Source organism: Cupressus sempervirens, chromosome 3 (assembly GCF_028749045.1).
Source record: "Cupressus sempervirens isolate cs-2001-9-10 chromosome 3, ASM2874904v1, whole genome shotgun sequence".
NCBI lineage: Eukaryota > Viridiplantae > Streptophyta > Pinopsida > Cupressales > Cupressaceae > Cupressus > Cupressus sempervirens.
The window spans coordinates 179,251,348-179,323,436 of NC_143120.1; the positions used below are offsets into that span (position 1 = coordinate 179,251,348).

The 72,089-nt window shown below is 34.6% G+C and overlaps 1 protein-coding gene across 1 annotated transcript; it reads right to left on the minus strand.

Annotated features, from left to right (window-relative positions):
• Nucleotides 1–5,181: 5,181 nt before the first annotated feature.
• On the minus strand, nt 5,182–21,910 carry LOC149565366 (phototropic-responsive NPH3 family protein NPY4-like). The gene is made up of 5 exons (XM_089818883.1): nt 21,028–21,910; nt 20,701–20,865; nt 9,011–9,080; nt 6,332–7,615; nt 5,182–6,165 (listed from the first exon to the last, which is right to left on the minus strand). The coding sequence occupies exons 2-5, from the start codon at nt 20,757–20,759 to the stop codon at nt 5,590–5,592; spliced, it is 1,989 nt and encodes a 662-aa protein (XP_089675009.1). The 5' UTR covers nt 20,760–20,865; nt 21,028–21,910; the 3' UTR covers nt 5,182–5,589.
• Between the last annotated feature and the right edge of the window lie 50,179 nt (nt 21,911–72,089).

A 72,089-nucleotide genomic window follows, 5' to 3' on the forward strand; every position in this document is an offset into this window, starting at 1 on the left:
GTTCTCTCTACAAGAGCAGAAGATCAATAAAGAAAAGTGGAGGGTTTATTCTAGGGTTTTAGAATTTATTCATTGTTTTGATAATACTTATAAGCCTCTAAAAGATGCCAAAACAGAGGCAGACATATTGAATAAAATCATGACTACCTTTTCTAGAAGTCATGAATGAGAAAAAGCTATTCTTTATTAATTCTTTTCCTGAGAAGGCCAAAGAGGTCATGAGGAGGTTATCTTTTACTCCTACGGTAGGGTCAGAGCAGTTAGTTGTTCAAAGAAGACCTGGCTACAATATTATTCAAAACAAAAGGACAATTGTAGATAAAGGAAAATAGATTATGGGATCAACCAGTGTAGTTCTTGAGGAAAGCCCTAATGAGCCCTCGCCCAAGAGGCAAAAAATAATAAAGGAACAAACACCTCAGTTTGAGGAATAGTCACCTACTCAATCACCACTACAAATAGGAGATGAATGGCTCATTGGGGAGTAGGTTGAACAATTGAGATCCCAAGGGGGAATGTTCATTACTCAAGCAAAGTTAGAAGAGGGAAATCCTCAAGAACCTCCAATGCCAAGCCTTGAATTAATAGTGGAATACTACAGAGGAAGAGAGTTGGACCCTGTAATGGAACAGGCTAGCCATAAATTCATCTCTGATGATAATTTTGTCAAATCCAGAGACTTCTACCAATTTGCTTGGAGAACAAACATGGGAATGTTTGAAGAAAGAGGCAATAAGTTGAAAACAAAGCATTCGGAAATGGAAGAGGCAGATGTTCAAAATCAAATAAAGGAAGAAATAATGCAAGAATTCAAGAGCTTAACCCCTGAAGAGGGGAGACAAATGATAAAAGCATCCAGTGTGTCATTGCTACCCAATTGGGATATTGCAGATGCTTTGGTTTTCAACTTTGTTGCAGGCAAAATGAGTATAGAGGACCAAGGGAAGAAAGAAATGAAAGGTGCCAAATTTAGTGAGGACCAAGTTGCATTAGTCATTTGGTCAGTAAGGAAAGGATTTAAAATTGGCTCTTCCTAGCCTGATGATACTGGGTTGATAGGCAACCTAATTGTGAAAAGAGTTGAAGAAACTACTAGTGTAGAAGCTGCACATTTGGGTGTTGGATCAGCCCATTTTACCTTAGCCACAACTCTAAGAGATGAAAAGGAAAAGTTGGAGTTATAAGACAGGTATGAAAAGGTTATGGATGCGTATAATAAAGAAGTTCAAAAAAGAATTGAACTTGAGAATAAAGTGATGGGACGATCCATTAGGCCAAGAATCACCTACCCTCACCCACCAGTGGAACCTTTTAAATCCACTCCCCTCGTTGAAATCCCAAACACACCACAAAGGCCACAATATTATACTACAGAAGATTTTGAAGAAGAAAAGAGCAAATTGTGAGCATTACATGTGGAACTGAATGTACAATATGAAGATAAGCTAAGAAAGGCCCTTATGCATTTAGTTGATAAAATTGATTGGCCCTCATTTTATGAACAACTAGCAAAGACAATAAACATAGGGGATGAAATAAAGGCAAATGATGAAGCCTTCAGACCAATTGTCAACAAGTAGAGTAAGGGGAGAAAAGAGGTCAACTTTTTATGTTTTTTTGTCATCAATTTATCACATGATCATATGGAAAAGACTTATGATGTTGCCAATGATCTTTCAGAATTTGATGATAAAAGAGTTGAGCTACAAAGGAGAATTGTTAGTTATCTGGACAAGTACAAGAGCGTTAAATTTGATTTGTTCTCACATGCTTTAGGTAAAAGGAATAAATTGAAAAGTAAGGAGGAATGGGCCCAAGAATTAGATGACCTATTTTGTCTAAGGATGAATAGAGTCATAAATGAAAGAGGAAATGCATGTTGGGCAGTTACTACTGAAGAAATTGTAAAAATTCAGTTATTCTTTGATTCTTTAAAACAAGATTTTGTTGAAATTGACAAAATTGTTGAATACGTGATTAAGAAACAACATGAAATTCTACAATTTGATTGGCCAAAGGACACACTTTTTGATAAGTGGATGGTAGATATCGCTCATGGTGAGTAGTTAGAAGATGTTGAAACTAATGATGATGAGGAGATGGAACAAGATGAGGTACAAATAATTGACATATCATCAAGAGATCAAAAAGAAGAAGAGGACAAAAGTGAGCAACCAATTGTAGTCGCTAGCTCAGAAATCCAGATTGATGACTTGACAGAAGAGAAAATAGATATAAATGTTGTCTTATCAGTTCATGATGATATACATGGAGAGTCTCAAGTGGATGTCAGTCTGCAACAAGAAAAGCCAGCTATGACACAATCAATCCCATTGGCTACAACCTCCGAGGAGCAACAACAATAATAAGGCCAATCATCAATTTTTTCCACTCACAAAGAAATGCAACAAAAGATATAACAAATAGTGGTCCCACCAAAAGGTGTTATGATGTAAAGTTTTTCTTGTTGCCCATTTCTTTGTCTTTTTTGACAGAAGCATTGTAGATATTTTTCTATCTTTAGGACAACTATCAGTTCCTCTATGCCTGAAGTGTGTTGCATCTCATACTATATAAATGAGATTCCAGGGCTAGAGGAAGGATCTGAGTCATTTTACAACTTTAGTGTTATTCAGTATTATTCGGTCTGGTTTCTTAGTGCAAACTTTATGATGTTTTCTCTACAAATATCTGAGAACACATTGATGTTATAAGATTTAATGTCTTCTCTTGAGTCATTTTTGAGTTATATTACAATTGTTATACAATTTTCAAAGGAAATTAATACAAAGATGAACTGTCCGCATATCTTTTCTTCCTAAACCTTGTATCCATTTTATTGCCTGGTTATCTTGAAATTGTATGAGCAAAGCTTGTTCAATTGAATGCAATTAAATCAAATTGTATGTCATTTCACTATTGCTTTCAGTTCAATGAATTAAGTAAACACTTTAGAAAAGTTGATAGGATTTCCATGTTAATAGGAAGGATATGTATAAGAAGTTTCAGTGAGAGTTGCTGATAATATTGGTTGTAATGCAGTCAATCAAGTCTGAAAATTGGATAGACTCTGAATCCCATTGGATGAGGCACTAATCTATGATTTCAGTCTACAGATGGAGAAACCATGAATGAGCATTAAGCTTAAAATTAAATCAAATCAATTTTACTTTCATGTTTGAAGAGTGTCAAAGCTGGTAGCACTTATTTACACTTAACCTCTAAGTCTTAGTTCGCTGCTATTGCCCAGAATTATATGTAGATCTAAGAAAAATTGTGACCAATTTACTGTAAGGGATGTGTATTGTTATAGAATGTCATGGAATGAGTGAAATGTGTGTATAGTATCATGTTACAAAATCTTTCATCTCTCAGAGGCACCCACCTTGGTTTTGTAGAGCCTAAAGAGTAGAAAATCTCTCTAAGTTTGTTGAAGTTGGGTCTAGATTTGAAGCACATATAATTGTTTATGGGAATTAGCTAATCATTAGGTTATTGTGATCTTTTTATCTTGGTATTAAGTATTTTGTTGCTTAATAGTGTAAAAACACCAACACATTGTTCAATGAGCTTTGACTCAAAAACTATGTAGTTGAATCTTGACAACTAAGATTCCCTTTGGAAAGGTCATCAAGTATTTTAGCTTTAGAACTTGAGGAGGAAGCCATCGACACACAATCAATCTACCTCTTAGTTTGTCCCTGACTTGCAGTAGCAGCGTTAGTAATACCAATCCCACGAGTACAAGTGTTAAAACCTTCTAAAACTATCCACATTGTAGGGTAAAATCTACACCATCAAAAACAACACACTTAGCCAGAATGGTGTATGGAATTAAACAAACGATTTTCAGCCACAATTGTTGAACCCCCAATTTTGCATCCTACAATATCTGGCAATTTCTGTCTAACCAAGGATGTCATATAATGAATTTAGATCCAAGAACACAAGCTACATGAAGAAAAAGTAGGCCTAAAATGGAGGCCAACACAAACGATGCCAAAACTTAGCCAAGAAGTAAGCATGCACAGAAGCCTGATTCCAAATTTTCTACCCGAGATCCGAAAGCTCCCTAGAAAAAGAACACTAAAAGAAAGATGAGAAGTGCATTCCTCACTATTATTACACAACATGCAAAGAGAGAGTCCCTAAAGACCTTGTTTGTTGTAGGTTATCCAATACAATTGTCTAGCAAGCTCCAAGTATCCTGACGCGGCTGAGTACTTACCTGTTAGATCCAACCCTATTTCAAGATATCCTTCCTATAATAAGTAGTTTTAATTCTCCGATTATCCCAGTCTAGGTTTTCATATGATATAATTATGAGAACAAATGTTGGCAATATTGCATTATGTAGGTAAATTGCAGTTATTTATTAAATATTGCATCATATAGTTTCTTGGACCTAATATTTAGATCGTTTTGAAGCATTTGATGGTTAAAGAACCATTTTTGGATTGATATGCCTGTATTTGATATTGTAAAATCAACTCATTTCTATTTTCATTTGTCACTTAAAAATATAATTTCCATTTCTGTTTTATTTAAATTTGATCTCTGGCTCCTGCAGAGGTATCTCGTAAAGAAGATGTTAGTTTTCTTAAACCCAATAATGTTGAGCTAGTTTTGAAGCATTTAAATGCAAACCTGTATTTGATATGATTTTCACTATTGATTGATATAATTTTAATCTCTGGCTCCTGCAGAGTTACCTCCTAAAGAAAATGTAGTGTGAAGAATGACAAATAATACTTGTCACCACAGTACAAGGGCTGTCGAAAACAACTATTTACAAGGTCAAAAAAGACAACCATTAACAGCAGACTAGCAGCACAACTTTTGTGGGGACAATCTGCAGTGACAGGCGATACTTTCAGTAAGGTCTCCACGAGATATTAAATTCAAAACTGTTGGTATGATGGAATTGCAAAGCGGCTTCAAAAAAGCCCAAAGCAAAGTTTGTTGTGTGTATAATTTGGGAGGAAAATAAGAAATATTAGAAACTTCTACAAAGAAAACAGGAATATTTGATGACAATGGGGAGATGCAAAACTGTTTGCGGTCAACATGAATAAAATGTAATCACAAAAGTTTAACGACTAACTTAGCTGAAATCATTTTAGAAATGTCTTATAAACGGCTTTGAATTATGCCCAAGGTATACATTGCAGACTCTGAATCTTAACACAAAAGGTAAATTCTATATATTAACACAACAGTTTACAACAAAAATAAGAGCCAGGTATTCCCCATTGAGAATAGATCGGAGTTGGGAATGCTAAAAGCCTGAACAAAATTCTAATTTGGTATGTAATGGTACAGCAGCTAAAAATTAGTGCCCCGCAACAAGCATTAAACAAAACTCATCTCTTTAACCCTGTCACTTGTACGGTGGATATAACAATGCGCAAACAGTAGCTAACCTGATACTGCCCATTAAAGATGTTAGAACAATGTTGATATAAATTATATCCGTAGAGGATGCTTTGGACATGGAGAGGAGATTATGAGACGAGGGTTTCAGTCTTGCAACATGTTCTCTGCCTGGGTCAAATAAAATACCACCAATATAATACTCCAAAGTAAGGCCTATGATATCGAGTGTCGTCTCTGTCTTGAAGCTGTTGATTTTGTATCAACAGGATTTACAGAAATAGGACTTGCAGAACTTCCAGATGTCTCGGAGCTCCTGATTTCAGAATGTGCTTTGTTTGTCCATAACTTGTGGATAATCTTCTTTGATCTTGACGGTAACATAAATAAGCCTCTTGATTTTATATTTTTAACTGGTGTTTGATGTATGTTAGTTCGGTCTGTTTCAGGTTCAGCTACTCTGATCTTCATAGAACCTAGATCTCCTCTTAAATTTTTTAGGTCGTCATGAACTGCATCCCACTCATCTTCAGGATTTGTGGCCGACTGAAAGCTTCCTTGAGATCCATTTTCCGGAGGTACTAATGCTTTGACACTATTTGGTAAGTCATTCAGCAAGAATCCGCCTGTCATGGCAGTTCTCACTTGCTCAAAGAAAAGCACCTGCACAACTATGCGCAAAGGTAAACGTTCATTCTGGGCAGCATGCATGCAAGCATCCATGGACAACTTCTTACAATCCATCAAACTGCATATCCTTTTCTTTTCACTCTTTGTCAGCCCAGGATGCTCCTGCACATTCAAAAATGATGCATAAGTTTGAAGAGAAATCGAACCAAATTCTCAATATTATTCACATTGAATTCAGAAGATTAACCAAACTAAGATGTTATTGCACTGACAGCATTTAATAAACCAAGGATTTACCAATTAAATCCTTGCAAAAGTAGAAACTTACCTTCAGATATATGTCAATGGCCCTATACAACCCATCATGAACAGGTCTTGCAAAACTAGATATAGATTCAGCAAGATTGATAAACTTGGACAAAGGCAAGTGTGGATCACGAGCAATTTCTGCCAGGTATCCGTCAATGAGTTTTGCAACACTCAACTTGGAACTATGAGTTGCGGAAGCTGATATTCTGCCTTCAGAGAGTTCTAGATTTTCAGAAGATCTTGTTCTCCTCTCATATGGTAGATTTGATTTTTCTGGACTGGCCTGAGGACTCTGATCCTGCATCAGAAAATGCTCCAGTATGCATTGTACAAGGTCTACGTCATACAAAGAGTCGTTTGAGTATGATAAAGACGGAATCAACAAGTCACTGAGGGAAGCTTCTTCCAGTTGAAGCCCTATTCTTCTTACAAGTTCCATTTTGGAGGAGGTTTCTGCTCCCAGTATAGTAGCAGCTTTCAATAACTTCAGCAAAAAGCTACAAGAAGTTGTTCCTTTTTCTGAAGGTAACAAATTTACAATGGCTTCCAAGAGAAACCTGTGCTTTGATGCAGTCTCTACATAGTCATCTGAAACTGATCCATTTCCATTTTTAACATCTTTGATTTCACTGTCCTTTGAAACTCCAGGTAACCAGCGAAGAGTGTAAACCTTCAGTGCTTCCCCTATTAGTTCATGCGACATTCTTCCCTTGGTTTTAATGGCAACCATTACTCGCTGATACAAATCAATATCCAGTTCACAAATGTCCTCGATCCACCAGTCCTTTGGAACATAACGATGTTTACGACTTTGATTTCCATTCCACGCAGGACTATTAGCTTTTGCAATGCAAGGTTGATCACTAACCAATTTGCCTCTTGCATAAGTGAAGGACCAATCAACCTTTGCAGGATCAACTGATGTCTTGGCAGCTATCGAATCAATACATCTGCCAACCACCTTTAGGTCCTCTGACCATGGTGACAGCAGTTTAGTGGTCTGCAGGACAATAATGGAATCTTTCCAGCTGCGAAAAATACTGGAGCTAAAAAACACCTCAATTTTATATATTAAATTACCCTTCTCTATTGCTTCTGTCATCCCAAGATACTCTGCAGCACAACGAATGGCAAGTACATTGTAGGCATTCAAAGTAACAACAATTCCATAGCAGAATTTGGCACAGATTTCAAAAGCTGCTGGCCCTCCGGGAAAATCAGGAAGATCCAATTCATCATCCTCTGTCTCGCGGCATTTTGCTACCAATCCTTGTAAGCAGATGCTCTTTGACAAGAGGGGGAACTGCACGTACAATTTTGCAACTTCAGTTGATTATTAGGCAATGCAGTAAAGCAATGGTGAGAAGGAAAATATTCATTTTGAAAGAGAGTTCTACCAACACTAAGGTTCTCCGGATCTTGCCATAATATAGATTAATCTGCTTCAATTGGAGCCAACATCAAAAATTTATCTACCATAAACCATTTTAAAATGCCAAATTTACCCATTGAAAGCTACATCAATAAGAAAGTTTAGACCACCAGATGGATAAAAGACGGGAAAATAATTAGCAGATCATCTAACAGAATAGAAGAGAATATAACAGATATTGTAGTATGTGAATAAATCAGCCTGACACTAACAGAATACAAAACACACTAAACAAGTCTCCTGTGAATAAGCATGTCGAGATAGCAAACAAGTTCCAAGAAAAACAGATGTTGTATAATTGCTGGTAAACAACTTTATGAGAAGAGAGATTTAAAAACAATGTTATATCAGCATATCTTATTGGAAAATGGATTTTTCATTACCTGTACCTGAGATGATTAAAACAGTTGTTGTCCATTTACAGGTGAAAGTGAAACTATTTAATTATTATTCTGAGCTCATTTATGGGATATGATCATAGTATGTTATCGTAAAAAATGCTACAAAAGTTTCATCATTGATATCTAAATGGTTTTAAGAAACAATATGTCCAAGACTCTAAAGTGAGTATAACGAACCAGCAAGAGCATTTGGAAAAGCACAAATTGAGAAACTGGTATATAAGTTGTCAGCTTTTCCAAATATTAGGAGTTTTCGTATTCAAATCCACAAATTAACAAATATGGGGAAAAGTAGTTCAAAGTTTGGAACTCTTCAGTCAATTTGTGAAGTTACATTTCCTATCTGCAAATAATTTGGAAGACAAATGACCATCTCAAAGATGTTAAGTCAAAATGCAGATATGAGGTCAACAAAGGACTGGCACCAACCACAGCACTTAGCAGGCAGTGAGAAGATCAGATCTCTGTAATGAACCCAACTTAAAAAGAGGCATCCCTTCAATCCATTTACAGTGCCAAAAGCATAAGTGAAAACCCAATATGGAATCTATATTTCAAAGAGACTCTGGAATCTATACTTCAAATTGACTCAAATAGACTAAAGATTAAGTCTTACCAGAATATTATTATTTGGAAATGCACATAAACATCAATAATGATATTTTTCTCTATAATTTGAAATAAGGTAATAAAGCCTAAAACAAAGTTCAAAAGGATATGAGCACTAAACAGATTATTATATTATTTACTCTATATGTTGAACTAAAGTTTGAGCCTAGAACTTGGTTGTTTGTATAAAATAGATCTCTACAGGATTCAGTTTGTAATAAAAAGCGATTGAGGAACAAAGCAAACAAATAATTACCTTGTGCAGATAGAACTTTGCACCTTCAATGTTTAAGACAATGTCACTTGACAGCTCAGTTGCCACACGCCTACACAAAAAGATCATTCACTTAAATGATATATATTGATAAACATTCTACCCCAATGTACATAAAAACAATAAATTTTATCATGACTTATTCTGAGGTTCAGAAAAGAAAATCTTTTATGAATGGAATCTCGTCTTACTTATGTCTTGTGGCGGAGTGGAACAAATGATGGTTTATAATATTAAGGGATTCACTAGCTTCCGTAGAAAAACAGGTTATCAGCTTGGCAAGGCACTTCCTGTACATACTAGTGACCTCCATATTTCCTCAAAATCTGTGTGATCAGTTTCCATGGCACCTATGTTTATTTTGCTCAGAATACCTGACTTTGACGGACTCCACACCATAGGAAAGGGATTGCTGATTGGCATACACCAAGCAAACCTAGAACTTGACAGTATTTATACCACGACATAAAAACAAAAATCCAAAGCATAAACTAATAAATTAAGTTCAGAAGATCCAGTGAACCTCAAAATAGCCATCAGTACACTGCTTCCTCAATCTGCAGAGGAGAAAAGAAAAGCCATACTACTGTAAACCAACCAAAATGATATTATTTGAAATCGGTACTCATCCTTCAATAAAATCATAACCAAAAAAACTGTAAAACTGGGCTCCAATCTCACTTCATGAACTCTCAGAAAGAAAATCCTCACCAAATTGTCTCCACACTATTGCAAATGTGGGGAGAAAACAGTAGAATGTAAGGTCAGATTTGGAAATTCCTTACAAATGCATCTCACTCTGGTTAAGATATTAAAGAAAAGAAACATATCCTATCACAATCAAGAACACACAATGGAAGAAACAGCCATTTCCATCAATCATAGTCTACACTTTGAGAGGAAATCGCACAGCATGGCACAACACACTTCTTTTTGTCTCTTTCGGCAGAACCCCCCCCCCCCCCCCCCCCCTCACCCCCGCCCGCCTCTCCCTCCCTCCCTCCCTCTCCAAACAAATGGGATGGAACATCCACCTGTGGAGGTACAAAAATTCTGTCTGCACTGCTCTTGTCCCATCTCCACTTTTTCAACAGACTTCAACTCTTTCTCACAGCCATTCAAAACAACAGACTTCCGCCCATTCTTACAGCCATTTAAAACAACTGATACAAAACATCGATCCACAGGACTCCGAAAAATCTATGTGAATAGTTCCCATGAGGCATCGATATAATGTTCAACTCTTTAAAACTTTTATAGATGTAAAACTACAATGGAATATTAACAATTTTATCAGACAACCATCAGAGTGTGAAATTCAAACAAGTCATTATTCGCTGCTGCTCATATGGACATGAGACCAGCTCCAGTGCTGAATTGAAAGAAAGTAAAACTGTTTTTAAATCCATGTTTTATCTTGTTCTCATTTCACTTAAGGGATTTTCCTTCCTTGTTAAGTCCTTGCAACTAGGGATGGACTCATTTGCATCCAGATCAACAAGGAAATCAATCTAAGTTTTGACTATTTGGGGAATATGTATGGGATAAAGGACCACACGTACAACAATGCCAGGTTTGTTGGCATCTATTATTGAGAATTGGGTTCCTCATGAGAGACCTAATATGAAAATATCTTTGTAACCCCTGTGAATTGTCCCATTATTTAGCTCCCTCATTCTTGCCATATCAGTTGTCACCAGATTCTCGCAGGTTTTGTAGAGCTTCCTTGGATGGAAAATTAGAAATTTAAAATAACTTCTTAAAGTCATAAATTATATATATATATATATATCTCGTCCTGAGAACTTCTTTTCCATGTCTAGCATCAGATTATTGACAGCTGCATTATTATTGGCATGTCCTTGTTTTTCTTGTTGAACAACCAGTGATATAATGCTATTAGCCATGTTGCTATTGCTTGGATAATGAGAAATAATATGAATATAGTTGCAAAAATCTCTTCCAGCCTATTTGTAACGCTATTCACCTCTATGCTAAAATTCCAGCCTTTAAAGAGATAAATCTCCTTGCTCCAACAATAGCTGCTTTTTTCTAATAACCAAGATTGGACTTTTTAGGGGTATCTTTTACTGTGGGGGCTTCAGCACCTTGATTTTTCTTGCCACCCCCTCCATTTCCTGAAGGTCAACTCCTGCACCTATTTAACATTACATGGTGCAAGAGCTGGAGAAAACAAAATCTGACCTAAAGGCTCAAGCCAAACTGAACTTAAGATGTAAATCATACTTGACCATGTTAAGAGGAGAGATGGCAGAGTGGGCAAAAAATATAAACCGCCCAGAAAAAGAGAAAAATATCCATCATATCACAAGCTCAACTGTCCATCAACAATTTTCATGCAAAAAGCAGATGCAGAACTACATCATCCCTTATATCACACACATATTTCCATCATACAATAAGCTCAACCATCTCTCAGAGAGTGAAAAGAAAGACATACCTGGGAGAGTTCCAAACAAAACCAACCAAAGAAGCCTCCTCACACTGCTACAAACCAACCTCCTAACAATTCAGAAATCTGAAAAATAGGCTGAAGAAGAGCAACAAAGGAGACCCCCACATTAAAAAACAATGAACACCATTGTTTCATATGTGAGCTAATTATTAAGAGAGAAACGACTTATGAGAATCGCCTTGGGGTTTATGGATCTTAGGAGATAAGGATGATTAGCTACGCCCTAGTAGGACATGCTGAATTCCATTTTCCTCCTTTTTCTTTCTCTTCTATTATTACTCAGCTCCTTTTTTTTCTTCTTCTTTTTTAATCTTCATCATATTACCAATCCTTTCAACAGCATAATAATCTTACACTTCTCTCAGACCCCATAGTATTATGGTAAAGTTGAATGCGAATTTACAATTAATTTTAAATTCCTTAACTGTTTGCCTTTTAATTTGATCAAAGAACAGCTCTCATGTCTAAATTTTTTTAAATTCATATGGGCCTCTAGGATACCAGCATCAAGTCTCTTAAGAGCTTTAGTGTTAACTGGTTCTCAAGTCTCCTTCCACCATGATATATGTCCAAACTTCTCCTTTGCCAATCTCTGAACCATTAGCAATGAGTGTGATTAAGGCCTCTGTTTGCCTATCCACATCAATATTGAGCATGGTGAAGTGGGATATTATTATTTGACCTTGCCAATCATTCAAGACCAAGATTACACTTTTTCACACTAGCTACACCTAGGGTTGCACCACTTTAAGTTAAGCTTTATTCTGCCAGTTAATAATGTTTGATTTAGTAGAAATGTCAGTACATTTCTTACCATAAGACTAATAAGCATTTCCATACTACTAAATTCAGAAATACATCCTCGGTCTGTTGGGCTTTTAACATATACATTTTTTACAAATATAATTAGTTTACTTCTAAAAAAAAGTACTTCTCAGAGTTTCACCATATTTGTCATTTGATGTTTTTTAGATTTATAAAACTAAGTTTTTAAAATGAATTCTGAAACTCCACTCCATGAGTTTATCCTCATAAGAGAAATTTGCGACAGAAGCAAATGCTGCTTTCATGAAATTTACAATTAGAAATAAGAAATTTTAGCAGCCACCTAACATTTCTCTCAAAATTCAGAAAGTCATGCAGAATCTCAAATAAGGATTTGAATTCAAGATTATGCCATAATCTTCATTACAATTTTCATGTTTTCATTTTGCATCCAAGACTCATCCAAACAATATATTGTTGACAAATATTTCTGACAGCATCACATTCTGTTATCAAAAACATATTATTGGTCAATGATCATGATCACAACTCAGAAATCCACTTCATACCTACCACTTTGGCAGAGAGATGAGTATGTCTGAAAAGAGTGGCAACAAAAAACAATAAAAAAAGTTGTAAATCAATTAAAAACTTACATAGAAAGTAAATCCATTTAAAACTCTACAGTATTTGAGTGCAAGTTACTTTAACCATTATATCTAAGACAAAAGAATTATTAAATCCATTGATGATTTATTTAGCTTGGAACTTATCATTGCACCCAAACTCTTTCCTAAAATCTCATATACAACCCGCTTATCCAAGTAACCATGGTGAACCATGAACCAGAAAGATATTTGAAAAAAAACATAGCACTTCAAAGATCTCACCCATAATTCCTTTCCTCTAATGCCTATATAGTGGAAGCACTGTGTTGACTACATTAACATATGTCCGCCTCATGGCCTTAAGCAATTAGAGTACTTCCACACTCAAACAATGTCACTAATTGCATCAAAAATTAAAATCCCCAAAGAGCTTGACACTAACATTGTACAACATCCCTGTCATTGAGAATGTGAATATTTCTCTAACTTGTAGGGTGTACGAAAAAGCCACCCACACCAACCTCTCCCTCCACACATCCTCTCATCACCATCCTGTCCAAAACATTTGCATCTTAAGGACCCGCGCCTCTAGAGCATTCCATGTGTGATGAGAATCACATCAATCAAGAGTTGTTCCACTTATCTTAAGTGTTCAAATTGAATAGGTACCCAACCAAACACCTCACTAGAGCTTTCAAACAAACCAAGTCACAACATGACTCTAAACCAAAGGATGCCTCTAGGAATGCCTTCAGCCCTACCCTTTTATAATAATAAAAATCTTTAATAAGATCTCCAAAAAATCACAAAAACAAACCCAATTGTGTTTTGAAACCTTGTATCACAATCAAGAACCTCATCCCAACAACCAAAGACTCAAATAATTACTTAACTCTGAGGTCAACAAAGTTGATTGTTCTTGTGGCACCCCATACATTAGTGATACTAGTCACTCCATAAGAATTAAAATCAAGGAACATATTGCTAACATGAGATATGAAGCCTCATCCCTTGCAAACATTCACACATCAAAAACTACATTTTCTTGAAGCCTACACAAGTCTTGGTCAATGAAGAATTATTTTTTTCAAAAGGAAGCTTAAAGCTGCTATTTATATCAAAAACTATCCCTCCAATCACAATCATGATCCTTTCATTGTCCATTGTGATGGAAGTTGATGCTTACATGTTACTTGGTAGCCTCTATTAATTGCCCTCCAGCCCAACCCCACCCATCATTGGCCTTCTCCCTCTTTCCCAACCTCCTCAAGCCTATCCTCTCTCATGTTTTCCTTTCTTCCCCTCCCTCTTCCCCCTTCTTTTGCCAAACCCATCTAAAACCCTTTTTTGGCCCCATATCACAACCCCTGAACTTGTATTTCCTAACTATTATTGGCACTCTTTTTGTCTATAGTTCTCCCAACTCATCATCCATCTCTCTTCTAATTATATAATTTTTTGTTTTCAAACCCTTTCCTTTTCTTTAATCCTATGTTGGTTTTCCATCTCCAATTCTACTCTTTTATTCTTCCTTTTTGTTGTATTTACTCTCTTGTTTTTTTGTCGTTGTCTTGTTAATCTCCCTTCCTTTTCATCTTCATCATCTATTGACAATTCTCCTTGCGTATGTCAATTTTGTATCCGGAATTTCTTCTTTTTTCACCTAGGCCTTATTTCTCATCCTAATTACCTTTTGTCTTTTCTCACATGAAAAAAACTACCTTTTTTATTAATTACCATTTTGTTAAAATTTGGGTTATTAAATATTTTCAACCTTAATAATCTTGATTTTTATTAATAATAGCATGATTTCCCTTACATTGACTATTGCATCAATTATACTTTAACTTCTCTAATCTGAAAAATCTTATATTTGGATCAATAATAATGTAAAGGTTTATAATATCTGAAAATTCTAAATTTAGCAACCTTTGCCATCCTCTCATTTAATTGTCCTTGGATATTATATCTTAACATATTATTTATTAGTTTTTATTTAGTTTCTTGCAGTGTGATCCAAATCACTGAGACAAAAACTTACATCTTATTACGGGAAGCTCTCTAATTAAAGCATAGCTCTCCTAGAAAAACTCTCCCCAATGCAATGAACTGCAAAGTATCTATGCAATACTTAAAAGATTGGTCCTAATCTTCTCTTAATGTCATTTAGATTCATTTTTTATAGCCTACATGGACATGCTGTAAATTTCGTCAATAATACTAGCATTCACTAGGTTTATATGCGTCTACTTCATCATCAACTAAGTTTCCAAGTTATATGAATTTTACCTTCCCAGTGGCTTGTATCATCCTATGTGGAACTACATGTCACATACAGCTCGAATATATCATCCATAGCCACTAAAAACACAAGAAAACAGAAATGGAAAAAAATGCTTACCCATTACAAAGGAAGCAAAGCAAGTCTAAGGGGTTGATTTTAAGAATGTCTGGTTCTCATTATGGAGACCCCAGTTCAAATACCCATTCAGACATCGATTGTGGAATTCTAAGTTGCGACTCTTGGTAATCCATAGTTCGCTTCTAAATCTAGATGTGGGCTCCAATAAAGTGGATGCTATATGGTGGTTCCTGGCCTTCAAGGTGAGTTTTAGTATGCTTTCTCATAAAGAGATTGTAGTAGTTAACTAAGTGCTTGCAAGACTTGTATTAGTCTCATGGTGATGCTCATGTGAGCAGGATATCTGTAGACTATATGCAGAGGCGAAACAGATTTATTTTCATTCGATGAACTCATCTTTATGCTCATAACTGCAGAAAGTTAGCTAAGAAAATTCTATTTCAATTTTTTATGTTTTGCATTTTCTTTGAATACATATTTCCAATGCATTTTTTTATATGTCCCAAGTTTTCTTTCCTGTGTCTATATGTTTCAACATGAAAGCAGAATAAATATAAATCTTGACAAGGTGAATATCAAATTCTTCAAACAATTCAAATTGGTGATCAACTCTTCATTGAAAACTTAAACCACTCGGCAACAACTGCGCACCATACATAACTTTCAACGATGATGCATTCCTACGCAGCATTACTCCAGACTTAGAATCCATGGAATTTGCATTGCTAATAATCTCAAGCCTTAAACCTTGCTTTTGTTTTCAATAATCTCTTGACTTGGATCTTGGTATAGTCCCCACTCTTTGTGTATCAGCTCATCTCTACTACCAAATGGTATCTTTCTCAATGTTTCTTAAGCTGGATAGTGGCCTCATCATAATATCTAATTTCTCATCAAAAAGAGCAAGGGAAAAATGCTCTCCAGGGAAGATGCCTGATTGCATCCACTATTGAAAATGTTGACAAACCCTCAGTCTTAAATTTCCATCTACAAGCTTTCATCAACAACCAGCCCACTGGTCATCTTCTGCCATGGTCAATCATCCATCAACGAGCATATTTTACACTATATCTTGCAATGTTCCCATCTCCTTTGGGTAGTCCTATCAGAACACTCACATTGTAAAGTGTTGGCGTGAGTATTTCACTTTACCTAGGATAGTGTTCATCCCAACCCTGAGATATTGCAGCTAGTTACTATGTTTGCATTAAATATTAGGAATATTTAATTATTATAATTATTCTTTACTTAAAATATTATTAATATTTAATTATTCTCACCTAGGTAGCCAGCCAATAATGATGTATTTAACTTGACTGGACGTACACAAGCGCCACCATTGCCTAATCAATCGTTGACTGACGGTAGTTATGTGCTCCCTGTATTTAGTCGTGACCAGCTCTGTCTCATTTAGGCTGAGTTAACTCACCTCCTGATTGGGAGAAATTAGAAGTTAAATCTTACCTCCTAACCATGTCATCTCCTTGATTATGGATCTTAGCAGTTATATAGATTTGTACTTTACACACCTGATTGGAAGCAATTAAGAGTTAAGCTCTTACCTCTTCGCTATTTCATCTCCTTGATTTATAGATGTAATAGTTCCATATATTTATAATTTAATCACTTCCTGATTTGGAGTGATTGGGAGTCAACTCTGATCACTTAGCCATGTAATCCACTTGATCCACGGACCTGACTGAGAGTTCTACGTATTTGTAACCATGCTCCATTATATTGAATATAAAATAGCATTATTCTTTGATCTGGTTTTGTGACTACTCCATAGACATCAGCTCCTACCTTGTATTTTGTTCATCACAAAATTTTACATGAAGACTGCAAAACCCAGCATCCTTGCAGATACTCAAACCCATATAACAATACATCTATGTCTACAAGTCATCTTTCAAAACCTGCAATTACTTTAAGGCACTGTAGTCGCTTTACCACTACATTTCAATATCAATTCCTATTGGATTTTACAAATATTTTATATATTCTGTCGATCTTCCTTAAATCAACAGTTCCAAGTCTTGCATCCCCAGCTGAAAGGGAAACAACCTTAAAATGCAGTTTGACCATAATCTCCACTGAAATTGTTGCAGTCTGCACATGCTCTGGCCCAAAAAATTCAATTTCACATCCACCAAAAGCACCAGATAAATCATGCCACTTGAGAGCTTCACGGCCCTGACATAAAGGATTGCCCTCCGAAGAAACATTATTTAACCTCTTCTGGACAACTACTGCATTGTCACTTTTCAAATTAATAACTTAAGTCCCTGTCAAAAATCTGGATTGCTACAGACTAGAGTCTACACAACAGGAAACTACAGGTAACAAGCAAACAAAATGAGAGAAATGTCAGAAACAAAACTAAACAGATTAATCAGTAACTTCCAAAAAGCATTATAGTTTGTACACAAACAACCTTCAGCAGTTGACAGTTTTGGCAAGAGAGTTAAGTAGGCATGCACATTTTGGCTCTTATTGATATTTAAATACCTCCATTCAAACAAAGAAGGATACAGCATCTGCTGAAGCCATCGAATGCATATTCACTTGGTAGAGATCTCTTGAGCTTGATATTATTGTAATTTCTATGAAAGAAAGAATACCTAGTGGTAAAATGTGGTCCTTCATTATCCCAAATTAGGTGGAGTAGACAAATATACATGATATCCACATTAAGTGCAATTGTTACAATCACCTGAAGCATACTTAGGACTAGGCTGTATATCACAACTACCAAAGATTCTCAATCTATTTAATATTTTTTATGGGTAACTATCTCAAGGAACACATCATTGCTAGTGTATATGTTTATATGGTGACATTTCAAAAGATATAGAGAGTCTAATAGCGATGCTTGAGATTCAATTCTTTTGCAATCACTTTGTTGAGACTGGCTAATGGGAATACAGGGATTACATTTGGGCACTGTGTTTCCAGCACATAAAATCAAAATCACACACTGTATTCATATATATGAAGAAAAATAGCATTGTAGAAGCTTTAAAAAAAGGTTCAAGTTCAGAACCACAATCAAATCAATACAGGGAGTGTTGACCAATTTATATTTAAATATTGGACAGCATGGTTTGCCATTTTGTGTGGTTGTTGCAAGGGATCAACTCCATTAGCATCTTCTGGAGTGACATATCTTTATGTAAACTATCAAGATTGTGTTGATTTTAGATTTTCACAGAATTTTTTTTAGATTTATCATTTTTATCATAGTAACACGGGGACGCGTCCCCCCCCTTTTTGCCCGACGTCTCGGAGACTTCAACGCACCGGAGACTTGGGGACTCCGTCTCCCCGTCCCCAGCGGTGCCACTAGATTCCACCACCTCCACCGAGGGTGGGGGACATCCTACTATTCACTATTTGCAAATTCAACTATTTATGTTTAATGTTCGATGTTCCAATTCAATGCAATGTTTCAAGTATTCACTCTTTTACATCTTTACATCTTATATTGCAATACATATTTTCATAACTAACATTTTTAAATACCATATGCATAGATATATACACCCCTCTTGTCCCCTACCGCCGTCCCCCCACCGTCCCCCCGCCGTCCCCAAATTAAGGCCCCTCTGTCCCCCCGTCCCGGAAACTTGTCCCCCTGTTTCGCCGTCCCCCCGTCCCCCAGGGTGGTGTAACTATGATTTTTATCTATTGTACTTCATCTAAGCATTGCTATCTCTTATGAATTTGTCATGTATCTCCACGCATTCTTACGATCAAATAATATTTTCAATGCTTTCAAACAAGATTTCTGAATAAAGTAATGCGAAGAAAAGTCCAGAGCTGATTTCAAAAATATTTCAATGATTTGATTCCTGTCTCCCAACACAACCGTTTAAAAGTAACAATATATATTATTAATATTTGAAGTTAGACATAAATACAGATCCATATGAATATATTTATGTAATAATTACACTGAAAGAAGACAAAAGAAATGGCAACACAAACATTTCGATTTATGCTGATAAAAGAAAGTCTGTGTGAATAAACATCTGAGTGGGATGCCGAGCCAGCAAAACTGAAAAAACAAAGAACATACTCAGAGTTAGGTTCAAAGCACGAGCGGTGTGGTGAATTTCTGTATGCAGTTTCAAGTTACACGGGATGAACTGAAATTTATGCCCTCGATATGGAACATCTTTGGGGATATAAACCCAGATTTTGCCCCCTCTAAAGAACAGTTGCTACAAATTTGTACTTCTTCTTAGGATGTGGTTCCACGGATATTGGAGGGTTATGCCGCTCAAATTTCCCTAATGCAGGCAGCTGGCTGCAATATTGTTGTTGCTGTTACAGGAAGCTTTGAAACATCTTCTGGAAAAGTGAGGCAAGACTTTCAATGGGCGCTTGAGGGTTGGGGAGCTTCAGCTTCCCTGATCACTTAAATAAGTCTGTTAACAAATGGCAGTTCCTAGTTGGTTGAAATTTCCAGAGAGCCCTTGTTTACATGTTTCCTGTTTCTCCAACGAAACTTCCAGAAAAAAAGATATTACAGAGCTGATATCATAGATTTGTCAAACCATTTTCTGTCGGAGTTCTTCCTATATTTCCTGGCTGACGAATCAGCCGATGAATTTAAGCCAGCCTTTCATATAACCAATGGACTTCACGTTTTTAAGGAGAGTGTTTGTGCGTCATCCTCTAAATTATTTCCACGAGGCTTGTAATGAAAACTACGGAATCGTACGTGTGATCTTTCTAGAATGAAAAACATATAGATGGCAAAACTATGCCGGCCGTATGCTTTTCTCAACAAGAAACAAACGTCTTTCCCTATCAAAAATATCCATCGTAAACGCTATCTTATCCCTTGAATACCATGAAGACCATAACAAAAATTGCCAATTCCAGATATGCTCAGGACAGTTGCAATTTAAAAAGGTTCAATGTTATTAGATATTAAAACTGTTAAAAGTGCACCTTCTACAGGCATAAAACCAAAATAAGAGACTGGTTTTGAAATCGATTTAGAAACATATGCAATGAAGAACACAAAATTTCTCAGTGGTTTAGCTTAAAACTAAAGAGGCTGAGAGGGCGAGAAAGAACAGAAAGAAAGAGGCCGCCAATCTGTGTTACTGACCCAAAACTAATGAACAAACTTTTGAAAAGATATAAACCTTAAACACCGCATTATCAAATTTACCAACAATCAGCCCATCTTTCCAAAAGTTTGCATAAGAGGTAAAAGCAGAGAACCTTATAGCTAATTTCGACTTTCAAAAGCAAGAGAAAAGTGCATGCTTTCAACATCAGCCATAACATTGCTATTACTTAGCAGAATGCAGTACACGACATTCTCCTCTACCAGAAGTGCTCAACAAGCTAAACAGCTGAGCAATTTTTCCCCTCCATATTGGTTCAGAGCCAATATGGAGTCCAGTAAAATTATTTTTGAAGGTGTAGTATGATAATTGCTAACCTGATATTACCCTCTGCTTGAAAAATGTCTGGTTTGGATCCCAACTTCATAAACTTCATTTTGGAAGATTTCTTCTTCGACTCCTGTGAACGCTACGCTTACCACAACAAAATCACCAACAATGGAGTTCTTGTATCACGAACAATACTCTTCCCAGCTCAGAAGCTGAACAAACAAAAAAAGCTCAGATTTAGAGGTCAAACACGAATTTAACTACCTCAGGCAAAAAAGCTGAGATGGGTAGATGTGAAAAGAGCCGAGAAGCAAGAAAGTCTGAACATTGACTTAAAAAACAACAAATAACGGATCATTTGCATTTTATAATACCATTCTCCCTCCCCTGGAACAATGGTGAATTTAGTGAGTGTTGTTTTAATGGGCTTGTTTCCCACAGCAAAAACAGAGCCCCACCGAATGCGGAGAATCAGTCTGCCAACTTAGCAGAAAATATATACACAAACTCGTAGACAACATAAACCCAGCATTGCTTCCACATTACTACACATCGCCTCCCTCTCCTTCATTTAATTTACTCAAAAAGTCAGCCCAACAGTTAGTTTTTTTTTGTTCCTCCTTGTTTTTTCCGTTTGTTTTCTCTCTCCTTATTCGTTTGCGGTACAACCAGAGTGGACAAAGGGGCAGCAGACCAGGACGGCAAGTGGGATTGTCCTCAGCTCATAACACACATTCATTTCCTACTAACATGGGATTCATACGGACGATTTGGGGTAAATAGGTGCATTCTCTTGTTTCCTTTTCTATGCAAGCATCACGTCGGAAGCGGCATTTTACTTGAGAGTGGATGTAAGTGAAAAAATACATACATTCATGAATGAACAAGTGGGTTTCTGAGAGACAAAAGGGCCGATTTTACCAGAGCATGGGGCAGGCGAGAAAAGGCCAAGAGACTGAGAGAGAGAAAGAGGGAATATTCTCTACTTATGAAATGGTATATGGAGTTTTGCAGGCGCAATCCATGGCGGGGCACTCACCTACCACTAGGAATAATAATAAGGAGAAATGTGTCAAGCCTGCCCCTGTCTCTGCAGTAGATAGGCAGGACGGACGTTTCACAAAACCGCTCTTTTTCGTGGCTGTTTTTTACTGAAACCAGTGTTGGGAAAAGTGAAATCTAATTATATGGCGTTGTGAGGTGTACCTCTCAATGGAGGTGTAAATTTGTTACGTGGCGCTCAGATGTAGAGAAGACAGGGATTCTAGGCGTTCAGAGACTATTTATTGAGGAACAATTCAGTCTCCAAGTCTACATAGATGTGTACAGCTCAAAACAGAATGTTTTAGTGGGTAGTTTTCCAATATGAACTGGTTTACTAAATGGGTCTACCTAGCTGCTAGCGGCTTCTTAATTGCAGTTTAGGATAGGTCAGACTACCCCAACACCATCCATGTTCAAATATGGATAGGAGTTTCTTAAATGAAATCAGAGGTGTTCGAAGTCTAGCCTATAAATGTCAACCATAGAAATTCAAGATGCACATTTTCTTTTATAGATTTTTGCTATTCTCTTCATTAATGTAATAATAATAATAATAATATTTGTTCTTATTTATACAAAGGCAATTAATGATTTAGATTTTTAAAAAATCCAATTTGTTGAATTGATAAGGTTAGAAATGATTTTTACTTTCAAAAGAATTTGAACATATCTTATTAATTTGAAATACTATTTGAATAAAAGAATTGATGAGGTTTATGTTAACCATTTTGCCCCCCCTCGAGGCCCCTTGTTTTTTCAAACATTGACCAATTCCATGAAAACCACCGTGGTAGCCATGTCCACATCCTTTGACTTATGCATATATTGTCATGCAAACTTCTAAGAGGGATACTTAAAACCTTAGTCAAATGTATTTTCTTTATATCCCTAAGTCTTGGATCCTTCATATTGCATGTAATGTTTTATGGTTCAAGTTGTGACCTTGTGACTTCCTTGCATCGCTTGATCGCAAGCAGTTATGGCTTAACCCTCAAATAGACCGAGAAGGTGTGAAATAGTTATCTCCACCATTAGCATATGATCGCAATTCAAGATTTGCATCAAGAAGAAACCTTAGGCCCACAATCTTCCCCACCATCAGATCTTCCAGATCAACGACTGTCATATTCTCGCAATGTAAAGTTGCAAGGTATTTAGCCAATGTGAGAATACAACATGCTAACACTTGGCTTCGTGGGCCCCTACTGTCGTATTCTCGCAATATAAAGTTGCAAGGTATTTAGCCAATGTGAGAATACAACATGCTGACACCTAGCTTCATGGGCCCCTCTCTGGTTTCTAAGAAATGTAAATCTATGATTTTTCGCAACCGTCAAATTAGATGCAAATCAAGGGTTGTCATTTTCTCGCTTTATGGAGATGCACGAAGTTTAAAGAAGGTGATAAAGCGACATTGTGGCTCATGTCTCAGTGGATCCCATGCATGAGCTTCCTTCATCGCATCTTCACTGGTGTTTAGGGCTAACCTGAGGTCAAGGTCGTGATGGTGTGATCGCAATCAATATGATGGCTTTGTATGGTTGTAGCGATCAGTGGCAAGTATTGATTCTCAGTTGTGAAGTTGCGGACAAAGGAGCAAGTAGTTAAGACAATAGTCTTCACATGGTCGTAGGCATTCCATACCAGCCAGAATGTAGGCTACGACCAGGTGACAAAGATAAAGATAGTTGCTTTTGCATCATCACATGATTAGAAGACTGTTAGGTCTAAACTACAGCGATGGTGCGAAGGGTATAATTCATGATGTCGCAAGGTCGCGACAGTTAAGGTGTCAACATGAGAACAAGTCGGGAAGCTGTGAAATAGGGCAGTCAATAAGTCAAAGAAAGAAGGCTAGCGAGGTGGCAAAATATTTGAAAGGCATTGGGCCACATTGCAGGGTTAGGCGATTGACTTTAGTTGATTGATATTTTGGCTGATCTAACACGTCTAGAACATGATCTGATATAGTTCAGCAATGACAATCAAATCCTTTAATCAATTACAACCACCTATTGATGTTCTCCATGTCTGGTAAGTGCAAAAGGACACTCCATCACTGCCTGGTTATCCATCTACCCATTTAGAGCACTAATGGCCACCACTTCAATCTGTAGGAGCCAGATTTGCACGTAAAGCATCAAATTTCCTATATGGGGACGTGTATCTGATCATGATTTTATCTTATCAATAATTATTGCTTCGCTACAATCCCAACTCTATCTGGTTAGAGTTTGAACTCAATGTAAGATCAAAGTTATTCCTGAACTCTATAAAAGGCAATTGTAAATATGTTTTGGTGGTTTTTCTATGTTCTATCATGTCTACTTGCAGTAACCTTGTGCTCTGCAACTATATTCCTTGCTTTCTATTAATAAAAAAGTTCCTTTCTTTACCTCTTCTTGCCATTCATGATTTGTGCATGTTTTCTGCCTTGTTCTAAATGTTTCTTTCTAGTTTTCAAGGTTTGTATGTTGTGTCCAAGTTGTTGATGGTTGTTGTATTTGTGAAGATGTATTTCCTTTCAACACTTGATCAGTTCTAAACCTAGATGTGAGTTGTTTGAAAATAGAATAGAGTTAAGATCTGTGTGTCCAGACTTTTCATTGATGTGGTGTGTATACATGGACAGAGTTGCAACCATTCAATCTAGGTGCATCATGTTGGGATTGATTTAGAATAACTAAGAGAGGGGGGGGGGGGGGGGAGGTGGGGGTGTGCGAGTGAATCAGTTATCCAAGGTCTACATGGCCTAATAATACTTTTTCACCAATTATAATGAGCCCATTAAACTATTCATGCATCCAAGCTTAAAACAACCATCTTAGCAAGTTACAGCAAATCAACATGCAGGAATAAAACATGCAAGATCAACACATGACACGGTGATTTACGTGGAAACCCAATTTGGGAAAAACCACCAGTAACATGCTACTCAATTCTCACTCTTTTGAAGTGATGCCCTATTAAAGGCCTACCATGTTAAAGGCTTACAACACACTGTTAAATGTGACCTTGTTAGAGGATTTCACCATACTGTTAGGAATGGGCCTCGTCAAAGGACTTTGGAACATTCGCTTGGAATGTTACCTTGTTAAGGGATTTACAACATGGCTATTAAACCAACCTAAGTCCATAGGATTTATACTAACTATTACAATTGCTAGAGAGTAACACTAACGGCTTTTGATCTGATACAACTCACAACATATCTTGCAGATTTCAGATCATACTTCAGTTCAATCATTTTCTTGGCTTCAATCACTACAGCTCTGACAACTTGTCTTCCTCTCAAGCTTCATCTCCTTGAGTCTTCTTGCTCATCATACCAATGCAATCATCTCTGTGGTCACCTATCGAAATAGAGTTTCTATGCTCTCTTCCTCCTTAGCTCCTTCTTTAGCACTTCATGCTTTCATACTTGACCAACCTCTAAGCTTTGTGACCTTATGACTCCTTAAATAGAAATCTAGAATAATTTTCCCACTCGATTCTCCCTATCTAACTTTAGGGTTTCAAAAGATTAGGTAGGATACAATGTATTTGTCCTATCTTGTTTTTATCTAGAAACTTCATCTAGAATCTCGTTGTACTCGCCAAAAAATGTTTTACATAGTGTTCTGTGCCACCAGCTCATCATTCTTATCTTCTATTTAGTTCACAAAATTCTAGATAACAACCATGTTGGCTCAGATCTGGCAAATCTTCAACTTTTCAAATAATCCAGTAGCTCGGCACTTTTGACTTTCTGATGCTCGGCACATTTACTCGGCACTTGATCTTCACTTGGCTCTTGATCTTCACTCAACACTTGATCTTTACTTGGCACTTGATCTTTACTCGGCTTGAACTAGTTTTCTCAGCTCCCTCTGATGAATTTAATCAAGCTTTGCAGACAGTCTTATTATGACTCTTCTTCTACAATTTCGAAGTGTAGCCAACCTCTTCATCTTCAAGTATATTGTCAATACATCACTTTATCATTGTCTTAACTGATCTTTGCACTTCATTCCAAAACCATAACTCAACCTTTCCCTTAGGTGTTTTTGTTACATCTTAATGAATCATTCAACTAAGTGATAGTGCTTGGATCTTATAAGCAATTGCCATTCTAGCAAATAGCAGGTTTGACATCAGTGACAAAATAATGATTCAACATATTCTGTAGCAACAATATCTTTCATACAACAATCTTTTGCAATCAGATTACAACAATCTCCCTCTTTGGCATTTATGGCAAACCAAACTGATCAACCAAACCAAAACTGACTGATCAACCAAGTTAACAAAATTCTAACTAGGCTAAAACAGTAAGTCAAATGCCAAAAAAAAAACTTGTTGACTTTTGTATTTTCCCTCTAATCTTATTCCTTCTAATCTATCTTTTTACTGAATCTCTTGAGCTGCTCCTTCTGAGATCTATCATCTTGAGTTCTTTCTTTGCTTCTGCTCCTCCCTTTCATATCTCCTGTCCTTTTCACTTCATGAACTGATTGGTTTCTACTATTCCTCTATTTCAGGGATTTGACCAATTGTAGCTATTTCCCCCTCTTTCTTTTCTTTGATCAGTTTCCTCTTCTTTCTACTTTCTCCTTATTTCTTTGCTTTGATTAGTTTATGTTATTTCTCCCTCTTTGACAACAATGCCAAAGACACATTATTTCAGCATCTTATCATGCAACTGTAGCATTTACAAGAACTTCCAATATCTCCCTCTGCCATCTTGCTTGTGACTTGTTTGGAATGTTAGTACTCTGATTACTTTAGGCTAAACCAAAAGTAAGTACCCTCTACATCAACTTATATCATCTGATCAATCAACTTATTTGATGCAAGGCAGTCTTGTTGTTACTTAAGCAGCCTTGGTTAGGGGTATCACCCCTAACTTACCTCTAAGATATTCAAATACATCTTTAGGTAATAGTTTTGTGAAGATGTCAGCATTTTGTTCTTTTGTATTGATATATTCCATCTTCACTTGCTTGTCTTCCACCAATTCTCTTACATAGTGATACTTGATTGCAATATGCTTTGTTTTGGCATGCATCATAGGGTTCTTGGATATGTTGATAGCACTTGTGTTATCACAATAAAGTATCAAAAGTTCAGTCATTTCTTCCTTCATTCCTTTCAACAGATGCTTGATCCACACAAGATTTGTACAATTTATAGTAGCAGCAACATACTCAGCTTCTGTTGTGGACTGTGATGTACAACTTTGCTTTTTACTAGTCCAAGTGACTAATCTTTTTCCTAAGAAAAGTGCTCCTCCACTGGTGCTTTTTCTATCATCTATGTTACCTCCCCAATCTGCATCAGTGTAGGCCTTTAAATCAAAATTTTCAATCCTCTTCTAGTACAAACCAAAATCTTCTGTAGCTTTTAGATACCTCGTTATTCTCTTGACAGCCATAAGATGATTTTCTTTTGGGTTTGTAGAAAATCTTGCCACTATTCCAATAGATAAAGCAATATTTGGTCTACTGTGTACAACATATTGTAGCTTTCCAATCATGGATCTGTACATTTTATGATTTACTTCAGCTAAATCATCATTCTTAGATAACTTATGTCATGTTGCCATTGGTGTACTTACTGGTTTTGATTCATCTAAACCAAATGTTTTGAGTATATCCTTGATATATTTTGATTGGGTTACAAATATACCATGTTTTAATTGATGTACTTGCAATCCAACAAAAAATTTGATCTCTCCAAACATTGACATCTCAAATTCATGTTTCATCTTATCAGCGAAATCTTTGCATAGAGCATCTTTTCGTCCAAATATTATATCATCAACAAAGATCTTAGATATCAAAACATCTTTACCTTTCTCTTCCTTGATATACAGATTGGTGTTGTCAACTGTTTTCTCAAATCCTATCTTGACAAGATATTTGTGAAGTCTTTCATACCATGCTCTAGGTGCTTGTTTCAAACCATAGAGTGCTTTATGTAGTTTACAAACCATATCCCTGTTGTTCTCATCAACAAATCCCTCTGGTTGTTCAATATCAACTTCCTCTTCCAATATATCATTCAGAAAAGCAGACTTTACATCCATCTGATAGACTTAAAACCTTTATATGCAGCATATGCAAGTAAATTTCTTACTCCTTCCATTCTAGCTACAGGGGCAAATGTTTCCCCATAGTCTAATCCTTCTTCTTGAGCATAACCCTTACATACTAGTCTAGCTTTGTTTTTAGTAATCTCACCATTCTCATCTAGCTTGTTTATGAATACCCACTTGGTGCCAATCACATTCTTGTCAGCTGGTCTGGGAACCAAACTCCAAGTTTTGTTCTTCTTTATTTGATCAATCTCTTCTTCCATAGCTTTATACCAGTCACCATCTTGCAATGCATCATACACTATCTTAGGTTCAAATTTTCTTAACAGACATGATTCATTTCTTAGTCTATTCCTTGTCATTGGTCTTGCATCTTTGTCACCAATTATCTGTTCAACAGGGTGATGTCTCTTCACATATTTGGATAATCTTGGTTCTGTACTTGTTTCCATGTTTGATCTTTCAGATTCAGGGTCACTATGCACATCGTTGTCAGGTAGTTCTACATCTCTTTCATGTGTACTGACTTCAGAGTCAGAATGTGCATTTTCTTCATTCTGCAACTTGGCTTCTGCATGCAGCTTGGCATTCACTAGTTGTGACTCGACTGAAACTGAAACTTGCTATTGAATCCCAATTTGATTGATAGCATACTCGTCAACAGGCATTCCTTCATAAGAATACACAAAGGTTTTGTATTCATACATTTTCTTTGGTTCTTCAACTTGGACTTCTGTATGCTCATCAAAGTTTACATTTGCACTTTCCACAATTTTGTCAGTGTTAGTATTTAAACACTTATATGCTTTACTTCTAGTGGAGTAACCAAAGAATATGCCTTCATCACATTTTGCATCAAATTTTCCATTTCTAGTATCTTTAAGGATAAAGCATTTGCAACCAAATACTTTGAAATGCTTTACATTGGGTGAGTGATCATACTATAATTCAAAAGGTGTTGCATTTGTACCTTTCTTAACTTGTACTCGGTTTAGTGTATGAATAGCTACACTTACAGCTTCTCTCCAATATTTCAGAGCAACAGTCTTTTCCATCATCAATGTTCTAGCACAGTCAATCATAGATCTATTTCTTATCTCAGCAATTCCATTTTGTGGGGGAGTTCTAGGAGTTGATGTTTGTCTCTTGATTCCTTTGTCATTGCAAAATATCTCAAATTCATTTGATGTAAATTCTCCACCTTTGTCTGATCTCAAGCATTTCAAACTCTTTCTTGTTTCCTTTTCAACTCTAGCCACATACCACTTAAACATTTGAAAAGCATCAGATTTTTGCTTTAAGAACATAACAGTCATCATCCTGGAATAGTCATCAACAAACAACATTATATATTTATCTCCTTTGTAGCTTTGCACTTCTATTGGACCACATAAATCAGTATGGACTAACTCAAGTACTTCTTTAGATGTATAGTTTTTACTCTTGAAACTTGACTTAGTCATCTTTCCTAGCTAAAATTGTTTGCACATGATGTTGTCAGGCTTCTTCAGTTTAGATAAACCTCTGACTTTCTTCATTTTACTGATATTGACCAGATTATCAAAGTTGACATGACATAGCCTTCTATGCCATAACCACACATCATCAAATTTTGCAACAAAACAAGAAGCATTTTCCATATCAAGATAAAACAGATTACTTCTTGTTTGATCTCCTTTTCCTATCAATTTTCCATCGGTATCATAGATTTGTGCAGTTTTGTTTCCAAATTCTACTTTGCACCCTACATTGCTTAACTGCGAGACACTCAGCAAGTTGTAGTTTAGTCCTTCAACATAGTATGCATTATCACATGAAACTTGCTCTGTAAGCTTAATGGAGCCTTTTTCTTTGATTTGACATGGAGCATCATTTCCAAATCTAACACTATTTCCATCATACTGAGTAAAGTTAACAAACTTGCTTTTGTCTCCTATCATGTGATGTGAGCACCCACTGTCTATGATCCATTTGTCATTCTTGTTCATACATGTTACCAGTGTTGTAGGATCTTCTTCATTAGACTGGTCCTTCATGGCCGCATAAATAATTTCATCATCATTATCATTGGAATCCTCTTCAGCAATACAACACTTCTTGCCTTTGTCTTTGTAATCTCTCTTATCATCTTCTCTTCTATTTTTGTACTTGCTACCTTCCTTGTATTCCTTTTTCTGCGTACACCTTGCAACAATATGTCCTACTTCATTGCAATTGAAACAAATGATAGGCAACTTACCCTTGAATTTTCCTTTGCCTCTATGAAATCTTCTAGCCAGTAATGCTTCCACTTGTTCCACATCTTCCTCATCAGTGCTACTGTCACTGGATACATATTTCATCTTTCTTCCCTTCTTCGATTTCACTTGTTCAATGTCTTTCAGTGATAACTTGGCCTTGAAAGCAAATTCAACATTCTCAAGTCTGTAGTTATCAAAGTTAGATAACTCAAATGCGGTAAGTCTACCCACTGTACCTTCAAAACTTAAATTGTTTCCTAGTACACATCTTAGCTCTTGTATAGACGATACTCTGATAGCATAGATAGGGAGCAAGGTTCTTAAGAACTTACTATTAACAATATCATCATCTAACTGACCATTCAAACATCTTATTGCACTTACCACTTCCTTTATTTTAGAGGCATACTGAGCAGCATTCTCACTTTCCTCCATTTTCATGTCATCAAACTTTCCTCTAAGGCTTTCTCTTTTTGCTCTTTAGACATTCTGATCTCCTCCATAAATGTATGATAGGGCTTTCCACATCTTGAATGCAGTGTTACATCCTTTGATATCATCGAATTCAGTGTAGTTGAGTGCAGAAGCAATCTCCAACATTGTCTAATTGTGTTCATGTTTGTTTTTCAAATCTTCTACAGTAAGAGTACCAAGTGGATCAACATGTTCAGTAACAATTGAATTTTGGGCATAATCACCTATGGATCCAAGATGTAGCTTCATCAAACTTTTCCATGCAACAAAGTTGTCTTTGTTGAGCTTGAGAACTTCTCTCTTAGGCATTTTGATATTTTCTGCTTCTAGTTCCTTGGGATTGTTTTAGAATAACTGAGAGGGGGGGGAGGGGGGTGAATTAGTTATCCAAGGTCTAAATGCCCTAATAATACTTTTTCACCAATTATAATGAGTCCATTAAACTATTCATGCATCCAAGCTTAAAACAACCATCTTAGCAAGTTACAACAAATCAACATGCAGGAATAAAACATGCAAGATCAACACATGACACAGTGATTTATGTGGAAACACAAATTGGGAAAAAACCACCAGTAACATGCTACTCAATTCTCACTCTTCTAAAGTGATGCCCTATTAAAGGCTTACAACACACTGTTAAATGTGACCTTGTTAGATGATTTCACCATACTATTAGGAATGGGCCTGGTCAAAGGACTTTGGAACATTCACTTGGAATGTTAACCTGTTAAGGGATTTACAATATGGCTATTAAACCAACCTAAGTCCATAGGATTTACACTAACTGTTACAATTGCTAGAGAGTAACAATAAGGGCTTTTGATTTGATACAACTCACAACATATCTTGCAGATTTCAAATCATACTTCAGTTCAATCCTTTGCTTGGCTTTAATCACTGCGGCTCTAACAGATTGTCTTCCTCTCAAGCTTCATCTCCTTGAGTCTTCTTGCTCATCATACCAATGCAATCATCTCTGTGGTCACCTATCGAAATGGAGTTTCTATGCTCTCTTCCTCCTTAGCTCCTTCTTTAGCACTTCATGCTTTCATACTTGACCAACCTCTGAGCTTTGTGACCTTATGACTCCTTAAATAGAAATCTGGAATAATTTTCCCACTCGATTCTCCCTCTCCAACTTTAGGGTTTCAAAAGATTACGTAGGATACAATGTATATGTCCCATATCTTGTTTTTATCTAGAAACTTCGTCTAGAATCCAGTTGTATTCGCCAAAAAACATTTAACATAGTGTTCTATGCCACCAGCTCATCATTCTTATCTTCTATTTGGGTCACAAAATTCTAGATAACAACCATGTCGGCTCAGATCTGGCGAATCTTTGACTTTTTAAATAATGCAGTAGCTTGACACTTTTGACTTTCTGATGCTTGGCACATGAACACAATTCGGCACTTGATCTTTACTCGACTTGAACTAGTTTTCTTAGCTCCCTCTGGTGAATTTAATCAAGCTTTGCAAAAAATCTTATTATGACTTCTTCTTCTATAGTTTCTAAGTGTAGCCAACCTCTTCATCTTCAAGTATATTGTCAATACATCACTGTATCATTGTCTTAACTGATCTTTGCACTTCATTCCAAAACCATAACTCAACCTTTCCCTTAGGTGCTTTTGTTACATGTTATTGATTCTTCATTAATCAACTAAGTGATAATGCTTGGATCTTATAAGCAATTTCCATTCCAGCAAATAGCAGGTTTGACATCAATGACAAAATAATGATTGAACATATTCTGTAGCAACAATATCTTTCATACAATGATCTTTTTCAATCATATTACAACACATCACACCCTTTAGATTAGATTAGGTAGTTTGCTTTCATGCATCTCCTTCTACCTTTTCCTTCAAAGAATAGTTAGTTACATCCTGGTAGTAAGGAATTCGACCTTCTCCGGAGACTCAATCTCTAATTGTAAAGTTCCACATTTTCGAGATTGTTTTCATGTTACATGAGGTTGCCTTTAGGTAAAAACTTTAGGCAAGGGTGCAAACTTTCATATCAATATTTTAACTATGGAGGGAACTCCATAGTTAAGCATGCTCGAGCTAGAATAGTACTAGGACGGGTGACCTCGTAGTGAGCATCACCTAGATCCAATGAGTGCTAAGTGTTCCATTTATTCTCATGAGAGATGGATGCATGTGTTAATCACTGCTCATGATATATGGGTCAATGAGTTTGACTAAAAAACTACATAGTTCAATCTTGATAGCAATATCACAATATCTTATCAATGTAATGATAATTATCTAACATAATCATTTTTTGCATTTTCTTTATTCAATTTTCTTATGTATGATTTCATTCCCACAAACAAAGTCTTGTATACAAATTATATTGAATAGAGAAGAGTTAGGAGGCATCTTAATTGTTATAAGAATAAGTTAGACTCATTTTTCAATATAAGCTACGCACTAGATCTAGTAGTTCCCAAAGAAAATATGCTATTTATTATGGTAGAAAGCATAAGGGATTAAAGATCATGCAAAGAAATGGTGGTATGGAAAATGTTGGGGATAGGAGTATTATTATGGGAGTATAAAATGAAATAAATGTTGCAAAAGTGGAGAGTGCCTAAAACTCATATTGGAAGAGCATCAAATAAAGTCTTCCTAGTCAAATTAAAAATAAAAGTAATGACATGATCCTTTAAAAAAACTCACTCCCCATATAAAAACTAAGTCAAAGAAACAATGAACTTTTCTTTATATTTCTCTTGTCACCTCAACTCTATATACTTCTAGTCCTTGTGATCCTCCACAACCTAAATGTCCCTCCAAATGATATCCTTAAGAAAATACCAACTACTCATAATTAATTTAAAAGGACCCAACAACTTTGTTCATCATTAGGAATTACAAATAATTGTTTTAGAAGAGCCTTAAGAGTAATTCATATAAGATTGATATAAATCAACTATGCAACTAAGCCAAACTAACTTTAGAAATTTAACATATCAAAAATAAAACAACTCATTCATATATATTTTAAAAATACCATATATGTATCCTTAAAAATATCCCCAAATAGAAAAATGAGCCAAACATGTGTTTATCAACATTAAACTTTCTTACAGTTAACTTCCTGGAGAAATTGCATGGGGGCAATTAACCAATTGTTTCAATAGAATTAGAATGAGAGTTGATTGACAACGAATTGCAAGAAGTACTCTATTATTGAGGAGTATATCTCCAAGGTCACAACCATCCCAATTGTTGGCAAGATTTTTTATAGAGATAGGAAGATCTTTGACTCTGCAGTGGACACCTTCCCGAAGATGCCCAAGGAGAAGAAGAAACTAGTGAATAAAAAAGGTATTACCTACTTTTAGCCCAAGTCTCTGAAGAAATTTTGGAGGTTTATTCTTAGGGCTATTATTTCCTACATTACCCTTGATGGCAGGTTCTCTAGGTTTTATACGTATCATTTTGTTGCATTAAATCAATTTAAGCCTAATGTAAAGATTTCACTTCCTTTTTATCTAGACTCCTCGCTGAAAAATAGCATTAATGGGGTTAGAGATCAGAGTATTACCAATCCCCCTCTTCATGATGGGCTCCTACTTCTCATTTATGAGGACATTAAAGCTAACAATATAGGGAAGTTCATTGAGACCAAGATTGTATAGGGTAAAGGAGATGATTATGATGAGTATGAAGATTCCTCATATGAGGAGGAGAGTGATGGCCTTAACACTAATGAAGACTCTAAACTGAGCAAGAGAAAGAAGAAAAATTCCAAAGGGAAAGCTTCCAGAGCTCAGCTAGAAAAAGTGCTTACCAAAGTTCCTCTAGGCAACCCTGTTGAGTCTAAAGATGATCTTAGTTCTAGCAAGGATGATATGGAAATGAATATGGAGGTTTTGTACACAGTTGGGAAGACAAGCTCAGCTAAGAGATAGAGGAAGAATGAAAAGCCCAAGAAACCCCAAAAGAAGAAAAGAAGGTAGTTGTCATCTGAGAATGAAGAGGAGGAAGGTGTGGAGATGGAAATGAAAGGGGAGAAAGAGGTTGTGAGAAAGAGCCCCAAAGAAAAGAAGCGACCAATTCAAGAGGAGACTATGAGATATGTGGAGGATAGGGAGCACAACCCTATTAACAATCTAGACTTGGGAGACCAACAAGGGTTTGAGACTCCCACCAACCTTGTGGAAGATCAGATGAAAGATAAAACAATGACAGTTATTGCCTTTGTTAAAGGGAGGGTGAAAACTTGGAAAAATATGAACATGGATAACATTTGCCTAGGGATAGCCAAAGAAACTATCAACCTACAAATTCACGAGGACCTGAAAGGGAAGGTGGAACTCCAAAAGTTCATTAACCTTGCAATTTTGATCATGAGTGACTTTAGCAAGGAAGATAACATTAATGTTCTCAACAATGCTAAGAACAATATGATGGACAACTTTAGGTCCATTAAATGGTTGTTCCACCAGATTGTTGAGATTAAGGAAAGAATGAGTATGTTGGAAGGAAAGAAGATCACTAGGGAAGGGGAGAGTGTTGACTCCAACTAGTATGTGGACCTTGTTGCCTTCTATAGCCTAAAAGCTAAAGTGTTGGATCTTACCAATAAGGTGGATGCCACTCAAGCTACTTTATGAGGCATAACTAACCAACGCTACCATATCCTAAAAGCCTCCAATGAAAATCTCAAGGCTCTAATCAACATACTGGAAGGTACAAGAATGGAAAAGGCAATGATCATTGCAAAAGAAGGGGGTGTTGGAGCTGAGATAGATGGCCTAGGGAGAAGGACTAGAGCCAACAAGAAGAAGAAAGTCTTTGAGTATATCAACGAGCTCGCTGAGATCAAAGAGGCTACTAGGAAGATGGACACTCCAGAGAAGGAGGTTGCAAACCTCCTTATGAATATGGATTAATGTTTTCCTGGTACTATTTGTCTCTTTTATGTTGTTTTAGGCTATCCTTTTTTTGATGGCCTTGCTCGTTGGAATTTTTAGTCTCATTCCTTTTTATGGATTATTTTATGTTAGCTTCGTCTTTTACTGTTTTAATCTCTTGCGCTGAAAAGGGTTTTAGGGGCCCTTCAAAACCTATTCTCTTTTTCAAAAAAAAAAAAATTTCTTACAAATATTGAATATTCTTATAAATACAATGAATTTGTTAGCAATTCTAAATGTTTACCATGTGCTACTCTTGGTAGGGTTTCAGTAGCATTTCATTAACTTCAAAACATTTTTTTCTCAAGCTTACAACAACCCAATTTTCCAAGCATTCTACATATAAACAAGGATAGATGGGATATTTTACTAGAAAAAATTACTAAAAACTTATTACGACTCTGTCATGTGCAATAATTCAATATTTCTTTCTTGCACTTTTTCTTGCATGTTGCATCACACTAGAGGGTCATTGAGAAACAAGATACACTACAATCACAATTAAAAAATTATTTAATAATACACAATTAACTAGAAATGTACACATAATGCAAATAGTAAGCATCAACATATGCTAGTTATTAGATGAATACAAGTATGGGCATCAACAAACTAATAAAGTGGACGAAATAGTGTTTTTAAGGGTCTTATAGCCACCATATTGTGACTACTCAATAAGAGACTACAAGAGCACTTGGAAAACATTCACAAGCCTCTCAAAGTGCATAGCATTTACCAAGGCCAATTGACATCAAAAGCAGTCTTTGAGCTCTCGTGACTTTGACCATGTAAGGTCTAGTTAGAAGATCTAATTAAACAACACAATAAACAAGGTCAAAATATAATTGTGTTAACATCAAAAGGACCACAAGAATAAAGGGTGTTCAAATGACAAACCCATGTTTGAATAACACATGCAAAAGTATTATGTTGTGGATGCACATCTCTGCAGAGGAAGATATGCAGAAAGAGGTCATATAAGTGCAAGTGACAACTCCCATGGAGACAAGAAAGAATCAACACATTTGCATAGGATGAAAAGATTGGATACACTATTCTAGAGTACATGTGCAACATGAATTAACATATGTGCCATTATTATGAGCATATGTGTCATTTTAGGAACAAATCCAAATATTTAAAAGGAATGAAGGTTTCAGGGTCAAAACACTTAGATTATGTCATTTAAAGGTCTTCTAACATTTTAAGGGTGTTAGAGGCATACAAGAAGGTTACATAGACACCTCATGAGGGAAAAAATATAGCTAAATCAATTATGAATTACCACTTTACTATGTCTACATCCACCACATTCAATTGGGCACCATAATACTTATACTAACTTTTCCCTTGTTCCCCTTCTTAAGAATTTGAATACAACCAAGGGATATCAATATTTTAATAACATCTATCCACTAAGAGACATAAAGAAACTAATTATATTAGCATAATCGCATACACTTCCCAAGTGCTAAGAATGCATGATAAATGAAACATGAATAAAAATGAAAGGGGTACGCCATGAGATCCTAAAGTTGTCGAATTACACCAACCAATGGTTGAGTTTGGTCAAGATCCATATAAATAGACACACATTATATACAATCATGAAGATGGCATTATTCTATTATAATATATACCACTACCACTATATGAGCATACTATCATCTTTATCATAAATGCATAAGTATACACAAATAATGTCATAGTGACATGGATAGGTCTACATGTAAATTGGGACTAGTCAACACATGTACTCTAGTTCCCAACAATGACTTGAAATGAGGAACCCCTAGGTCCTCTCCCAATGTACTTTGAACACAACCATATGACCTAAACACACACAAAACCAAGCATGCAAAGCTTCTATCATGCACACACAATGCACCATTAATCATCCCAACATAAGGAACATCCGATATACTTGATCCTAAGAACACATCTTAGACAAGAAGGTGCAAGGGCATACAAATACCCAAGACTAGAAAATGCATACAACATTGAAACCATTCATCATATGACATCATGGAAACTCCCTCAAGCCATTGAAGAATGCACATAAACGTAGGGTGATCCATGAGAAGTCACCAAGGAACAGTGTAAAAATATCAACACATTGTTGTCATCCAAATTACATAACACAATATTTGTATTACTCATGGCACACATTACATTAGTATGCAACCAAGGGTGTGGATCCATTTGAATCATTATATTACTTGTGCACCATCATAAGAGTATTGTGTAGGTACCATTGACTAACATAACACCATAAATGGACTCATGTTGACTCATACATTGAAAACACACTTAACTAAACTATATTTCATTACATAGTCTCTCAAAATTGCTTCCAACATGATCACTTCTTAAACCATAACAAGACAAGATTATCAAAGAGTCTATAAAAAATCCCAATATCATTCTAATTATAACATACACTTACATTATACCAAAAATGCCATGATTACAATACAAGTTAAACATCAACACATTCCAAAAAACAATAAGATGCAACATCTGAAACTAGTTGCATACAAGCCCTACGTGGAACCATCATTTATACCCAATCATATCAAATGGAATTCTCAAGATAACCCATACAAGATTAAAAAAATCAATCAGTGAGTCTTCTAAATCGTATTGAAAAACAAGTACAAATACCACTCTCTCACAAGATTTGAACTATGTTGGAAATTTTGTCAAAATTGAGTGTATAAAGCCAATCAAGTCAAGAATTGCCAATTTTTTTAACTCAACCAATTAAAAACTTGTGTAGATCATTTGTTCTCATGGCATTCCCATCCCAAAAGTGAGGTCAAAAGTATAAAAATTTCTTTCAATCACAAACAAGTAGTTTATGAACCTTAAACCCTTATTTTCTCATAAACATAAAGGAATCCCACAAAATGATCTTAGCCCATGTCTCCTCCAAAAGCCAAATTCAAATTTGGCCTCAAGGTTTCTCAAAAACTTCATAAAAAATGGAAAGAAAAAAGAATATTAGATTATAATGAAATTTGATCTTTTTCCCCTTATATAAAAGACTAACTCATTCAAAAAAAACATTTAAAACATTCTTAAATTTTTTAATTTTAATTATAGAATTAATCTTTAAAATTCAAATTCAAATTCAAAAGCTTCAAGTTATATATTAAAATAAAACTCCTCAAACAAAATTAGTTGGCAACAATAAGTATAACTATAATATTAGTCAGTGACTTCATCCAATAAACCAATGCACAAATAAAATCATGTGTTGACCCAAAAAATTATGAACATCACAAATTTACTACACAGCCAAATCACATGCCTCATACCAAAGACATCCACCAATTATTATTGCTTAGCAAATAGTTGGCCAAAAAAATAATAATACGATAATTGTCACCCAAACTTGGAATGAACGACTGTGGCTAGGGGAATTATTTGGCCATCTGATTAACTCCATATATATCTTTTTGGGTGTGCTCATCCTTGCCAATTCAAGGAACTTGATGCCTTATACTTTGTCCACATTAGCACAATAACCGGAGAGCATATGCATATGTATAATATCAAATAACAAATGGGGTCAGGACATCGTGTAAATCTCAAAACAAGTGTATGCCAACTTTTTTCCTTTTTGTGCAGACATATCATATAGGATCAATGATAACTAGTGATGATAATAATAATAATAATATTTGAGCATTAATACATACATGTAAGTAACCATCCATAAGAAACATCACAACATTTGCTTGGAAAGAACATTGGATATATGATTATCACAAAAACATCTAAGTAATCAACATACCACACTTTATCTAAAGTAACATTTCCTCCTAATTAGTTATTAATCACAATTATCAAGTAACCATATTATCACAGTAATAATCATTATAAATTCACAAGTATAGTTACCTAACCAAACTACAAATACAACCATACAACAAAAGCTACAATAATAATCCTATAAAACATCTAATTGTACTTCAAATGTATCATAGTATTCCACCATCAATTAATACCATAATAATTTGCAATATGACAAATACGTTTCTAGACCCACTAACAAACATTTAAATTCAACTATGCTTACCTCATATTGTATCAAAGACATGTCCAAAGTATTGTTACATTCTTATTAGGACAAAGTTGGAGAGGAGCAAAATTTTACTTCTCTCACATTGAAGAAAAACATGGACAAATTTATTGTTGTGTGTATAGAATAGACAATGCTTTATTGAGTTATAACATTATGAATGTACATATATATGACACAAGATTGAAAGTGTAATTGATACACACACACACACACGCATACATGTAAGCAAGTATGTATGTGTGTGTATTTATATATACATATACATGTATATATGTATGTATGTATGTATGGATGGATGCATGCATGCATGTATATGTGTGTGTATGTACATGTATATGTGTATATATATATACATATATATATATATATGTATATATATATATATATATGTATATATATATATATATATGTATATATATATATATATATATATATCTACACATATGTATACATATATATGTACACATATGTATACATATGTATGTATATACATATGTATACATATGTATACATATGTATATACATACATATGTATACATATGTATATACATATATATGTATACATATGTCTATATATATATATATACATATATGTATATACATATATATGTATACATATGTATATATATATCTATATATGTATATATATATGTATACATATGTGTATATATATATACACACATATATACATGTACATATATACATACATATTTATGTATGTGTATATATATATGTACACACACACACACATATATACATGTACATATATATATATATATATATATATATATATATATATATATATATATATATATATATATATATATATATATATATATATATATATATATATATATATATATATATATATATATATATATATATATATATATATATATATATATGTATGTATCTATGTATATGTATATGTTGAAATGAAGAAGATTGTTGAAGTATAGAAATGAGGAAGATTGGTGTAACCTATCATGGAACAATCATTACTGTCACTGATGTCAAACCTGCTACTTGCTGGTGAGACAATTGCTAATTTGGTCTAAATGCTATCATTTGATTGATTGATGAAGAGGATTTGAAAATAAAGGATAACAAAAGTACCTAGAGAAAGGTTGAGTTATATGGTGTATAAAAGGAGCACTAAGACCAAGTAAGACTTTGATGATATAGTGTATTGTTTATCTACTTAGGCTACAATGAAAGGATACTTGAGAAAAGACAAGAAGAAGACTAAGAAAAGAAATGTGTCTGCCAGGCCTGACTGAGAAAACAGTGGAAGCTGAGCAAGTCAGTGTAGGCTGAGTAGAAAGTCAATTGTGACTGAGCAAATTTAGTATGTGCCGAGCAAAGAGAAATCTAGTTGGTGTTGAGTGAAGGAAGTTTAATATGTGTCGAGCACTAGTAAGACTTAGTGTATGCCGAGAAATCTAGTGTTGATTGAGCATCAAAAGACAGTTATTGCCAAGAAAACAACATGTTATTGCTGAGTGCTATTAAAATGAATTTTATCGAAGATTTGATGAATCTGAGCCAACAAAGTTGATTTCTTGAATTGTGTGAAGCATGTGGAAGATAAGTATGATGAGTTGGTGGCACATAATTCAAGATAAACCATTTGAAGAAAAAATTGAAGAGGATTGTAAGGGAAGTTTCTAGAGGGAATGAAATGGAAAAGAGGGTAGATTTGATGAATTTGACCTAACCCTAAGATGGACGATTATGATGAAGCAAAAAAAGATCTAAATTCTCTATATAAGGAGATAATAGGCTAGAAGCAAAGTATCATAGTGTGAACCAAAGATAGACAAGGAATCTTGAGGTGTTGCTTCATTTGGTGGGTGAAGGAATGAACCTAAAATTGGCATACTAAGCAAGAAGGCTTAAGAAGGTGAAGGCTTGAAGGGTGAACAAGCTATCAAAGACAAAGGAGATTGAATGCCAAGCAAAATGAAGGACTGAATAAGAGATCTGTAATCTATAAGTGAGTTGTTTTGTTATCAGATTAAGTCCTACTGTTACTTTCTAACAAATGTATTAGTCTAGATAAATCCTTTGGATTAAGGTTGACCTAACAGTCATGAGTAAATCCTTTTATAGGGTGACATTCTAATGGAATGTTCTAAAGTCCTCTAACAAGGCTTACTCCTAACAGGGTGATTGAAATCCTTTAATTAAGGTCATATTTAACAATGTGCATTGTAACCTTTAATAGGGTTGGCTCCTCACAAAGGTCACTTTCGAAGAGTGAAAATTGGTAGCATGTTAATGGTGGTTTTTCCCAAATTGGGTTTCTACGTAAAATCTTTGTGTCAAATTGTGTGAATGGTTTTGTGGTATTTCATGTTTACACTTTTGCAAAGTTCATTTGACCTAGTATAGTAATATACTATGGTTTGAGATATTGGATGATCAATGCATGCACATGTATTTGTTAAGTACTAATTTTTTTAATCTATCATTTGGACCTTGGACAACTGATTCACCCCCCTAGTTATTCTAAAGCATTCCAACAGTATACACACACATATACATACATACACACACACACACACACACACACACACACACACACACACACACATATACATACATATATACATATATATATATATGTATGTATGTATGTATGTATGTATGTATACATACACCCACACACACACACACACACACACATATACATACATACATAACACACATACATATTGAGAAGATTCGCGATTAGTCTTACTACATGTATGACTCTAAGTGGATGCTAGAAACTTCACCACCCTCTAGGAAGAGAGGGAGAATATTATCAGTGAGGGGGATGTACATACGAGAAGAGGTAAATAACGTCATTGATACCTAATTCATTCATTGTGAGATAAGTTGACACAGTTAGGGTTTTTTGTTGGTCCAATATTAGTAAGTAGTGTCAATGTCTAGATGTTCCCAGTGTCATGACCTAGAGTTGACTAGTTTGACTTCCTAGAGATAGTTGTTGGTTTGGATCAATATCTTTAAATATTCTTCATTATTTCCCTAATATTATTCATTGTCTAGTATTGTCAACAAAAATGTGGATGGATGAGGAATTACATAAATAAGTATAAGTGTACACTTAAATATGGTATGAATGAGCAAGTCTATGAATACATGTATATACATATTTTTAAAAATGGTGTATTATTAGGTGTTCAAAAGGAAAGTAATAATTTATTTAAAACAATTAAGAATTAATTGTTATATATTAATTTACAATAAAACAATTAATCATGAAACTTAATGTTAAACATGCGTAGAAGAATATCAACCCACTAGGTCTGGGGCCACAACATCTCATTCACTTGGCAATATTTGATTATTTAAGCTCTCAATGAACTCAATCATAAATCATTTGGAAAATCAATTTAATTTTTTTGGTTGCAATTATGAATAAACAATCTAGTCTAAGTCACTAAAGATTATTATCTCAAAAATATTTCTTGGAGCTCTATCCTTGATATTGTCACCACTAGTATCGGAAAGCTAATTTATATGTATTAAGGTCGATATACCTCATACGTTATGGTGGAAATATGAAACTTGTTCCTTCAATTCCAATTTCTTCCACTCTATTATTGTATAAATAACTTAAGTTTGATTTGAAACAATATTAATATATTCCACTTAATATTGTACATCAACATATAGGTGATTTTCACCACTGACCTTCTTGAGTAGGAGCTTACCTTTTTCCTTAGGAATACTTTTTCTTGATAAAGAGATTTGGAAATAGTTTTGAGTCTATCAATATAAGGAATAAAAGAGATTACTTCTTGTTAGATTACCAACTTTAGACAATGGTTTTTAGAAGGAATACAGAGAAAACTTAGAAGCTTGAGCATAATAGTGCATCCATACAAAATGTTAACAAAAGTCATTACAAACATATTCCTTCTTCTATTTACTAAGCACAATATTATTTGTTTATGTGATTCTTAGCTATTGAAAGGAGCTCTATAGTATAAATACAGGCTCAAATTGTTTCATTATTTTTTTATTTCTAAGTTTGTAAAACGGAAAAACTCTTAATCACACCTCTTAAGAATGACTCTAAATGTTGGAATATCTTTTCATTAAGTATTAAGAAATATAACCTTAATATAATTGCTTTCCTCAGATTTTTCTTAACAACTCTTTATTAGAAAGAGAAATCTCAAATTACTTCTATATACTCTTAAATATTTAAATTCAAAGAAAAGTTAAGTAGAAGCTCAATGAGGTTACTCAGATTCTAGAAAGGTTTTTGAAGCAATCTTTCCACAAGTTGTTTCTTTAAAAAATACTCCATCTTACATTAAAAATTAATGTTTAATAAGAATCCCATACAATTGAAGATTGAAACTGTAAACTTAATAATGGTAGAATGTAATTTAAATGGAATCTCTATTTTTAATTCTTTAGAGTTTGAATTATATAGAAAAAGTCATGTATTAAACTTTATCCTTGAATTCTCCAAAACTCTTTTAAGAGATTGCATTAAGGCTAAAATGGATTCTTTCATGAAACATTGTAGTTTTATATTATGTTTGAAATCATAAACAATTATTTACTATCTTTCTTAGTAGAGGCACATTATTATGAAACACGTGCATATGTGCATGAGAGGACAAGGTTAGCATGAATTTGTATACACGTATGTAGAGTGCAAAGATTGCATGTTTATACATACAAATAAGATGTTGAGTTTTCTTATGCATGAATGTGCATAGACTTCAGTCTTGGTACATATCAATGTGCATAGAGGGCAAGCATTTTGTCTTACTATATCCCTAAGTAGACCAAGTTAAAATTAACTTTAGATATGTCATAAGATTAATGGGTTAAATTTTCAAAAAATATTTAGTAAATAAAATAAAACTTTGTGAATAGGTTAGCTATTGAGAACCTTAACTCATTATCCAGTCATATACCTAATTAAGTTTATACATGAAGGTGAAGTTGAGATGAGTCTTGGCCAAAACTTATATAACAATGTGTACACATAATTGTATCATTACAATAACCAATGTAAATAATTAGAATATGGTATGGGAATGCTTTAATGTCATTGTATTCTATTAAATTAGTCTTTTGAAAGTGTTAGACGGTACACAAGTCAAGTCGAGTAAGGATTGGGAGAAATGATTGCACATTGATGTGCTAGAAATTATGTATAAAACCCCCTAGCCAAGGTGGCACAAATATTTTCATGTGGCAACCAATTCATGAAGATTATATGCATAACCTAGTTAGAGGGTCATATATTGTTACTAGAGCCTATAGTTATGTGACAATTATCTAGTTGTTTGGGTATCTAAACATCAATATCAAATGGAAACTAGACCTAGTCATGTGTATGATCTTTCATGAAGGGAATGGATACTTATGTCAAGAATATTTACTAGGGACTTCTAGGTTTGAGGTTGGAGGAAAGTGTTCCCTAACGATGTTATCCCTCAACATGATCAATCTGGTACTTGAATTGGGTTTTAGAAAGACTAGGACTTTGTAGTCTCAAAACCCTACTTTGATTCAAATTAATGTTCATCACAAACTTACATGTTAGAAAATAAAATTTCATTGATAGAAATAGAATTTGGAAAGTTAGCATACTTAAACATAAAATTGCAAAAAAAAATCATTTTCAACAAATGATGTTTTTATTTTGTTGTAGTTATAAAATTTTATTTCTATCTTCATGATACAACATTACTATGGAAGCTTAGTACCTTCAAGTCACATTTCCTAAGGTGGATTCCTAAATTTGATTCCTCATTCAAGAATGGTTACAACTTCTAAAATACACTTACAAGGCTCTCATATTTAATCAAAGTCCCTAGAGTAGCTTTGGACATTATATGTTACATAAAACAAATGCTAAGGAGAGAAAAACTTATTATACCCTAGATTTGGCATCTTATTCTACATGAGGTAATGAATTTATCCTAATGTTAAGTACTAGTATGAAACTCTGAGTGTGGTGTTCCCCAACACTTCAAAATATACCATATCTACTAGAACACATTTAGTGTTATTTACTATATTTGCAACATACTTCTTAGCAACATCAACATATAACAATAAGATTATATTTATCATACAACGTGATCATTTCTAACATGATTGTATTCTATATCAGTTCTTCCATAAACTTCTCTCCATATGTCTTATGATTGTTCAAATTCCTCATACATATGTAATTCTATGTGGATACTATTATTAAATTATAATCCTTGTAATTTCTCTTCTTTTATTGAGTCTAAATCCTTCACCAAGGGCTCATGTTTCATCTTTTTCAGTTTCACCTGGCCCTTTGCCCTCCATGTGTGATAGCCATTGATAATGTCCTCCCCTATGTCCCCCCTCTCTTGGAGTTTGTTGGTGGCAGCTATGCCCCTACCCCTCTACCCTCTCCTAGCCAAACCCCTGTTAAGGGTAGGAAGAACAAAACTCTGACCCTAGAGTCGACCATCAATAAAAGAATTAAATAGGATAAGAGGGTAGAGGTGGAAATTGGGGATTCAAATGAGGAAATTGGTGGGAGCAGAAGAAGGTTGGGAAGAATTGCTAAAAATTATGGTTGATATTAACAAATGGCCAGTTGCCCTCAGGAGGAGGAGGAGGAAGATACTAACTCTGAGGAGAGTGACAAGACCTCGGGGGATGGCCAGGAGAAGGGGAAAGAAGAGATAGATAAAGATGTGGAGACATGTGATGATACTCTAGATGGCACTTGGTATTTTGAGATGGACAATCCTACCAAGGACCCCTCCTTTGACCCCACCCATGTCTCTACCATCATCACCTTGCTTTCTACTAACAACCAGGAGAACCCCAAAGTTGCTAATGGCTCCCCTGACACTATATCCTCCCCAGTTAAGAAAGATGGTCTAGAAAACCTAAAGGCCCCCATTAACAATCTTGTGGTGTAGGACAATAAGAATTATTTGGTGAACAATAGGGCTCTTAAGTTGGGAACTAAGGAGAAAGGGGTTGTTACTCACAAGTATCTCCAACAACTAAAAGATAGGTGCAATGTAGTGGAGGAGGGCTTCACCCTCTTCTCAAAGTTCACCCTTAAGGTGACTCATGCAATTGCCACCACTCTCCAGCTGTTGGCGAATGCGTAAGAGGAGGAGGGCCTTAGGAAGGAGGACTCGAAGCTTCTCTATAGCTTCCTTGCTGAAGATTGGGCCAAGGTGCTCCTAGCTAGGAAAGGAAAGAAAAAGGATGCTAATTAGTGGCCCCTTGGTGCATGGTGCTTTTTGGTACTTTACTGGTTTTTGCTATCCATCTTGTGATGATGGTTTTGTTTTTTTTATGTTGAACTTGGTTCTGGACTATAGGTGGTATGATGTGATGACCACCTATATGCTTTTTAATAATTTGTTAAACTTTGTTGGTTTTAGGGGTGGGATCTCTAGTACTGTTAATTACTGTTATATTGTTACTTTTATTTTTGATGTAATTTGTTAGGGGGGTGTGTGTGGTTGTTTGCTAGATGTCAGTTGGTTTTTTGCTAGTTGTGCCACCACAGTTATAAAGGGCCAGCCCCCTAGTTTTGGCTTCTTTTACATAAAAAATAATGATATAATTTTTAATCTTTAATTTTTTAATCACCCACACATTATTAATCATCAATGAACTTCAATCATACATAATATTCAAACTAAACTAATTTATATAAATGCTCTTCCATTTTTTCATAATTTTATATGCTAAATTTGTATGATTTCTTCTCATTAAAAACAACCAAACTGACAATTGTACAAGCTTACAAACAAACACCATTATTTATAAGACTAGTGCCCCTCCTATCTTAATTTACAATAATTAATATAGTAAATATCAACATTAATACATTGATATTACATATTTTGTGTTATTTAATTTTATTAAAAAACTATTTATAAAAAATATTTAAATAATGTTTCTTTTGTATTCTCTATTCCATAATCTAAATATTTACTCAATTTATAAATGCAAACTTAGAAATTTATACTATTACGCATTTATATTGTTGATTTTTTGTGAGGGGGTGGAGTAAAGTCAAAGACACGTTTAAACTTATTCAAGTTAAAAAACATAAAAAAAAATATAACTTCATATAAATCTTTAGATGTATTGCTTTGAGGGGATGGAAGAAAGACAAAGAAGTTGTTCAAAATATAAGAGGAGTAACTAAGAGGGGAGGAGTGAACCTGTTACTACTAAAATAAATGTCAGATCCCTTAGATGTCAGTACAAAATACAAACTAAAAACTGAAAACTACTGATGCTTGGTAAACATATATTAAATGTTGTAACTCGGTAATTACTAAATGTGCCTGATAAATGCTTAACATACAAACTTTAGATGTTATCTGTGATTGCCATTACTTCAACTTAGTTGCAAACACATAAAAGAAAATAGCATGAACACATTTGACACCAGGATTTAATGTGGAAACCTAATTTGAGAAAAACCACCAATTGCAACTAGTTACTATTCTCACTCTACCGAAGTAAGCCCTATTAGGAGCTAACCCTGTTAAAGGTTACAAAACACACTATTAGGTGTGACTCTATTAAAGGATTTAATCACCCTATTAGGAGTGGCCTTGTTAGAGGTCTTGAGACAATTCAATAGAACTGCCACCTTGTTGGAGGATTTGCAAATAATTGTTAAGCCAACTCTGTTAAGAGATTTAGATCACTACTACAATGGTTAGAGAGTAACAATAAGGTGACCTGATTCGAATGCAACTAAATTGATGATTATATATCTTTGTTCTAGCTTGTACTTGATCCTTCTTGATCAAATATAGCTTTTCTACTCCACAAAGATATTCTTCTTATCTTTTAAATTCGCTTCCTCTCTTCATCTTCAACACATCATAAAATCTTCATACTTTCACACTTTTGAATCCACAACTTGACCTTATATCTTTCATATTGTCAAGTCGACTCAAATACAACTTATAATAATTAATATTTATCACCTCAGTCGGCTAGAACCAATAGATAAATCAATTGAGCTTAATATGTCAAAATAAGAAAATCCTTTGCTAGCCAATCCAGCTCGGTAGAGACTAACTCAAAAGTGATTTACTATGTTAACCAATAGAAGCTCGGTTAAAACTGCCAATTTGAAAAAATCATTTAACAATCGAGTGAGCTCAGTTAGCATTGGTTACATCCAACTTTCTTTTATTAATCGAGTGAGCTCAGTTAACACTCATCTTCTGTAGTTTTTCCTTCGATGCCCGAGTGAACTCGACAGACACTACCTTCTAAACTAGGCAACCATAGGAATGCTTGGTAGACACAAAAAACTATCTTCACTACCCGAGTGAGCTCGGCATATACTGACTAATAATTATATGAAATTTGTGTAACATCAAAGACAATACACAATTAATCAACTATATCCAAATATCTCCCTCTTTGGCATTGATGGCAACACAACATGTAATAGCATGATGAAATTTTGGATTTATTCTTGAGAACTCCCTCTATCAGTATGAGCTCTTGCTTTCACTAGATTCTTTCTCTATCTACAACAACTTTCGCCAAGTTCATTCACAAAACTTTCTCCCTCTTACAAAAAACTTCTCCTTATTTGAATGACAGAAATTTCTCAAAGATATGATAGTAAACTTCTCCCTCTTTGATAACACATGCTAAAGACAACAACTCTGTTAATATCAATGCACCTTAAGTATTGATTCATTTGCAATATGCCCTTATCAATTCTGCACCAACTAATTGATCTTCAACTTAGTTCTTGTTGATGCATCACTAAACTTTATTTAGTGAGCTTCAGATAGGGGAATGACCCCTAGCTTACCTCTTAGATTAGGTAATGGCTTAGTGAATATGTCTGCAATTTGTTCTTTTGTATGAAAGTATTCCAATCTGACTTCTTTATCCTACACCAACTGTCTTAAGAAGTGACATTTTATAGCAATGTGCTTTGTTTTGGTATGCATTACTGGATTCTTTGATATGTTGATTGCCTAGTGTTATCAAAGTATATAACTATTGGATCCTTGATCTCTATCTTCATTCCTTCCAACAATTCTTTGAAACAAACAATGTTAGAACAATTAACTGCTACTGCCACATATTTTGCTTATGCTATGGATTGAGATGTACAAATTTGCTTCTTGCTTGTCCAAGACACTAGTCTTTTACCAAGAAAGAATGCTCCACCACTAGTGTTTTTTCTGTCATCAATACTTCTTGCCCAATCAACATCAGTAAATACCTTCAAGTCCAAATTACCTCCAAGTTTATATCATAAGCCATAGTCTTCAGTACCTTTTAGATATCTCATGATTCTCTTGATTTCCATCATGTGATTTTCTTTAGGATTTGCTGAGAATCTTGCCACTATTCCAACTGCTAGAGCAAAATTAGGCCTTGTATGTACTACACACTACAATTTTTCAATCATTGATCTGTATGTGGTCTGATCTATTTCTTTGGAATCATCATTTTTAGAGAGCTTATGTCTAGTAGACATAGGGGTTCCAACTAGTCTTGAATCTTCCATTCCAAATTTCTTCAGTATCTCCTTGATATACTTAGATTGAGTGATGTAGATACCATTTTTGTTCTATTGTATCTACAATCCAACAAAGAATTTTATCTCACCAAACATGGACATCTCAAATTCTTTACTCATTTCTTCTAAAAATGCTTTGCACAAGTCATCATTCCCTATAAATAGAGTATCGTCAACAAATATTTCTGCCAACACAATCTCCTTGATATATAGACTACTATTATCATTTGTTCTTTGAAAGCCAATATGTACCAAGTAATTATGAAGTATTTCATGCCAAGCTCTAGAGCTTTCCTAAGACCATATAATTCTTTGTGTAACTTGCAAACCATGTCTCTTTTGCTAGGATCTACAAAACCTTCTACTTGTTCAATGTAGACTTCCTCATCAAGAATTCCATTCAAGAATGCATATTTAACATCCATTTGATACACTTTAAATCCTCTATGTGCTGCATATGCTAGTAAATTTCAAACACCTTTTAGTCTTGCTATAGGAGCAAATGTTTCACCATAATCAATGCCTCTTCTTGAGAATAGCCTTTGCACACTAGTCTTGCTTTGTTTCTTGAAACTTTTCCATCTTCATTTAGCTTATTTCTGAATACACACTTTGTACCAATTACATTTTTATCTTTGGTCTAGGAACAAGGGTCCAAGTTTTATTCTTTTCTATCTGTTCTATTTCTTTATTCATTGCTTCAATCCAACTTTCATTTTCTAGAGCATCTTTAACATTTCTAGGTTCAAATTCAGCAAGTAAACATATACCTTTTAATTTACTTCTTGTCATTGTTCCATTATATTTGTCTCCAATGATCTGATTAGGTGCATGATGTCTTCTGACATATCTTGCTAAAATAGGCTCTTTGGGCTTTGAATGAGTTCCACTGTCTTCATTTTGAACTTTAGTTTCAAGCTCGGGTCATTCTATCTATGACTCAGGTCCATCAGACTCAGTTTGAACTAGCTCGGTAGCCTTTGATTGTGACTTGGGTCCTTCAGACTGTGACTCGGGTTGCACTATTTGTAACTCAGTAACTGTTGGATATTTTGGGGACTCAGGAGATGAAGCTTTCTTTCTTTTAGATAGGTTTGGTAGGGTATCAGGTTTATAGTAAACAAATCTTTTGTAATCCTCTAGCTCCTTGTTGTTTTCTTCTTCACTCTTTTACGTAAACTCATCAATTTTGACATGTGCACTTTCTATAATTTTATGAGTAGACAAATTCAAACATTTGTATGCTTTACTTCTATAGGAGTATCCTAGAAATATTCCTTCATCACCTTTTATGTCAAATTTTCCTTTTCTAGACTCTTTCAAGATATAACATTTGCTACCAAATACTTTCAAGTAACTTACATTAGGTTTGTGGCCATACCATAGTTGATAAGGAGATTTGTTTGAATCTTTCTTCAATTGTACTTTGTTCAAGGTATGAACTGCAATGTTGATAGCTTCCTTCTAGTATTTGAGAGCAACATTCTTTTCAATCATTAGGGTTCTTGTACAATCCATGATAGATCTGTTTCTTCTTTTAGCTATACCATTTTGCTATGGTGTACTAGCAGTTGACACTTGTCTTTTAATTCCTCTTTCAATGTGGAAATTATTGAATTCGTTGGAGATGAATTCACCACCTCTGTTTGATCTTAAACATTTCAACCTCTTTCCAATTTCTTTTTCTACTCTTGCCAAATACCATTTGAACTTTTGAAAGGCTTCTGATTTTTCTTTTAGATACATTACAGTCATCATTCTAGAATAGTCATCAACAAAAAGAATGATTTTTTTTTCTCTACTATAACTCTCTATTCCAATAGGTCCACATAAGTCTGTATGAACAATTCCCAAGACTTCTTTTGACCGATAGTTTTTTCTTTTGAAACTAGTCTTTCCCATCTTACCAATTTGGCAATTCTTGCATAGACACATATAAGGTTTCTTCAAACTAGGAATGCCTCTTACTCTTCTATGTTTGCTTCTCTTAACCAAATTATCAAAGTTTACATAATAGATCCTTTTGTGCCATAACCAACTTTCTTCTACTTGAGTAATAAAATATGAACAATCATTGAGATCAAGATAAAATAGATTACCTTTTGTTTGCTTGCCGGATCCAACTAGATTTCCTTTTCCATCTAGTAGTTTGGCCTTTCCATTCATTAATTCTAGCTTGAATCCAATGTTATTCAATTGTGCCACACTCAGTAGATTATGTGTTAGTCCTTCAACCAAATAAGCATTGTCACATATAAGTTCTTTAGTCAATGAAATACATCCTTTTCCTTTTATGTTACAAGGTTCATTGTTTCCAAATCTCACACTACCTCCATTATAATATTCCATGTGCTCAAACTCTTTTTTGTCTCCAGTCATATGATGTGAACAACCACTGTCAATAATTCATATATCATTTTTCCTAGCATGAGAGATAAGTGCCATCTTATCTCCTTCATCATTAGATTCATCTTTTACAATACTGTATACCATTTCATCTTCATTGTTATTAGAATCTTTAGCTATAAAACCAAATTTCTTACCTTTGTCCTTGTAGTTCTTGTAGTTTCTGGAATCCTTCTTGTCTTTGTGCTTATTGATTTTCTTTTCATCTTTGATTTCTTTATTTGGACATCTTGCAGCAATGTGACCAATTTCTTCACAAGAAAAGCAAATCAAAGGAACTTTTCCTTTATAGTTTCCTCTACCCTTGGAATACTTCCTTGCAAGTAGGGCTTCAACAACTTCAAGATCATTGTCTGAACTTTCTTCTATTTCTTCTTCTTCACTTCCTGATTGACTGGACTTTGATTTCTTATGCTTTTCTTTGAGTGAGAGTTTAGCTTTAAAAGTAGACTCAATAACCTTTGAACTAGGAACATAGTTATCAAAGTTATCTAACTCGGAAGCTATCAATCTTCCAACTAGAGCATCCAAAGATATTTTATTATTTGGATCACATCTCATTTGTTGATAGCAAACACTCTAATTGCATAAATAGGAAGAAGAGTTCTAAGTATCTTGCTTACAATTGTTTTCTCTTCAATGTCTCCTCCAGATGCTTTGATTGCACTTACACTTGCTTTGATCCTTTCCACATATTTTGCAATGTTCTCATCTTCTCTCATTTTCATCTAATCAAAATGATCTCTAAGACTTTTAGCCTTAGCCCTTCTTACATTATCATCTCCTTCATATATGTCTTTTAGCTTGATCCACATCTCATGAGCTATCTTACAGTCTTTGACTTCATCAAATTCAAAATAACTAAGAGTGGATGCAATATCAATCATCATGATGTCATGATTCTTCTTTTCAGCAATATCTGCAATAGATAATGTTTTAGTGGGAGTCTTGTATTCAGTATCAAGATATTTGCATCTCAAGTCACTGATGGTAGCCAAGTATAACCTCATAAGTCCTTGTCGTGCTGCAAAATTATCTATTTTTAGCTTGGGAATCTCTCTTTTGTAAGACATCCTAATCTTTAGCTTAGGTCCTTCAAACCTTCTCTGCAAGCACCAAAAGCTCTAATACAAATTGTTGGAAATATAAGAGGAGTAACTGAGAGGGGAGGGGTAAATCAGTTACTACTAAAATAAATCCCAAATCCCTTAGATGTTAGTACAAAATACAAACTGAAAGCTGAAAACTGTCGATGGTTAGTAAACATACATAGAATGTTGTAACTTAGTAATTACTGAATGTGCTCGGTAAATGCTTAACATACAAACTTTAGATGTTATATGTGATTACTATTACTTTAACTTAGTTGCAAACACATAAAAGAAAATAGCATGAACACATTTGACACCAAGATTTAACGTGGAAACCCAATTTGGAAAAACTGCCAATTGCAACTAGTTACTATTTTCACTCTACTAAAGTGAGCCCTGTTAGCAGCCAACCCTGTTAAAGGTTACAAAACATGCTATTAGGTGTGACCCTGTTAAAGGATTTAATCACTCTATTAAGCGTTGCCTTGTTAGAGGTCTTGAGACAGTTCATTAGAACTGCCACCTTGTTATAGGATTTGCAAATAGCTGTTAAGCCAACTTTGTTAAGAGATTTAGATCATTGCTACAATGGTTAGAGAGTAACAATGAGATGACCTGATTTGAATGTAACTGAATTACTGATTATAGATCTTTGTTTTTCCTTGTACTTCTTCCTTCCTGATCGAATATAGCTTTTATGCTCCACAAGGATATTTTTCTTATCTTTTAAATTCACTTCCTCTCTTCATCTTTAACACATTCATAACATCTTCATACTTTCACACTTTTGAATCCACAACTTGACCTTATACTTATATCTTTCACATTATCAAGTCGACTCAAATACAACTTAGAATAATTAATATTTATCACCTTAGTTGGCTAGAACCAATAGATAAATCAATTGAGCTTAATATGTCAAAATAAGAAAATCCTTCATTGGCCGACCCAACTTGGTAGAAACTAACTCATAAGTGATTTCTTGTGTTAACCAACATAAGTTCGGTTAACACTACCAACTCGTGAAAATCCTTTAGTAACTGAGTGAGCTCAGTTAGCATTGGTTCCATCCAACTTTCCTTCATTAGCTGAATGAGCTCGATTTAACATTCATCTTCTATAGTCTTTCCTTCAATGCTTGACTGAACTTGATAGACACTACCTTCTAAATTAGACAACCATAGGAATGCTCGGTAGACACAAAAAATTATCTTCACTACCTGGGTGAGCTTGGCATATACTGATTGATAATGATATGACATTTGTGTAACATCAAAGATAATACACAATTAATCAAGTGTATCCAATAGAAGTGTTTAGTCTCATTACAGGAGATGTAACATAAAACCATAGAACTTCAAAAAAAAAAAAAAGATTACTAATATTATATAGCTTAAGTTGATTTGTGATATTGCTATCAGGATTTAACTATGTGATTTTGAGTCAAATTCATTGACCCATGTTTCATGAGTAGTGATTCAACACGAATTCGTCTCTCATGAGAATAAATGGAACACGTAGCACTCATTAGATCTAGGTGATGCTCACAGGAGTGAAGCACCGAGACTTACCGGGAGGTCACCCATCCCAGTACTACTCCAGCCTAAGCACGCTTAACCACAAAGTTTCTTCCATGGTTAAACCCAAAGCTTGCAAATCTTCACCAAGTGTTGTGCCTTATGAACCATTCATTCGAAAGCTCCTTAAGCTCATCAATTGATAAGTAAGAGATAATTTCCACAGTAAGTCAAATTTTGATATTGCTATCTGGATTTAACTGTGTGATTTTGAGTCAAACTCATTTACCCATGTTTCATGAGTAGTGATTCAACATGAATCCATCTCTCATGAGAATAAATGGAACACTTAGCACTCATTGGATCTAGGTGATGTTCATAGAGGTGAAGTATGAGACTTCCTAGGAGGTCACCCATCCTAGTACTACTCAAGCATGAGCGCACTTAACTATGGAGTTTCCTCCATGGTTAAACCCAAAGCTTGCAACCCCATTTGCAAAACCTTCACCAAGTGTTGTGCCTTATGAACCATTCATTAAAAAGCCCCTTAAGCTCATCAATTGATAAGTAGGAGATAATTTCCACAGTAAGTCAAATTGTGATATTGCTATCAGGATTTAACTATGTGATTTTGAGTCAAACTCATTGACCCATGTTTCATGAGTAGTGATTCAAGCTTAAGTTGATTTTAAAAGTTATTCATCATATTATATTATTAGTTTTTTCAAGGTCAATATATCATTTCTAAAATAAATTTATTATTATTTAATTAAAAATATATAATTTTTGTATAGAGTTCTAGGAGATATAAGAGTATGAATTTGTTGAGAATAATTACTTTAAATGTACTAAACTCTATATTTATTTAATACTAAGATGAATTTATTTGATGCAGATGTTGAATATAGAAATGAATTATTGTTATTATTATTTAAAAAATAAACACCAAAGCTTTAAAAACATAAAATATATAACCAACTAGTCCAAATTCTCAAGTTCTCAAAATTTTACATTCAATAAGTCACGAAAGTAAGTCACCTATACCTATGGTGAAACATGTTTGAACATGGAAACATTACAAATAACTCAAATACTAGCACTAGAATCAAAATCCATAATTAGGAATAGACAAGTGGAGAGAACCAGACCATATCTAAATAGACAACCTATATTCTTCTTAATATTAACAAATGTACTTTTTTGAAATAAGAAATGTACATTTTTTAATAACAAATGTACATTTAAAAGTTAAAAAATTAATATAAGTAATATTTTAATAATCCATACAAGCATAAAAAATTGTACAATCATATTTATATAAAATTGTCAAATTATAATGATAACAAGAGATGAAATGCAATGATGTAAATCATGTGATGTAATTTTAAAGTTAAACTTCAAAAAAAATTCCTAGATAGATAAAATAGAAAAGCTCGTAATAATTTTAAAACAAAACAAAATAGTTGTTGAACAAATAATATTATTTTTAAATTAAAAAAATCTTTTAATGAATATTTTTTTTTTCTTCAAATAAACCAAAGTAAACAAGTATAAATAAAATAACTCTATCATGATGGAGAGTTGTTTATATGGTCTTGGCCAACAATAGAAAGCTACTTATCTTGGTCTAAAGACCTCGAAAATTTAAAATAGTTTACATACACATAATTTTGATGTTCTTACAAATAAAAATATAATACAAATATATAAAGCATCTCCTTAATATTAACACAATACAACTAATTATTATTATTATTGTTTTTTACATTCAAAACATAGATTACTCCTTTATAAAATGAATATATTTGATAAACATTTTAACTAACTCTATAAGACAATACTTATTAATGTTACTAAAATAATACCCTAGTCAAATTAATAAGACCATACACTATTAAAATTAGACCAATCAATTGTAATGTAAATCATATAAAATATAATTTTAAAAATAAAAGAGCAAAATAACATTCCACAATAAAATAATAATAATAGTATTCAATTATGAGTACTTATAATGATACCTTCAAAAACATAATTCCCATCTAATTACCACTTCTTAATACGATGCACATAAACATCTATTTTTCAAAAAGGGAAGCAATGTAAAAAGAACTCCACACAAAATTAACAAAGAAAACAACAATAATATTAGAAGATGGAATCATGCACCTAAAATATTTTCAACTAACTTTAACTTCCTCTTACTCTTCATTGCTTCAATGATAACAAATGTATGATATACATTTTTCTATGCATGATTGTAAAGTTTCATTCTTCTTTAAATATTTCGTTAGATTAAAGTTTTGGTAAGCTTAGCAAATTTGTGTATAAACAAAGCATGGTGGAGGGCATGCAATAATTTGGTAGATACAAGTTATAATTGGGAAGAATCTATGTGATGGCCACCATCCACACGCCCACTATCTACATGAAAAAGACATTTGATCCCACTCCAATGGAGTATAATGTCCCATTTACCTTTGGAAACCATGTAAACTCTCCTATTTCAAGTTATGAAATAACTTTAAGAAATTGTACTTGTCATACTTTGTATATCCCCTTGCTTTCATAGTCCCAACAATTATGATGATATTTTTTCCATCATGGAAGGCCCTTCCCTAGAATCTACTTGTAGTTTATCTTTTATCACAAATAAAGCATTCTTCATCTTAACTTGACTTTGTAGATTCCACCTTCTTTTGGGTTCCCTCACTTTTGGAGCATATCTTTAAGGGATTATGTTTGATGGTCTCCACTTCTTTTTAATGGTGTTTATATCATTTGAAATTTTATATAGTGATCACAACATTTCTTGTTATGATTATTAAGTTTTAAGTTGTGATCTTATATATATGTTTATTACAACATTTCTTGTTATGATTATTAAGTTTTAAGTTGTGATCTTATATATATGTTTATTATTTGCTAGTATTTATATAAAAATAAATCTTTTATTTTTTAGTATTAGAACAAGTTTTTAATTTTAGTTAAACAAATTGATAGTTGAGCTCGATTTTGTATCTTTTATTCATATTCATAAGGACTCGCACATGGTGGTCAATTGTTTGAGTAATTTTTCTTCAAAAGGATATGAGAGTGGAATGTTGGAGACTAGGAACATTTGATCCCAATGTATTCTTTGGATTTGGAGGAGTTTGTTTGGAAGTTATTACAAGGTAATTTGTGAGCATGCTTGGCTTCCCTCGAGGATGAGTGATCTTTATTTAGTGGTGTTAGTTTGTATGGTAGAAGTTTTTGGTTCTTTGTTAGTTCATTCTTAGTTTATCTTTTCCAAATTGTGCCTCTTGATTAATAATCTTTTACCCATTTTCTATTAAAAAAAAAAATGCTTTCTTAGTCTTATATAAAATTATTAAAAATAAGAATATAATATATTTTTACATAACTTCAATATTATTCATAGGTCTTGATTTGCTTACATCATAATTGTTATATATTTAGTAGTGATCTAAGTATACAACATCTACTACAAATGAGTCGATGGAAACATAACAACCAAGTAGTTATATTACTAGACAACATAGCATTAGGACTAGAGTCATTATGTCATTGGAATATGTAGTTTTTTACACAAGAAAATTAATGATCTATCCATGCTCAAACCCCCATTTTTGGTGGGAGCTCAAACTTACTAAAGCCACATCTATTTCGCTCTAATCAATTGTTTAACTATGAATATTGAACAAATAAGCAGTTACAACTCTATTTCATCATTGCATACCGATTAATATTACATAAAATGCAAAGAGACATATTAGAAAAAGTATCCAAGGATTATAGACAAAAAAATTGTGATATATGTGTTGGAAACACTAGGTGTCTTATAAGCCTTGTATAGTGCTTATAATGTAAATTCATGTTTATTTATGGTGCACTTATTGAATCTAGGGATGTCTTTGTCACATTGATTAGAAACTCTTATGGTTATTTTGCATATTGTACAAAATATTAGAATAAATATTATATTTGGGTTACACATTGCAAGAGCATTTGATATTGAAAAATTGACCTGGTAAAAAAGGGTGGGACATAATTTTGTAAGCTTGTGATTTTGAGGCTCATAATTTAATAGAAGTCTTAAAAAAAACAAAAAAATGAGAGTGGTGTACTCTATAAAATTGTAAATGATAACAAAAATATGGACCGAAGAATCTAAGAGGTGTGCATATATCCAGATGATAGAATTGCATTAAGAGCTCACAAATAGAAGTTACATAAACGAGTGAGAATTTAAAGTACACATAGAAAGTCCAATAAATATGAAGCTCAATAACATACCAATGTACAAATATATTTCCCTAATAGAAGAACCCCCTCTATAACAGGAAGTGCACTACTTAAATATATGTAGAAAGAGAGTAAAAAAATGGAAGGAATAAGAAGCCCCTAAAGTGGATATGTGCTACACCACTAACAAAGCTCTCAAATCAAGAAACATGCTTTTAATTAAGTGATTAGTGAAGATGCCTACAATATTATCTAATGATTGTGGGTATGAAATTTGTGCTTCTAAAGTGAGTGAATAAGCAACAAAAAATGAACAAACCACAAAATAAGTGAACTCAATTTATGCTTCATAAGGCTCAAACTAAAATAAAAATAAATAACACTAAACTACATCAAATATGTCATTACATGAGTTTTCCAATAAAACTAGTTGGATGTGTGCTCACTCAAAAAATTAATAGTAAATAATGTTCAAATAAAATAAAATAAGAGATTGAGATTCCAATTAAAAATGGTTGTTATGGATATAAAGGTTGAGGGTAAGATTGAATTGATGGTTGAGATTGATTTGGGGGCTGAATTATTCATCTCACCACATGGGATGGTTTAAAGTGACACTATGAGGTGAGTTGATGTAGTGCAAGGTAGGAGAATCACCAAAGGAGATGTCCTAGCCCCTAGAAAATAACCACACAATGAAAGAATAAAGAGAACTCAAATATTTATAAAAATTTCTACACATATTCTCATACTAGAATAATCATATTTACATTCAACATGTTCGACTCTAGGGCCTTTTGGGTTATGGCCAAATACAAAGAAAATGTAATAATAATTCTGCAAGACCTCGCAAGATCCAAACTCCAGCTAGTCCAGACCCACAATCTGGTAGAAACCCTAAGAATAATCTAAACTTGTGCTTGCAAGCCACCAAGAAACCTTCTTGTTTCCCCATCCCACACTCAGCTACTATCTTTTCCAAACTTCGCTCCTTCATCTACTCCATGCTAAACTTAATCCTCAATATGAATCCCTCTAGACTTCACAAGACCCCCTACTTATACAAAAAAAATCCACAGGTTGACCTAGAAAGTTACATTAAATAAAACCTCTCATTAATTACACCCTCAATCCACAAGTCAACTTAGGAACATGCATTAAATACATGAAATAAATAAATATTTAGGACAAGCCCCAAGTTTATAATGCATAACTAACTCAGTAGACCAAAGAATAATACATACTCTTAGCCATAGGTCTATGTGCCATATAACTATCCAAATCCAAGAGCACATGAGCCAAATACCACAGATCAAAGCTCACAAAAATAATCTTTGAATTATGTCCAAGAAATTAGAAACATGCTACTAATAGCCACCAAAATGGCTCTAACTCCAACACGATTCCTCCAAACTTTATGTGCACTTAGGAAAAGGTTTTCCAATGTTCCTCAAACACATCCCCAACTACATGAGTCATAAGTCTTCAAATCTGAGCTCGATGCTCCTTCAAATAGGATTGGTGACTACCCTAGAATGCTCCTGCATCAGACACCCAAGGTGCAAAGAAAAGATATTCTCAGTAGTTATAAGAACATATTTCAGAGTTCAACACACGAACCCCAAACTTTTTTTTTTCACATACATGTCCTCCACTACATCAACTTGCACACTCTTTCCTTTATTCTACTTTCGCAACTCTTTTCTTGTAATTGACATCTTCACATCCATCCTTGGTGTACCATATGTTTATTTCCCACGTTGATCTTTAACCCCTTCAGAATTCTTCAACTCAAGTTGGCTACCAAAACTCAAGTTCCTCCTACCAAGCTCTACATTATGTAAAGGAATTAGGGAAAAGTTCTTGCCACCCTTCTCAACAATAAATACATTTTTGACACAATCATGCACTTCCCTACAATCATACCGACAAGGTCTATAAAGTAATATGTAATAACTACTCATGTCCATAATATCACACAATGCTTGATCAACATACTGTCCAATCTAAAAATTAGCAAGACATTGTTCCCTCACTTCCAAATCATGTTCATCTTACAAACAACCAATCCTATAAAGAAAAGGATGTCTCACTCTCTTCAAATCAAGTTTCTGAACCATTTCCTCAGAAACTAAGTTATCAATTCTACCGCCATCCACAATCAAATTCTAATATTTTCCTTTGGACTTACAATGAGTCCTAAACAAATTTCTCCTTTGACAAGGTTCCAACACCATATTACGAAGCAACACTTGCCAAACCAACAAGTTCTCCTCCACCTCGGGCTCATTCACACAGTCTGTATTCTCCTTCACCACAATAACTCTTTCACCAGCCTTCTTATTAACATTGGGACATTCAAAATTTGTATGTCCTTCTTCACCACATTTGAAACAACTACCCTTAAATGCACCTCTACTAATTCTTCTCTTCTTCTCAATGGGTTTTGGTTTATTGTCAACAATATGTTTGTTCTTCACCAAGTGATTATGCTTCTCCTTCCCTCGAGAATTACCATTAACATATCTAGCCACCTTTTCCTTAGAAAATTCTCTATGTCTAGATTGAATAGTTAACTTGTAGAACTCCTTGGTATAATCCCTCATAGAAAAACCTTCTATTTTAAATTCTATAATCTTTTAAACAACTCAAGTTTATTATCAACAAGAATGAGCTTAGCCTTTAATTTAGTTACCATCAATCTCCACCTATTGATCTTCATTTCACTTTCCTCTTCTCTATCTCTTTGCAATTCTTTCCACCATAAATTAGCATGTCCTTTTAGTGTAGTTTGTGCCAACCTCACTTTGAATGGATCACCAATACCCTCTAACTCAAAGTAGTCTTCCAACTCATCAATCCAATCAACCTAGTCTTCAGGATTCAAAGTACTCTAGAAACTAGAAACATCCATCTTGTGCTTCAATTTCAACTGATCTCTAGATCTATCCAATTAACTAGTTCAATCTTCCATATATCTCTCAATTCTATTAGCTTTGTCTTCACCAATAGATCCAATAGCCTCAAAGTCTTCAACAACTTCCTCATAGCCATCCTTTGTACCCACATTCCTAGGTACACCAATTATAGCCCTCATGATCTCAATGATCATATTATTCTTCATCAACTCCATCTCAGATCTAAAATATACTTTAACCTTCTCTGAAATCTTAGTCTCCATAGCGCTATAAAGATCTTCACAAACCTAAAGAAATAAATCCACAAGGTCAACCAGCTCCATGAGATCAACTAACTCCATAAGATCAATTAGGCTCTAATATCACTTGATACAATGCAAGTCAGGAGAATCCCCAAAGGAGGTGTACTAGGGCCCAAAAAATAACCATATAGTGTAAGAATAAAAAGAACTCAAATATTTAGATCAATTTCTACACATATTCTCATAACAGAATAATCAAATTTACATCCAACATGCTTGTTTGTAAGGCCTTCCAGGTTATGGCCACATACAAAGCAAATACAATAATAGTTCTACAAGACCTCGCAAGATCCAAACCCCAACTAGTCGATAACCAAAATCTTTTAGAAACCCCAAGAAGAATCTAAACTTGTGCTCACAAACCACCAAACAACCTTCTTGTTTCCCAAGCCCATACTCAGCTACTAGCTCTACTATTTAATTCACTCCTTTAACTACTCCATGCTAAATTGGATCATCAATATGAATCACTCTAGACTTCATAAGGCCCCCTACTTATAATAAACCAAGCCACGAGTTAGCCTAGCAAGTTACACTAGATAAATACTCTCATTAAATACACCCTTAAGCCATAAGTCATCTTAGCAACATACATTAAATAGCTAAATACTTAGGATAAGCCCCAAGTTTATAATGCATAACTAACTCATAAGAAAAAAGAAGAATACACACTCTTAAGACTTAGTCATAGGTCCACATGCCATCCAACTATCCAAATCCAAGAGTGAATGAGCCAACTCCTACAGATTGAAGCTCATGGAAACAATCTCCAAAGTTTGTCCAAGAAATTAGGAACACACTACTAAAAAACCACCAAAATGGCTCTAATTGCAACACGATTACTTCAAAATTTATGGACACTTAGAAAAAGGTTCCCAAATGTGCCTCAAACATATCCCCAACTACACAAACTATAAGTCCAAAAATCCAAGCTTGATGCTCCTGCATGTTAGTCTCAAAATGGTTTTGACATTTGAGTTTCAACACACTTAACCAATTCTCAAGATGATGCCGAGCTAAAATGAATGCCGAGCTAGAGAATACTTTAGGTGCCAAGAAATCTTCAGGTGCCAAGTGAACTTTAGGTGCCGAGCAATCTTCAGGTGCCAAGTGAAGTTTAAGTGCCGAGCAAAGTATAGGTGTCGAGTCACTATAGATGCTGATTGAAAAAAAATTGCTATAGGTACTGAGTGAACTTCAAGGACCAAGCAATATTTAGATGCCAAGTGAACTTCAGGTGATGAGCAATCTTTAGGTGTCAAGTGAAGTTCAAGTGCCGAGCAAAGTATAGGTGCCAAGTCACTATAGATGTCGAGTGAAATAGAATTGCTATAGGAGCCAAGTCAGCCAATTTTTCTATATGAGCCAAGCATCAACAAATAGTATGAGCCGAGTAACAAAAAATAAACATATGAGTTTGTGCCTTCACAAACTCAGATGTAAACCATTTTTGGAGTTGACATAGGATGAATCTCGAAGGATCTTAAAGATAAGATCGAATCTTTTGCATTACCTATGCAATCAGCATGCAACCAATAAGAAAAATGGAGAAGGCATGCAACCAATAAGAAAAGTGCATGAGTTGAGCAGGAAATGAAGAATGAATATGGATCATAGATTCATACCTAACCCTAAGTCTTCAAAATCTTTAAAAGGAGGACAAAACCCCATTGTATGCATGCGAGAGAGAAGTGTATGGGTGAACTGTAGTGAAATTCAGAGAGAAGTATAAAAGACTTAGAAGAATAGTGCAACATTGCAGCATTCAGTTGATCAAGAATAGAGTATCAGAATATTGCAGAGTAACATATCAGATCAAGCAAGGATCAAATCAGCAAGAGCAAAACAAGGATCTGGAATTAACAATTGAAGATTGCAAAGCTATTAGGTCAAAGATTTTCTAATAATCTCTAGCAATTATATTAGATAATGGAAATCCTATGGATTTAGGTTTGCCTATCAGCCATTTGTAAATCTTTTAATAGGGTGGTATTCCAAGTGAATGTACTAAAGTCCTTTAACTAGGCCTACTTTTAGTAGGGTAGTGAAATCCTTTAACTAGGTCACTTTTAATAGGGTGTAAAGTCTTTAACATGATAGGCCTTTCACAAGGAAGACCATTGGAAGTGGCCAAACATTGTAACCTTGAACAGTTACACATTGCTGCAGTGATATTTTGTGGGTGTCATCCCCACCCCAGTTTTACCTTCTCATTTTGGAGGGTTTTTGGGTTACCAAATCCTGTGTTATCTATTTTCATGCATGCCTTTACTTTCATGTTTATTAGATAGATTAGTTGCATGAGAATGTTTTTAGCTAAAAAGGTTTTAGAGGTTAAATTTAGATACTTCTGATTCACCCCCCCTCAGAAGTGTATCTTCCCACTTGTAAATTCCAACAATTGGTATCAGAGTCAAGTTCTCATAAGAAGGAGCTTCACAACTTGGAGATAAGATCTGGAAATGGAAGTCTACAAACTTGGGAAGATCATAGAGAATTAGGCAATTGATATACAACTTTCTCTACATACTTTGGAGGAAGCCAGAGAAGAACAAAGAAAATATTTAAAGAGAAGAAGAGACATTGCCATAGCCGAGAATGATACATAATACAAGGAGATTGACACCTCAAATCTATTTTCAAATAGAGATTCCAAAGAGTTTGATGCAGCAATAGCAGATCTGATGGAGAAGAATAGAGCTCAACCAGAAGAAATCAGGATACTCAAGCTTGAACAAGAATCACAAGCCATAATGCTTTGTGAAGTGACTGAATAGAAGAAAAGATCCATTGAAGAAAAAGGCATGATAGAAGATGACAAAAGAAATCTTACCAATAGACTAGAGGAAAAGACAATTGAGTTTGAAAGAATTTCCAACATGTGGCTAGACACCTTAAGCCAAATGATGAATGCACATCATGAGCTGAATATGAAAGACATTGAGATCTCTACACTGAAAATGCAAAATGAACAACTACAAAATGACTTGAAAAGGGAAAATAAAAATTGTAGAGAGCTTAAACAAACCTAATGAGGCAATCAAGTACTTTGAACAACTATTTAAATCGTCAAGGTCCAACAATGACACTTCAGGACTAGCACACACTAGCACTGAAGGAGAGTCATCCAAGACTGCTGAAGAAAGGAGTAACAAAGGTAAGAACACTAAACCTACTTATCATTTCTATGGTAAAAAGGGACATAATTCTAATGTATGTAGGAGTAAGAATGCCCATTAGCATGATAAACCTAAGAATGTAAGTTATTGTCATAATTGCAAAAAATAAGGACATCAAGCACATAACTACAGGACTAGGGCTATCAGAACACCAACATTTGAAGGTCACTATTACAATTGTAAGAAGTACAAACATAGAGCTTTTGAGTGAATATCAAAGCCTATGTGGACACCAAATTAGCCAACAGGAGCAAATCATGGACATCACTACAATTGGGATTACAACACCAGGTATAGCTGTCATTACTGTCAGGAATATGGACACATTCATAAAAAATGCATAAGGACACATTTAAGAGGGAACTACAGTAGATGGTTAAATCAAACTACATGTTTTAGTTACTTGAAGACTGGTCATATCCATAGAAATTGTTCTACAAGGTGAAAGACACCCAACTCAAAGAATGAAAAAGGTAAAGGGAAGGTACATGTTGAACACATCACAGAAGAAATGAATAAGATATGGAAGAAGAAAGATGAGTTTAGCTCATCAAATGAAGGGATCACTTCACCTAATAGGTCAAGTGATTACACTTCATCAAACTAGCTAGATAGAAGGCATGAGGGACTGATTTACTAAGCTTTATCATACATCAGTTCCTAAATAAGATGGTACTAAAAAGAAGAGATCAACATGATTAGAGATGCAAATTTGAAATTTAAAGCTTTTACCAGTGTTGCCAAGTCATCCTTAGATGTCAAGTGAATGTCAATATATGCCAAGCTGCTAGTAGGAGCCGAGTGATTGGTCATAGCTGAGTTGACAATGGAAGCTGAGCGAAGAGGAAATCTAGTTGGGGTCAAGTGATGGAAATTCAATGGAAGCTGAGTTATGCTGAAATCTTTAAGGAGCCTAGTGTACAACTATATATGCACTAAGCATTTAATGCTATGTTTTAAAGAGTATAAGGTCAATTTTTTGATCATTTCTTGTCATTTGAATGTAGAGAAAGAACGAGAAGAGCATAGAAGTGATTGACGAACAACAATTGAAGCTTTTGCATAGATTTCAACAAAGATCAAGCACCATTTTCATCAATCTAAGGTATTCCTCAAGTGCTGAGTTGCGCAATTATAAACTTTAATATCTTTTGAAACCATAGATTTGCAATACGGCTTCTAGTTCTAAAAAGCCTAAGGAAAAGGAAGGTTTTGAGGTTCAATTAGTTAGCAATGAGGTTAAACAATCGAATTTTACGTCAATTCCAAAAGTTTCATATAAGAACAACCCTATCAGCGCACTATCCATTATTTTTCCCAAAGTCGTGATGGTGCAAGATGTTAGGAAATGTTACAATTGCAAGGTCAAAGCAATAGGAGACATGGGGATTCAAAAAGCATATGATAAACTGTTTGAGAATGGAGTATTAAAGGAAGAATTTCAAATAGTTGAAAGAAAGGGCTTAACTCATGCCCTAGTTTTCCCCATAGTTTTCAAAATTGAATGGATAAGAATTGTCCTAAGAAAAATACATAATGGTTATTTATGGTTAGAAGGAGGACCTATCAAGGTAACAAAGAGAATCAGTTACAGGTTTTCCAACCCTAGATCGGTACAAGACCCTACGAAGTAATTCTAAGGAAGCTATTGAAAAGAACACCAGGGCAAAATGGAACAAAAGGGGCATGACTATTGATACAATCACATATCCCCTTCTAGAATTTGTAGTAAGAATCATGTCTCACAAGTTCTATCAATCAAGCAGATTGAATAGTGTTCCGTGCATTTTTGTGGATGTGGCCTACAAAATTGTCAAGAAGGATCATACATATGATTTAGTAGAATTGCTATTACAATAGATCATAGAGAATCTGGGAGCAAGAAGAAGATCAAAAGGTGCTCAGTGTAAGTTTGAATCAATCCTGATTTGCATATTTTTCTATGTTCTGGAAGAATTTCCCTCTTTTGGAAAAGTAGATTGGAAATTAGATAAGTTAGCTATTACTCAAATCAATGAGTACATTGAGCAAATGGGAGACAACTTTGAATCTCTAATGACCCATGACTTTGAGGATTTCAAGAAATCCATGAAGCAAAGACTAAGGATACTAGTTTCCCTAGAAGAACAACACATCAATGATATTTGTTTCTTAGTTGATATTGATCATACTTATATCCAAGCAGCAATTCCAAGGACTAGATGACTAAGACCATTAGGATATGAGCTAAACATTGATGAAGCATCAACAACAATCATAACATTTCTTGCAGAAGAAATTGATAAGAGTGCCCAACCTTTTGGAATATATGATGTTGTAAAATCCAAAGTGGAAATGGAGTTGAAGACTACCTCCACATTAAAGAAAAAGGATAAACTGGCAAAACAACTTAAGAAATTTTTTGGTGAAGGTGCTGATGTCGAGGAATAGGAAGATGATGATGATGATGATGAAGAGGAACATAAACCTCTTGCATTGACACAAGGCTTAGGTGAGGATGAAGAAAAGGAAGAAGTTGTTGAGGAAGAAGAAGCAGAGGAAGCACCGGCTCAAGTCAAGCCCAAGAAGAGAAAGGCCAAAGCTTAGCCTACAACCCAACCTAAAGCAAAAAAGGTTGCAAAGCCAACCCAAGCCAAGCCAACTATACTAGTAACAAGGGCCACCACAAGAGCCTCAACTCAAAGGGCCAAGGAGCAAGACAAAGAGAAGAAGAAGGCTACTAAGCTGACTGGTCCAATGTAGAAGAAACCAAAGAGAAGATATGTTGCACAACCAGAGTTAGATGATGAGGAAAGGATAGAATCTGAAGATATTAGCCAATTTAGAGTGGTAAGCCATGCTCCTAAGTCAAATATTGATAAAATTTGTGATAATGTTAGGAAGAATGCAGATTTTTCTGAATTGAAAAATATTAATTTTAATAAAATGAGTAGAGAAGATTAGAATAAAGTTGAGGAATCAATATATGCCATGAAGGAAGAATTCAAGAACACTCCTCTTGAATTAGACAATACAATGCCTAAGGAGTTATATGAAATTGTTGAAAATAAGTGGCATTATTGTTTAAAAATGGAAAAAGAAATCAGAGAATCCACATTGGCACAAGTAATGCAAAAATTGACTAAAGGTCAAATAACTAAGGTGAATAAGAAAAATGGGAGCACTTTTGCACTAAAATATAGAGCCTTCAGCATCTTGCAGAATAAAATTGAAGAAGTTGTCAATAATTCAACAAGATTGTGGAAGTTGATATATGGCTTGACTATTGTCAAGGATGGAGAAGAAGATCCCTTTGAGGTACATAACACTGAAGAGGATGAAGATGCAAATAAGGCTGAGGTCAATAAGAAAGAGAAGGAAGATAAGATAGTGGAGGAGGAAATAGAAAAAGAAGATGAAATGACAATAGCTGAAGAGAAGCAAATAGATTAGAGTGTACAATACACACAATTGCCACCTCCTAGCCCTCCACATGTCATCTCTACACCTACAGATACCATAACTGTGAAGGATTTTCCTGACAAATCTTGTCATAACATCAATCCATTGACTATAGAGGATCTCACAAAGATCCTTGACCAATCCACCCAAAAATCAAAGTTATGTACTAATCCAATATTAGTTAGTGTGGATGAGTTGTAGAAAGTAGTAGCTAATCTAGAGATAAGGTGAATCCACAAGAACCACCTTCTAACATCTCTATAGCTACTACTTTTCAACTTCTAGTGCCTACATCACCGGTTCCATCAGCCAAAGTTGACACATTTGAAATAGTTGATACCATGCTGCAAAGGTCAACTGTAGAAGAACATAAAGACACATCAACAAGGCAAATAGGACAAATTGCTACATTTGTTCCTACAGTACAAACAAAAGGTACACCTCAAATAATTATAATTGATCCAGGGAGATCATATGAAGACAAGGACACTCCAAAGGAGAAGGAGTAGGCCACCATATAGACAATAGTAAATCTACCAACTATTGGAACTCCTACAAAAGTCCTTTAGTAGCCGAGAACTAATGTAATACCATTGAAAATTTCTACACTAGGCTCAAGCTCCACCAAGGTTGCAAGGGTACTTCACTATGGAGACCCTACTCTTGATGAATAAATAGTCATACCAAGTTATGACTCAAGAACCATCAACCTGCAATAGATAAATGAAGTGCAAGAGGCACTAGAAAGGAGGAAAAGATAAGAGATACTTAGAAATGAGTATAAGCAGAAGAAAGCACTAGTAGAAATATTTATTGATGCATTTAGCTTGCAGACACCTGATGGAACCAAGCCTATATTAGAAAAACTGACAGATATTGTAGAATAGGTAACTAATGAAGACCTGGAAACTAATGTGAAACTCATGGAATGGTCTGAGAAGAAATTTCAAGGAAAATTTAATGAGAAAATCTCTAGTGAAATAGCACTTTCACAAGTTGAATTGGTAAAGAAGATTGAAAAAGTAAAGAAAGTACTTGAGAATGTATTCTCATTGTACAAAAAGTTGTGTGATTTCTCATATTTCACATAGGAAACAAGCCAAAGGATATTGAGCTTGGATTGAAATCTAAAGATTTCTAGCACTTAGCTACCAAAAGATCTAGCTTAGAGCAATAAGCATTTTGCCCAAATGCTTCACACACAAAAAGAGTTAGTTGTGTTGACAGCAGAAGAGGTCAATATTAAGGCCAAACTGATGCAAATTCAATCTTCCATTACCCCACATCTGGAAGTAATCCATAAGGAGTAGGCTTATGTAGAAAATATTCTAAAGAAAGATCCAAATATTTCTACTTTAGAAGGACTTGTTCATCTTATAGTAGAGACAACTATCCAACACAAATCATTGGAAATTGCTTTGGATAATTGGGATGCTTCTTTCAAGATGATTATGGAGGTAAATAAAACATTTTTGGCAAAATATGGTCTTAATCCTTAGCATCCTTTGACTTAAGTGTCAAAGAGGGGAAAAATTAATAAAGGGGGAGATATAATGTTTTGGGGAAGTTGTAAATAAGAATGGAAGATAACATAGATACAGAGTACAGGAAATAGAAATAAGGTACACAGATATAAAGGAAAATAAGGCAAAGAGTAACAAACACATTCAACATAAGAATTTTGGTTATAGGAATGGTAATGGCACATCAACTCAGCGAAAGCTACAATATTTTGAGGTATACAAAATTTTTGAATAAGTTTTTGTAGTCTTGTACAAATGCCAAACAGAATGTGTAGTATACTCATAGAGATCGGATGCATAACGGTCAGTTAAGTGTTTTTTCCACTCATGTCTAAGGGGGAGATTGTTAGTCTCAGAATGGTTTTGACATTTGAGTGTCAACACACTTAACCAATTCTCAAGATGATGCTAAGCTATAATGAATTCTGAGCCAGAGAATACTTCAGGTGCCAAGCAATCTTCAAGTGCCGAGTGATCTTCAAGTGCCAAGCAATCTTCAGGTGTCGAGTGAACTTTAGGTGTTGAGCAATCTTCAGGTGCCAAGTGAAGTTCAAGTGTTGAGCAAAGTATAGGTGCTGAGTCACTATAGATGCCGAGTGAAATAGAATTGCTATAGGAGCTGAGTGAGCCAATTTTTCTATATGAGTCAAGCATCAGCAAATAGTATGAGCCAAGTAACACAGAATCAACATATGAGTTTGTGCCCTCAAAAAATTAGATGTAAACCATTTTTGGAGCTAACATAGGATGAATCTCAAAGGATCTTAAAGATAAGATCAAATCTTTTGCATTACCTATGCAATCAACATGCAACCAATAAGAAAAATGGAGAAGGCATGCAACTAATAAGAAAAGTGCATGAGTTGAGCAGGAAATGAAGAATGAATATGGATCATAGATTCATACCTAACCCTAAGTCTTCAAAATATTTAAAAGGAGGAAAAAACCCCATTGTATGCATGTGAGAGAGAAGTGTATGGGTGAACTATAGTGAAATTCATAGAGAAGTATAAAAGACTTAGAAGAACAGTGCAACATTGCAACATTCAGTTGATCAAGAACAAAGTATCAAAATATCGTAGAGTGACATATTAGATCAAGCAAGGATCAAATCAGCAAGGTCAAAACAAGGATCTAGAATCAACAATTGAAGATTGCAAAGCTATCAGTTCAAAGATTTTCTAATACTCTCTAGCAATTGTATTAGATAATGGAAATCTTATTGATTTAGGTTGGCCTATCAACCATTTGTAAATCCTTTAACAGGGTGGCATTCCAAGTGAATGTAATGAAGTCCTTTAACTAGGCCTACTTTTAGCAGGGTAGTGAAATCCTTTAACCAAGTCACTTTTAATAGGGTGTAAAGTCTTTAACAGGATAGGCCT

What these genes read in the sequence shown, in the direction of transcription:
- LOC149565366 (XM_089818883.1), bottom strand. Translation starts at nt 20,759, where the DNA reads ATGAAGTTTATGAAGTTGGGATCCAAACCAGACATTTTTCAAGCAGAG. An exon ending in CAAGCAGAGGGTAATATCAG is followed by an intron (nt 9,081 to 20,700) that starts GTTAGCAATTAT and finishes CTTTTTGTGTAG; the next exon opens with GCGTGTGGCAACTGAGCTGT. An exon ending in CCATTGACATATATCTGAAG is followed by an intron (nt 6,166 to 6,331) that starts GTAAGTTTCTAC and finishes TTGAATGTGCAG; the next exon opens with GAGCATCCTGGGCTGACAAA.